At 31.7% G+C, this 60,948-nt stretch overlaps 6 protein-coding genes across 6 annotated transcripts; 4 read left to right on the top strand and 2 right to left on the bottom strand.

Moving 5' to 3' along the window:
* Positions 1-646: 646 nt before the first annotated feature.
* HELRODRAFT_187878 (hypothetical protein) lies at positions 647-7,857 on the top strand. Its single transcript, XM_009010926.1, has 9 exons — positions 647-703; positions 1,265-1,411; positions 1,932-2,147; positions 2,351-2,503; positions 2,953-3,041; positions 3,199-3,326; positions 3,396-3,479; positions 7,197-7,300; positions 7,440-7,857. The coding sequence occupies exons 3-9, from the start codon at positions 1,973-1,975 to the stop codon at positions 7,613-7,615; spliced, it is 909 nt and encodes a 302-aa protein (XP_009009174.1). The 5' UTR covers positions 647-703; positions 1,265-1,411; positions 1,932-1,972; the 3' UTR covers positions 7,616-7,857.
* Positions 7,858-7,867: 10 nt separating this feature from the next.
* HELRODRAFT_93299 (hypothetical protein) lies at positions 7,868-14,566 on the bottom strand. The gene is made up of 4 exons (XM_009010925.1): positions 14,443-14,566; positions 13,392-13,592; positions 10,306-10,442; positions 7,868-9,621 (listed from the first exon to the last, which is right to left on the bottom strand). Exons 1-4 carry the CDS (start codon positions 14,459-14,461, stop codon positions 8,020-8,022), a joined length of 1,959 nt encoding a protein of 652 aa, XP_009009173.1. The 5' UTR covers positions 14,462-14,566; the 3' UTR covers positions 7,868-8,019.
* Positions 14,567-24,515: 9,949 nt separating this feature from the next.
* On the top strand, positions 24,516-24,764 carry HELRODRAFT_137313 (hypothetical protein; the record flags this gene model as incomplete). Its single annotated transcript, XM_009010924.1, has 1 exon — positions 24,516-24,764. A coding segment is annotated over one exon (249 nt), but the record flags the coding sequence as incomplete, so codon positions are not given.
* Positions 24,765-26,933: 2,169 nt separating this feature from the next.
* On the bottom strand, positions 26,934-31,444 carry HELRODRAFT_93295 (hypothetical protein). Its single transcript, XM_009010923.1, has 6 exons — positions 31,298-31,444; positions 30,677-30,785; positions 30,210-30,565; positions 29,271-29,873; positions 28,637-29,118; positions 26,934-26,955 (listed from the first exon to the last, which is right to left on the bottom strand). The coding sequence occupies exons 1-5, from the start codon at positions 31,352-31,354 to the stop codon at positions 28,906-28,908; spliced, it is 1,338 nt and encodes a 445-aa protein (XP_009009171.1). The 5' UTR covers positions 31,355-31,444; the 3' UTR covers positions 26,934-26,955; positions 28,637-28,905.
* Positions 31,445-36,556: 5,112 nt separating this feature from the next.
* Positions 36,557-39,308, top strand: HELRODRAFT_158983 (hypothetical protein; the record flags this gene model as incomplete). The annotated part of the gene is made up of 4 exons (XM_009010922.1): positions 36,557-36,586; positions 36,997-37,054; positions 38,155-38,294; positions 39,180-39,308. 4 exons carry the CDS (start codon positions 36,557-36,559, stop codon positions 39,306-39,308), a joined length of 357 nt encoding a protein of 118 aa, XP_009009170.1.
* Positions 39,309-40,888: 1,580 nt separating this feature from the next.
* HELRODRAFT_187875 (hypothetical protein) lies at positions 40,889-49,372 on the top strand (the record flags this gene model as incomplete). The annotated part of the gene is made up of 15 exons (XM_009010921.1): positions 40,889-41,368; positions 41,448-41,757; positions 42,078-42,193; positions 42,752-42,911; positions 43,563-43,750; positions 43,824-43,903; positions 44,000-44,769; positions 44,870-45,006; positions 45,190-45,354; positions 45,730-45,987; positions 46,977-47,158; positions 47,841-47,910; positions 48,164-48,328; positions 48,390-48,480; positions 49,113-49,372. 15 exons carry the CDS (start codon positions 40,889-40,891, stop codon positions 49,370-49,372), a joined length of 3,432 nt encoding a protein of 1,143 aa, XP_009009169.1.
* Positions 49,373-60,948: the final 11,576 nt, after the last annotated feature.

Below are 60,948 nucleotides of genomic sequence, written 5' to 3'. Positions count from 1 at the left end.
AGAAATATCACCGCATTTGAAATGCGGAAAATGCGGTGACATTTCTAAATAACTATATACACGACAGTCTGAACCCAAAAAAATATTATTTATATATATTTATAATTATATATAATTATTTATGAATATAATTATATATATTTATTTAACATTAATAAAACGCCAATTAAAAATAATAGTGTTAATTTTTCAAAGGCACTTTCCAATAATTAACTAAAATGACCAAAACAATGGATGCAATAAATCATAAAATAAATTAGCTCACCCTCGTTGATGAAATAAATGAGTCTTCAAATTCTTCTTGAAGTTTTCAGTTCCTAAATCATCTGTTTTCAATGAATCCGGCAAGTTGTTTCATACCATCGCCCTAGAAGCTGCAAAATCTCTTGCATATATATATTATATATATATATATATATATATATATATATACAAATTGGATTAAGACTGTCATAGAATGGCAAATATATATATATAATATGCATGCATGTGTGTGAATGTGAGCGTGTGTTTAGCAACAAAAATATTTGTGCACACCCAGGCAGCCTTTTGTTCTTGTCGCGCAACGGCAGTTTCATCCATGCTTTTGTGCATGGCAACCAGTTGAAGATCTCATCTGATGTCGGCGGTCGTCCTGTCGGTTTCTTCACCGAGGTGCAGTACGAGGAGTGGGTCAGCGTCCGTATCCTGAATCAAGGCACTTGTTAGTTTCCTATTACATTATTTTGTCCAACCTTAAATGCTTTTCATTGTAAAAAATAAATTTAAATGCATTCGTTAATGATAAATGAAGAAAGTAAATAAAATTAATGTAGATATAGCTGGAAATGATTCTTAACTGAAGTTTTTGCTACGTCTGTCGTCAAACATTTTGAACAAAACTATATCATTTATATATCACTATATCACTTAGTTCTCTCACTGCGGAACCGTTTTGTACTAATTCTTTATAAGATGTGCTTTTTACGATGTACAGGCAGAATTATTAAACCCGTGTTAATGTTTTTAAAAGATTTCAACATTGATTAATTTATAACCAACATTTTTTGACTCAGCTTTTTTGTAGATATATAAAACCAAAACGGTTTTGTCTATTTAGCAAACTTTACATAGCAATTGAAAACAGAACCATAACAACTTTACCACTTGAATTGTTGCAGTGCGAGTAAGGCATGATTAGCAGTCGATAAGTAATAATTAATCAATATTTATTTGCTTTGATAAAATTGCCATCGTTTTGTTACCAATGAATTGAACATAACAGTGTATGTGCGTGTGAACGGGCTGGCAGTTGTCCATGAAGACATCGCGGTCTCCCATCATCACCATCAGCCGCTGGACCGGTTTATCCTTGGCTCCTACCCAGATGACCAATTTAATGTTTCTGATGGACAAGTTCAGTCTTTCACTGGTTTGTAAAATATGCAATACGTGTCGTAACGTTTTAGGTTCTGTGAAAACTTATGAGGCTATTATTATATTTCTATCAAAAAACATGTGCTTACACATTACAATTTAATTGACTATTTGTTAGATTTGTATGATCTGTGTGAGACATAGCATCCCGTTTAATTATGTTGTCATCCGATTCATTTCATTAAAAATGTTAATAATGGAATAGAACCTTTTAAATATTGAGTTGTGTTGCATTCAACTTTCGGCTCAAACATGAAGCTTTCTTGTATATATTATGACGTTTTTAATACAACTACAAAAGCTCTCAATTTCTATTTACGGGGTTGAGTTTGAAAATTATTATAATTTTCTGGTAAATTTTAATACATTGCAAACTTATTCATTTTTTGATGTAATGTATGGCAATTGCATCACATATAATCAATTAAAAGATGTATTTTAGAAAAGGTTAAATAACCTGTACTTCCATCATCTGTGATCAATTGAGAAGTAAAATATTTGACGCTTCTATGCAGGATGCATCAGTCAGATAAAGTCAAGCGGAAAAATCATTAAGATGGATAGAGAGAACCATCTTTATTCCTTCATCGATGAGTGTAAAGTCTGCTCAGAAAATGCATGCCAACACGAGGGCCAGTGTTTGCCGAATCATAGCGAGAAGGGTTACACGTGCAGATGCCAGCCTGGCTACACTGGTGCCCAGTGTGAATCCAGCATTCCTTGCTTGCAAGGTCCTCTTCATGTCACTACTCTCACAAATTTTTATTATTATTATTATTTTATTAAAAATTTAATAGGAAAGTTTTCAAATTTATAACGCAAAAATTCATAAGTCGGATGGAAAATATGTGGCCCTGGTTCAAGCATTTGTTATGCGGCATGCGTTCATTATAAATTCTCAAAAAAATTAAAAAGAGTTTGAATAACTGTAAAGGAACAAAGTGTCCTTGGCATATGTTACCTGCCATTGATCCTGACCACCAGTGCCACGAAGAATGTTTGAATGGCGCTCTATGCGTTGCACACGAGTTCCATGATTTCTCATGCCAGTGCAAGATTGGATTTACGGGAGAGCTCTGCGAAACATGTGGGTTCTTTTCAAAACTGTTTTTGCGTTCAAGCTGAGTTTTACTACTACAGTTTTTATGGTGAATGATATTATAATAAGTTCGCTAATTGTAAAGAAGATTTTAAGATTCGCGTTAGATCACATTTTTTATAGTAGAATTGTTCGAGTTCTTTTTGGCGCCAGCTGTTTTATTATTGTTTTATCTAATTGATTATTTAACAATAATCACATTATTAAATTTCATAACGTCTGCAATGGCGTCCTCTTTAAAAAGTCCTGGTGCATTCGGCCAGGTTGATTTACGACAACATCAAAGTGTTTTTAAACCAACTTTTTCGCTACCTCCAACATTAAACATTTTTTAGAATTTAAATAACAGCATTTCCTACAATAAAAAAAATTTTATTTAAAAACATAAACACGTTTTTAAATATTTTATAATTCTGTGAAAAAATTATTTCACGAAGCTTACGACAAAATGCAAGGATTTGAAATAATGAGAGGTGGATATATTTCATTGGAGGCTAAGGATATTGGCACGCTCATCAATATTACGGTTAGCAATTGAAAGGAAAAGAAAAATCTTAAAAATTGTGTTTATTCATTTTTTTCCAATAAGATTTTTTTAATATTTAAAAAAACTATTCTTCATTTTCTGTTCTTTGAAATAGGTAAAATACTTCTCATATTCTGAAACGAAATTTTTCTTTCAGAATGACACCACATGGAGCTTTGATTTGGTTACGACGGACAAAAACACCCTCATTTTTTGGCATTCCAACTCTGAAGCCAGCATCTACCAGGCTGTGTTCATCCATCAAAATGGTTCCATTGCATACAAGTTATTTTCTTATTGATTTTAACGGTTTGCAAACTTTACAACGGTCTCAATGTTTTATTGATTTTAAAGAGAAAAATTCGAACGACTCGAAGCTAGCTGCTCAGTTCCGGTGGAGGTCAGCGATGGAATTCTGCACCACATTTTGTTCGGCAGGTAAGTTACACACATACATACACGTACACAATTTTCAAATTTGATTACAAAATGTTTGTGTGTGTGTGTGTGTGTGTGTGTGTGAGGTGTGTGTGTGTGGTGTGTGTGTGTGTGTGTGTGTGTGTGTGTGTCATTTTATTTTTCACATTTTAAAAAGCTGATTGGGGTTTTCATGTTGGGCCTCTTTTTTTCATTCTTTTAATAATGCATCGCCTAAAATAGTTTCAAATCAAACTGATAAGATTCCGAAATTTTTTTGGATATTGACGAGATTTAGACTAGTTCTTGGTCTGACTACTTCAATTAATTATTTGACATAAAGAAGCTAAAAGTTTTTTTTCTAAAATGGTGAATAAAAATATTTGGCGTGATTTTGATAATGTCTGAATCTTTTTTTAATACAGAGTTAAATATAAAGACGAATGAAGCATTTTAACAACATGTATAGCATTACTTGCCATATATTGCATGGAACTAAATCATAGAAGATCGTTCAAAATTTAAACACTCCAAAAATTCAATCTGTCATAAGACATTGTCATTTTTTCCAAAGTTTTCATAAAATCACCCATTCCTTCCCTACCTATATGGAAGCATCCGCCTGATGTTGTGTAGTTTGCAAGTTGGAGTTTTTTGACGACACATTCGGCGTGTGTATATGTATGACGGAGCATATTCGTTCGTTTGTTCATGTGGAAATGTATATGCGTGTATGCATGCACATTCGTTCATGTGTGTACGAATTTATTTATTTTGATGTGTGTCTGCAGGTGTAAGAGTATGCCTATTTGTATGCTGGAGTGCGTTCTCGTTACTATCCTTTAAAGGTATATAAATATACGTGTGCGTGTATGTTTAAATACAAATGTGTTTCTGTCTGTTCAGTTTTTCATGCAACAGTTGCTCCAATCATTTTAACCCTATGTCGTCAACCCTATATTGTAACACATTCTGTCAACCTGGGGTGTCGTCCTACACCCCAGGTTCAAACATGATGGAATAATGTTTTCTAAGTATGTTGTTGAACATAATATAAACAAGATAATATGAAACTGATAAAAAATACAATGTTTTTGTTTAGAATAAATTGTAATATATATATATATATATATAACAATGTTATATTATAACTTTTCACAATAGTCTTACCTAAGTTAATTATTTGAGGCAACTGTAAAATATTCATTAATTAGCAACAATGTTTTATAGTTTATTTGTCGTTTTAAGCCTCAGTACAGGTTTCACAAACCAGACGGCTGTGGTGATTTTGACAACATGGTATACCGCATGATGAACATCGGCTTTTGGTTTTCCGATCCGATGAGCGTGGGCAATTGCCACATCTCTTCTGTCCTGAAGATTCTGGTTGCTCTGCCTGAACTGCTATGGCTGGTTGAAAACTCATTGCTTTGAATGCCAGCTTCACTTGCTTCTGCATAACAAACGGATTTTCACTTCGTCGTTGAAGGTGTTCTTCTACCAGCTCTTCAGAAAGATTTTGTAAAAATAATCTTCGTTTGTGCATCTTTTTTTCATTCCATTGTGGATTTTTTGCTATCCAAACAACATATACTGCAACACAAGCAACATCAATGACGTTAAAGAAGAGTGTCATTGGCCATCTGCTAATTTTTCGTTTGCAGCTGTACAGTCCAACTAGGTGATCGAAATTGTCTACTCCTGATTTTGTTTTGTTGTAATGATCAATAATGTCTGGTTTGTTGTTGTCAACATCAACTGCAGCATCATGATGCATGCTGGAGAGCAGAATTACTGCTTTCCCTTTTTTAGGAACATAGCTGGTCAATGTTAATTGATTGTCAAAACAAAATATTGATGACAATTCTTCCCTTGATCGATTAGGAAGTAATTCTTTTGGTATATCTTGCTTATTTTTTCGCATTGTTCCAACAATGGTAGTTTTCACGGTCAAAAGATCTTCGGCGAGACTACATAAAGTGAAGTAATTATCCATGGTTATATTGATGCTATAACATTTATTATTATTATTTCACATTTATTATTATTATTTCATTATTGCAATACTAATTTTAGTTTAGATGACTTCAAGACTATTGGGGTGTAGGACACCTCAGGCTGACAAAATATGCCGTAAGACACTTCAAACGCTCACATACTCAAAACCAAATATTTGAATTAAGCCAGATTTTGCCATATTCTAGGTGAAGAAAGGTTATAAGATGTCACAAAGGTATATAATTTAATTTGTTCAAATATCTGAGATACAGAGTTATTTATACCCTCTGGGGTGTGATACACCCCAGGTTGATGACATAAGGTTAAGAGAGTTTCATCTTACTAATTATTATACGCAATTAGTTTAATATTAGTTTTTAATTAATGTAATAAACTTTATATTCATCTATAGGTCTTTTTCTTTCATATTTCTTATAATTTTACTTTAGTAATTTTTATAGTGTTCTACACTTTGTAGCAGATTCTGCGTCTGCCAGAGTCTTTATCGTTGACTTATTTATCAAACATTTTTCTGGCTAAAACGAAATAAAATGTAAACATTTTCTGCACGCTAGTACTTCTACCATTAAAAATCTTATTGTTATTGCTCAGTTTCAAATCTTATGCTACAGCTAAGAATTTTGCTTGAAGAAGTGAAAAAAAGGAATAACAACTTCTGCTCACAAAGTTGTTGCTTCTTTCTATTGAGATTCGATAATTACAACTGACTCCGCTCTTCTGTTAAAAATCTGCAAACCGTTCAAAACGAAACTGCCAGATTCATTTTCATTGAACCTCCTCGCGTCAGTTCTTCCATTCTTCTTCCAGTGCTACAGCTATTTTTCAGTTTTTTATTGCATTGTTTTAAAAAATCGCATTTCCAACTTTTAAACGCCAATTGAAAAACCACTATCTTCATGTCTCGTTTCAAACATACTAGGTATTTTTTCAACCTTCGGAGAATTTTATAAACCTCACTAACGCTAGGGCTGGATTAGGAAGTAGATAAAGTAGAAACTCTTACCGTCGTCAAACGTCAATTGGTTTTTAAAATATTTGACGACTTATTTTATAGCTTTTTTTACTTTTTTTATATTATTTTTTATATTAAAACCAGTATTTCAAACAAGTTTTGTCGGTGAAGTTACGAAAAACCATTTTTGAGAGGAAAAAACATAACGGTTGTTGATTTGTGGTAGTTTATACTTTTTATTTTCTGCGTGAATCTTTGCTTGTAGATAGAGGTCATTTTTTGGAGACCCAGGACAAGAGCCTCGCTTGCCCTCTTTTCCGCTAAATCTTACTTGCCTCTCCAATTGGTTGAATGGCTGAAATGGGTTACCTCCATGGACGAGACAATATTCCTCACCGTGTCAACCCAAATAATGTTACAAACATCTTAATATATTGATATACTTTCTAAATGGGTTCTAAATGAGTTCGTCAGCTCCGAGCTTTTCTGAAGCAGAGATGTGCGATATTATTATTATCATTATTATTATTAATTTTTTTAACAGGCATAAACAACACGCACACTCACAGTACATGTGAACACGCGTTCGAACCCAGACACTGCAGCATTAGGACCAGACGCCATAACTACTATACTACCACGCCGCCCGCGTATGATGCGTATGGCGCTATATAAATTGTCATATTTTAATAATTATTATTATTATATAATTATTGTTACTGTTACTACCAAATGAAATTTCTTTCATGCTTGGTTGTAAATCACAGGCACCAATCTAGGATGTTCATCGAAGTTGACGGTTCATTCAGAACCGAGCGTGCAACTGATGAAGTTCATCCGATACAAAAACATCTTGGACATTTAATCATAGGTAGAAATATTTCAAACCAAATTATAATTACTTATTATAAACACTTCATGCTTAGAATTCATTTATTGCATAAAATTTTAAAGTGCTTTTGATCTTCCGATTCAACACAGCAATGTTATTTTGTAATGTTATGTTGAAGGTGGGGGCAGCCACGTAAAGTCCTACACGCAAAACACCTTCGAAAAAGTTTTTGAGGGGCACATATTAAACATATCCGTCGACGGCCAGGCTGTCAACATGAGCGCCCCTGGTGTCAGCGGTTGGAATGTAAACCCAAGTTATCATTACCAAATAGATGAGGCATCTTTCGATTAATTTTTAATGTGCTAAAACTGACTTTGCCTAACATTAGTTTTTTGTCAAATGGACTTATGTTAATTTTTGTGTTTGGTGCCTACTTCAAAAAACACCGCAGCTTGCTTGCTTTTATCCATTCACTAAATGATGATTTATGTTAATATATTTGCTAAAAAAACATTTATTATTATTATTATTATTATTAAGCTATTTGGCTGTTTTGTATCGGTCAAATGAATACAAACACAATCAATTGCATTTAAGTGACTTGTTGGGACATGTTGAATAAAACATTTCTCAAATTATTTATTAATCAGAGGTAGCAATATAACTAATAATAATCAATTGAAAATGTTCAAGTGAACATTACCGGTTATACTTGTGTATAAGATAAACAACTTCAATGAAGTTCATAAAACAAATCAATCACAATTTTTTTCACAAAGAGACAACTCAGAGGATTGCACTGTTTGAGGTTTCAACGAATCTTCAAGTTTGAATGAAACTTTATGTTGCTTTGTATTTTTAGTGCAGGCTTCTTCGTCGTTGCTGTTTGCACTCTCAGCGCTTATTTTATCATCTTTAGAGTTTGAGAATAAAAGACTTTTTGATGAGACACGAGGTAAATTACTAAGAGAGGATTTCAAAGGTTTCACAGTTTGTGTATTGAAAGAGTTTTTAGATGTGGTGGATTCTTGTGATAATTTTCTTTCAAGTTTTTCTTTTGACGTACAACTTGAATAATTTTTTTCTTTGCTATCCACGTTGCTATCTGCACTGGGTGTCGAAGATGGTGCGGTAGTCGGGATGAACAAGCGAGGTTTGCCGGTTCTCCTTGGTCCAACGAAACTGAGCATTACAGGAAGGAAGACAATTGAATGTAAAACACCTAAAAATAGAGCAAATGCCATCGTTTTAAAAAATGAAGCAAAAATAAATGAAGATCCGTAATACAACGCAAAGGCAGAAAGCGAAGAACAAGAAGCTCCTGTCAAAATAGAAGCTCCAACTTTCACCAAAGCCGATGTTACCCTTTCGTTTCGACTTTTTCCTGTTGCAGTCATGAATGCGTGACTGGTTCTGACCGTAAAACTGACGCATATTCCGACACCTAAGATTATTTGCATGGTTGTGATGGCGCTCAAGGCAAGACTGCAAAGTTGCATGAATCCCATCATTCCCACCACAACACTTGCCATCGATCCTATCACACAAGTTACCGCAATAGGATGAGGAATGAAGACGAGAGCAACAAATAACATTCCTATAACGGTCACCCCAACGGGCAACAGAGTGTTTTTTACAATGGACGCGTAATGCTCATAAAAGACAAAGTTTGGACTGAATGCTTTCATAGGCAGTGATGAATTAGATGCTAGTTTTCTCATTTCTAACATCAAATCTTTTTCGTCTTCGGATGTGTTTGTTCGATGACATACAACGTAAAATCGTGAAGCCTCAATTACCCAAGGCGATTTAGCATGTTTTGAAAACTTTACGTCCGCTAAATATTGAAAATTTTTTGGAAGAAACTCGGTTTGTAATTTTTTTCCAAATTCACTAGCATTCCAGACTTTTCGCTTTGGCTTGTCCTTAGACATCAAACTGTGATTGTAAGCTTCCAACCATGAAACGGAAGAATTGTCAACCACAAAATCTGATGCTTCAACGCTTTTTAAAAACGAGTGCACTTTTTCCTGAGTTCTAACTTCATGATAGGTGATCGGCTGATGAATGACAAACGTAACTACTATACCGCAATTTGGAAAAAATTTGTAATCTATAACGGCATGGTGCCGATAATAATGTTCGGAAGGCACAAGAGCTTCCAAATTTAGACCTTCTTCCAACCTCGTTACCCCGTATATTGACATACATACATATGCCACAAAAATAATTACAGTTATTGTTTTCCCTACCCAGTGCAGCAATATTTTGGGATAATATTTTGAAAAATATTTTGAAAACGTTTCGCAGATGCCAACTGCAGGTGCCGAAAAACTTTTTCTGTCGCATGAGTTTAACTGTTTAGATAAAGGAAATCGTTCGTAACACGACGTTAAACCGCAGCATTTAAAACAATTATCATAAGTACCGCCTGGAATCTTTTGTTTTAAAGAGTCGTTCAAAACTTTGTCGTCGGCAATTAGTTGATGAGGATAATCTTTCGCATTAGACGTTGGATGTTCAACGGACGGTACATTCGTCAGAACATTTGTCAGAAGGGCGGTGAATAACCCGCTCGTGTTCCTGTGGATCGGTTTATTTTCCGCGTGAGAATGACTTGATGGTTTTGCGATAAGAGGCGTTGAAGATGTCGACGAAGTAATCATCGTGCAAGCAGATTCTGAAGGTGCGGCTAATTGAACTTCGTCATTTTGTGCTCGGCAATCCATATTTGGTGTTGACGGCAATATCGTTATTTGATATTCATTTGTTGGTGTGTTTTGATTTTCATTGTTGCTTTCTGTTGATTTACTAAGAATTACTGAATTATTGTAAGCTGCAGGGATGTTATCTTTAACATTTTGTTCACAGTCGTTTGAAGCAGATGTGATAATCATCATTCGACTATCCGTCGGTTCATTGACTATTCGGAAATCATCTTCAGTTTTGTTGAGCAGCTCGGTCTCGGCGGTCGCAGATTCATCCATGTCGTTGTCGATGTCGACGATGGTGCTTGTTGTTGTGTCGTTGCTTCTCTTCACCGAATTTCCTAAGCAAAGTGATTCTTGCGGTATTTGTTTCTTTTTTCTTTGACAACACTTGCTCCTTCTTGATATCAGGACTATACATCCGCTAAAAAATGTCAGCTGGTTCATGTAGCACAAAAAAATTCCAAGACCTGAAAAAAGAAAAAAAAATCCTTTTTTAATGTTTAAAAACTAATTCAATTATAGTCATAAAATGAGTCAAAAATATATCTTAAATTAGACGACGGGATGTTTAAATTGTAAAAGATAATAATATTATTAATATTAGTGTAGTAGTAGTAGTAATAGTAGTAGTAGTAGTAGTAGTAGTAGTAGTAGTCGTAGTAGTAGTAGTAGTAGTAGTAGTAGTAGTAGTAGTAGTAGTAGTAGTAGTAGTAGTCGTAGTTATACAGCGCTAATTGAAATTAGTTTTTCAAATGTAGAAAACAAAACGACAGTTGTTGGCAGGCAAGGAAATTAATCGAAACGTAATGTAAATCAAATACTTTATCATTCATACATACATACGTACATGTACATACATATATACAAGTGAATATAACAATGACACCCCTTAACAATGACAAACAAGTAAATATATATATATATATATATATGCTGGTAAAAGAAAGACCATAATTAATGCAGTAATTCATAAATTATTACATATATAAAAACATATATACAAATATAAGACTGTCAGAATATATATATATGGATATATTGGATTAAGACTGTCAGAAATGCAATTATATTTGAACACCAAAGATGATATAGGAATACCGAAAAAAGCTTTTTGTTCTATCATGCATAAAATTAACAAAAATTTTGGTTTTGAACTAAAGAAACTTGAAAATGATTTACGATAAACCGTTAGAAAAATGGAAAAGTTAAATTGGAAGTTAACTAACGCCGAACATGCTATGATTTTCATCAATAATTGCAATATATATATATATATATATATATATATATATATAAATATATTTATATATATATATATATATATAAGAAAAATTTATGTATGTATTTACATACATACATGTCATGTATGTGTCACTGTCAAAGTACTGTTGAAGTATTAATATAATTCCTTTTAAAAAAACAAATTGTATAATGTTTTCAAGAACGCTTAAAAAATTCAACTGTTTCACTGCAGCCTTGCGCGGTCCCGTGGAGCTAACTTACGATATAAAACCTGACCAGAGCATTCCAATTTACAGATTTGATTCTCAAAGAATGAAATAATGTTCATAAACAAAAATAGATGACTGTGTACGGAAAATCGTTGCTGCTTCAAAGTTGATGAGATATTGATTGCGAAGTATGCGATGCATAGCATATATGCTCATTACGATGCTCTAGTCGCAGAGCGCAGACATCTGACGTATGTGGAAGATGCAGTGATGATCACGAAAAGTGACAACTAAATGAGTGACACAATCAATAGATCAGTTGACTTCATTTAACCGAGAGCAATAATATGCTAATTCAGCATTAAATATCAAGCACATAATATAAATAAAGGATTTTGTGGTCACGTTTTAAATGAAATCAAAAAAACTCGAGAAGCAATTTTTCATACTTTTTTATAGTTTTTAGTAACTGGGAATAAAAAAGACAAAAAAGAAACCTTAATAATCTCTAAGGTTGCCGACCCAATATTAATCACAAAACAACAGCAACACTTGTTGAGGCGCCAGAGGCCCACACAAGCAAATAAATGTGTTGTAATTTTCAATCCTGTGACCGATAATGAAAAGACTAGTGACAATAATAATAAGAGTTGAGATTGTCATAAAAGCCATTTTTAAGGAAAATAAGGGTATTATTAGCATTGTATTCTTATTTTACACTTTCCGTATGATGGATGACAACTTCATCTCTGAATAATTTATTTAACCAGAAAATAAAATTTTTTGCACAATCTGTATCCAATAAAACAATCTACTGGCAGCAGTGAAGAGTTGTACAAAGTTGTACACCCAACTCTTTACCTTTTTACTGCCGTGCTGATGTGTGAAATTTTAGTTTTTGAGTTCTTGGGTGATTGTGAATGTGCATCCTCTAACTTCTACATACAGCTTTACGTTATTTTTACAAATTTCGTCATAAAATTATGATTTATAAAACAAAATGTAAATAATAGTAAATAAAAAAATAAAAAATTTCCTTTTTTAAGACATGAGTGGTTTTTAAATATTTTAAAAACCAAAATATATTTGAAAAAAAAAGTTTATTAAAAACAAGAAATCATTAAAATATGATTAATTTGTCGGAATAATTTCTAAAAACATCTTTTTGGACAAACACTTGGCGATAACAGTTTTTAGCTTCAATTTTCATATATCAAAATTTATAATATGATAAATATAACCAAATCTTAATATCTTATTAATATTTAAATTTGCTCCCAATTTGCTATAATATAATCAATTTTCGTTCTGAGTTCCAACTTTTATAACTACGTTAACAAAGTATTTATTATTAATTTGAACCCGTTTTAAAATGTAAAGGTTTGCTTTTTTGAGGAATAAATGTCAAGGAAATTATGAACCGATGTGATTTAAAACATTAATTGGCGTGAGTAATTATGATATTGATTCTGTTGTTCAGTTTCATTCGCTTGAGACATCAATAACATAACAGAGTATAGTAAGCAACTACGTGCGGTGCTTACTGAGATCAATAGCGGAGTCCTAACAGGTGTTGACGTGCATTCCAAGTGCGCCTGCATCCAGCAACGCCGGCAGCAGTCATGGTGACGTAACCTCTTTCTCGTTTAATCTTTTTTATTCACTTGGTAATGCTAAAATAAGCAAAAATCACATCAGTCGAAAAATATTGACGATTCGAAGCAGAACATGTGCAAAGAATTGCATGCAGACATTTATGTTGACTTTGTCCTATCCTTTTCTTCTAATGTTAGCCTCACTGGAAACATAAGCATTATTTAAAATTGGCGCAAAATATTCTGACAGTTTAGGCTTGAGTGATCGCAAGATGTAATAATGAAAAATCATTTTATTTATTACATACATTCAAAGTAAACGAGTTTGTTATATGCAGCAATTGAACACATTGTAACAATAAAATCTTACCTGAACACGCACAAAAGTTTCTGACACTAAGGAATGGACTAGTGGCTCCAATGCAAAATGCCAGCAAGTCAGTTAAGGAGGTGATGGTGATTGAAACTGCTGCCGATCTTAACGTGTTCGACAACCTTTCATCCTGTGTACTTGTAGCTGAAACTTTTCTCCATTCTATCAACAGTTGCAACATGTCATCCACTCCAATCCCTTTAGAGTTTAATGGATAAAAAATAAAATGGCGTTTATAGATGAATTGCAACATGTCATCCACTCCAATCCCTTCAGAGTTTAATGGATAAAAAATAAAATGGCGTTTATAGATGAACATTCATCTGTTATTTCTGTGATACAAATTTACGTTATAAATGTAGAAATTTTAAAATAAAAAACAATTATTTACATGTTAGCAGAGCTTGATTTTTTTAAAGAAATAACGCAATTGATCAAGGTAACATGAACTTTAATATTGCTTTTCATGGAATTTTGTACCATGGGTGTTTAAAGAACAATTCTAAAAACTTTTTAAGAAATGAATAAAAGTGTAGTGACAATGATAGAGTCCCAAAAGCAGCGGTTGACCTAAAATGTTTCATGGCATCGTTATAGAGAAGCGTTGATTTAGGATTGTGTTCAAATTCAATTCACACGTTTTAACACAGTTAAAGTTGATTTTTTTTAAATTATGAATAATGTTTGAAAAATTGTTTTAAACAAATGTCAAATGTGAAACTGTAATTAGCGGTAATTAACTGAAGAATACCGATAAAAAGTTTTACTATATTTCTCTGGTTCAGAGGAATCAGATAAAGTGGGTTAAACAAATCAAGTATTATAAGCAAAAATTGTTCAATGATATCATAATATTGTTTCTCAAAAAAATAAAAACTTTGAACTATTTAAACTATTTACAAGCTAGTTGATTGATTGATTGATTGATTGATTGATTGATTTAATTGAAAATATAATGATTGAAAGATTCCATTATTGAAGCTAAAATAATTGTTTACATAATAATCATAGTTAAACAAATTCATTCAACTAAATAAAAAAAACAAACCTAACACCAAAAACGGCATAACGCTGCACAGGTTGACAAAACTTGTCCCAAAAAGACTCAATAGTCCAAATGCACCTAGAATGGCTAGAAGAGCCGCTACGACACCAGTGTAAGCAAGTACCACATGGTCCAAAGATCCGCCACTTCCTGCCAATGTAGCTGTAATCATCATGGCCACCACCGACAACGAAAAGTATTTGGTGTCACCTCCAACATGGTCTCGCAACTCAATCTCCAGGGAATCTGATGCGACAAATGCGACGTCGATGAAACGAGATTTAAAAAGTTTCATTTGATCCAAAATAGCTTCTTGCCATTTCAATTGATTTTGCCGAGCTTGTCCATATGTTTCGCTGCGTAAGTTGAAACGAATTTTGAGAACCCGTGTTTTTGTAGAAATGGACAATGGAGGTAAAAAACTAAAGTGAGATTTCAAATGAGATGCTTTTTTGGATGCTTTAAAACTTGTTGCTTTCTGTTGAGCAGTTTTATTTTTGACTGTTTGTTGCGGTTCTGTTGTTACAAATGGAATAGATGTAACATAATTTTGCGTGATTTTCGGTTTCGTTGGCAACCGGTATGTTTGATTACGTGAAATATTTGAAGCTAAAAAATCATGCTTATCGATTTTATACATTTCATCCTCTAAATTTATTTTTTCTTCAAAATCTACAAAACGTTTTGGAATGCATGACGTTTTTCTGTTATCATCAGTTAATTCTATAATATCGACTAAACATTGATTAAGAAAACTGGCGCAAATATTTTCATAGCTGTAGTTACGAGTCTTGTGGTTTTTGAATGTTGCTATATAGTGGTACAACTGTTGGATGGCATCCATTGAAATAGAATCCAAATTTGTTAAATTGTTATAATTTGTATTCATTTCTCGATTCTCCTCCAAATCATCTGCCAAGTTGGCATCGAAACTTATTAATTTAAAATTACTGAACGGGAGCTTATTTATTTTGGTATTTGTTACGTTAAAAAGTTGTGAAGTGGTAGAATTTGATATTGAGGCTGATGCAACTGTTTTAGTATATAATGTAACTATTGACGGATTGGATGAAATTTCCAATGGTGCTGTAGTTCTATTTAATGGGGTTTTCGATTCATTAGGTGTTAACTGATATCGCTGAAGATTTTCAGGCAAATAAGCAAATTCAAAAGTTTTATCGCGAAATTTACTGTAAATAATTATTTCAAAGTATGCTGGGTAATTAATTTGCTGGTTGAATTTAAAATCAAATAAATTTAGCTGTCTCGACAAATTTTTCTTCTTTAAAACTTGTTCAGGGAGTTGACCTGGTTTGAAATGAGATTTCATCAGTTGTCGATCTTTTTGAGCTTCACTGTTGATTGGAGAATATAAATTTTCGATGTTGGTTTCATAACGAATGCTGAGTAATCCGAAACCAGAAAATACACAAAATAGGAGTGGAATTGTTGTAAGGAGAATGGGAAACCGGGAAACAACTTTTCCATACCAAGCGAATATGTCTCCAAAAAAAGTTTCCACATCTTCATACAAAGCTCCCATGGTAAACGGGAATTCTAAACTTGAACAATTAAAGTATTTTCAGAATGACATATCAATTTCAGAAAATATGTCACCAGCATATGTATGTTACTAATGAAAAATATTCAAATGTTGACTACGAACACATTCTTCTATTTGGATGCAGTTGAATCACGTTTATAATAAATTTTTGAAAGATAATTCATTGTCAGGGTTTCTGCAAAAGTCTTTTAAAATTCTTGTTTTTCAAATCCATTTAAAACACTTTAAAACGTTGCAGAAGTATGATTTAGAGTTTGTCCATTGCTCATCTAAATTCGAGAAATTCTTTGATCTGAAAATTAATAAACTTGTGATCGAATTAAATTTATATAGTTTAACTAATAATAAAAATTATATGAACGACAATAATAATAATAATGTTATTATTATTGTTAACATTGTTATTAATAGCATTTAATCACAGTACTATCTTCTAAGGAATGTCAATAGAGTGAATAACATAATAATAATAATAATAATAATAATATCGTCGTGGTCAATTGAATCCCTTAGACAGTTACAATTTTTAAATTGCTGCCTACAAAAACTTCAATTTATTTTTGAGAAACCTCATTAAGAGTTTATTATAAACATGTCCATTGTGTGTTTTCGCGAGTGTGCCTGTTGAAGTATTTCTATTCCTTAGAAATTTAAATTTTCACTTGAGAAACTGTTTTATTTTTTTAAAGACGTGTTCTATGATTGAGTTGCACAATAAATATCTGGAGTTGCATGTATTTTTTCATATATCTACGTTACATATTTTAATGTAATATTGTCTCATGTTATTGGTCTGTTTAAACGACAGACTTTGGCTAAAGAGATTGCAGCAATCTCAAATTGATTCTCGAATTCGTGACAATTCTTTCGATTCATTGGACGCCAACCTCATCCATAAAAACTACAAACAATCAATAAATGTCTAAAATGAACGTATGCTCCAACTATCATTCTCGGGAAACATTACTTACTGTTGAATATGCATACTAAAACTACAACCAACTGAACAACGATGAGGAAGCTTATAGAAATGTCGACGGATAACATAGACGCCTTCCTTCTTTCCCATTGCCTTACGTTATTAGGCTATGTACAATTTTATCCAGAAACTAGAGTTGGAGTAACAAAATAACTTTTCATTACTTGACAGCTCGTTTTAAAGTTTTAAAGAACAAAATGCGGTACCTGTAGTGCATTGCTTTCTTAATTAACAGGTAAAATTAACGATTGTATTTTTTTAAACTTCATTTAGCTAGGATACTAGTCTACTGAACCACTTAAGCTTTGTTGCTATTATTTTTATTATTATTTTATAAATGCTTTGAATACTGAATAGTGTGCTGAGCGGGGATAAGTAGATTACCGATAAATTATCGTCTGTCGGATTCATATTTTTTTAAAGAGTAAAAAAAGATTCCATCTAAGAGCTTGTTCACGTGCATGCTGGCAGTGATTAAATTATATAATCTCCTCCTGCTTTAATGTTGGTTCAATTTTGATATAACATCATCATTTTTTATTCTTTCTTGAGCAAACGCGCTTCATCTATATTAAGCTTGTTGTTAATTTTTGTTTTCCTAAGAGTATATATATATATATATAGAGAGAGAGAGAGAGAGAGAGAAAGAGAGAGAAAGAAAGAGAAAAAGAAAGAGAGAAAAAGAAAGAGAGAGAGAGAGAGAGAGAAAATAACTCTATGTAAACGGATATAAATACATACGTGATATTTAAACTAATATATGAACACACGTAAGTAAACACACACACACACACACACACACACATATATATATATATATTGCAATATGAATGCTGTCAACATCCATTGTATATATTGTATATATAATAGTTCTTATTTGATATGCTGTTTTCCAGTAAATTCCCGACGGAGCAACATAAACAATGAAGGATACTGAACACTTTGTTTTCATATGCATGCTAACTATCTTCATGATTATTTATTTAATGATATTCCAAAAAATTATTACAACTCTTTCCATTACAAGAATGTGATTTTCACTGACAACAAATGTAATGACGATGTTTCTATGTTCGACTTCCAGTTGTTTAAGTACATAAATTAACTTACATATTATATTAATTCGCTTACTTCTTCATTATTGAAGATATCACTTGTAAATGAGGTTGACAAGATAACGCCAATACGAACTAGCTCCTTCCTCACATTTATTACCATAAACCACCCATCAACTATTTTAAAAAAAGCTTAAAAAATTTGGATGAGACATCATTAAAATTCAGATTTTCAGACTTATTAAAAATGGTTAATCCAAGCATTATTGATATAGTTAACGTTATTTCATTCACAAGCAAATTGTTTTGCTCCATTAGGTGTATGCACACAAGGAAGGCACTTTGACATTTGCATTGACTGGTTGCTATGCACTGTATTAATAATAATGAACGAATAGTGTAGTTATATCTGAGTGTTTAACGATTTTAATAATCTTTTTAATTTTCATGTTTCAATTTTTATTTGTTTCGTTTGAGCTTCTGTGTCTTCATGCTTTTTGCAGAATAAAATTGAATAATTTGAAATTGAAATATGTATAAATATATATATGTGTGTGTGCGTGTGTGTGTGCACCAATTAAAGCAAAATAATATTTCATTAAAACTTCCTACATTCATTGTGAAGCTTCCTACTTTTCGGTAATCGAATGTTTCTGTTACTTTTTAAAATGTAATCCAATGAAACATTCCATTAATTTCTTCGGTCCTTTTCGATCCCATTTGCTCCTGAAAAAAAATTAGCAACATTTTTTTGGGCTTATCGCGTAAATTTGGGGCGATGATTTAGCTCGTAAAAGTTACAACGAACTATCCAATTTCAGTTTAGAAAAATTTTAAAAATATTCAATGAAAACTACTCGTTTGTATAAGTACGTTGATGAATTTGAAGTATTATTGTATTTTCGATAGAACTTTTTAACTGTAGATGTTTTGAAATATCTGATGAAGCCAACTGATAATCTCGCAAGATGCTCGTTCACATGTTTAGGTGAACCCCTGAGGAACGAAAGGCATTTTCAACTATTGCCACAGTTGCTACTTTCATATTTTTGTGATTGGAGAACTTGGGTTTGAGTTACTATCATCTACCTTCACTGACAAAAAATGTTATTTGCTCTTGAATAAAATATTTTTGAGGAGTCTGAAAGAAGCTACATCAAATGACGGACAAATGACCGAGTGTGAACTAACCAAGAACAGATTGGAGAGTGTCTCAGGTAACTTGTCAGATAATTCCACATGCATTTCTACATAATTCTTGTAAATAAAACTTTTGCATTAATTTTTATGAAAAAAATATGCTTTCAGAAATAAATTAGAGCTTGACAAGATAGATATTTTTAAAAGAAGATTTCACGCTTTTTTAGGTATACTCGTTATAAATGTAACAGCATAAATGTTAAAACTGTAAGTTTAAACTATATAAACGAATTATACATTATCCGCAATACAAAGAATTTTTATAATCTGAAAATAAAATAGATTTATATTTTACACAAACACTTCAAAACACATACAAACACTCCAAAACACACACAAACACTCCAAAACACACACATTCAAAAACACACACACATATATATTATTTATATATTTATATATAAATATATATCTTTTTCAGTTTACTGAGAAAAATGAATTTTTACTGCAATGCAGAAAACCAACAAAAAACCATGCAGGCAACAAAAGCTAACAAGAATAGTTATTAACAACCAAATAATATTGAACCGTATTGCTTTGTTTTGCTCTTATATATATATATATATATGTAATATATAATATATATATATATAGTATATATTTATATAGTATATATATATAAGTATATATATATATATAAGTATATATATATATATAAATATATCAAGTAAAACATAATATATAAGTAAAACTTTGCCAGATATATTTTTAGATTTTTTTAGATTTCATCCACATATCCAACATTATTTATTAGTTGTTTTTATATCTATATAATTTTAAATTAATTTTGTTTTATTTACCATTAGATTCTTTGATGGATGTCTACTTGCTGTCTAATTTTTAATTATATAACAACCAGTGCAAAGGAATCGCTGCTTTGTTTTTTCACTTGTTGACTTTCCTCAACTAATTGGTAGGTTCATACACCAATGTTATTGACCTCTTTCCAGATATTGCTTTGTAGATTTTTGAGTTCATGGCTAAAAAGTTAAAAAGTAGTTAACTACTATGGTTAACTACTTAGTTCAAAACATAGTTACTACCCATTTCTCAACTATTTTTATTTGCAGCAGTTATTAACTACTCTTTAACTGCTGTTTAAGTAGTTAACTACTTTTAAACATTTTCATTCACCAGATTCGTTTTCAAAAGGTTTTTTTTAAGTAAATAAACAGTTATTTAGTTTTATTTAAAAATTAAATATTCAAAAAACTATAATGCGTTTATCTTTTTATCAATATGGTTATCAGACATTAAAATTTTATACAGGTGATAACACTTTTCTATCAATTAGTTTCAATTTTTATGGACCAGTTTTTACTACCTTTCTTTTTTGCTGAATTCTGTTTTTGAGATGAGATGTCGGAACGATTGCGGTAGTGCTAATGTTTGATTGCGCTGTTGTAAGAGAACACCAAATCGATCCTTGAATTCGTTACAATAAAACAAGTTGAAGAAAAAAAAATTAAAAACGCTCATATATTTAAAATTGTACGTCTATATATGTACATTATTTTATTTGCTCGCGATGTTTAAAATATGTCAAAACATTTATTAATTTATTTTTCAATTAATTTATTTATTAATTCAATTAATTCCTTTAATTCATAATCTGTAATCAAAAATGAGCCAGTAAATAATATTTCAGCTTAATCTGACAATGGGAAGTTATCAAAAATTCGAGTACAAGATTTATACTTTAGATATTAACAGACGAATGTGTGGAATTAAAACAAGCGTGGTAAAGATAAGAAATATTTCATAAAATGTTATCTTTGTTGGTTGCCATGGACAGTTGGTAGGTTTCTGACAACTTGCTTTTGCTTTTAAAACCATGATTCTTCTTATTTGAAAATTTCACTGCATCGAGACAAGACCAGACTATCCAACCAATCAGTGGCAGATCTGGAGAGACCAAGATTTGTGGTGTGCAATATCTGAGTCTCACTGAATTCTAATAAAAATAACTGCCCCTAGTTCTCCCTTTAAAGATCCACCACTCCAATCAATTGAAAATAAAAATTAAGCTATATTTTGGTCTAGTCTTCAACTCTGCTTTTCCAATTGCCAAAAAAGTTTGTTATTCCTAACTAACTAAAATATATTTTGAATAAAACTTTACTTCATGTTTCAGAGGCATTTAATATTCAAGTTGTAGCACGAGGTAGGCAATGAAAAATAGGAGGTTGTAGAGGAGCATTTTCGAATCTCATAGTTTTTATGCATTTTTAAAGACGAAAATAAAAGGGATGACACGAGTGACCAACAAAGCACACGTTTCTTGCTCGGTTTATGTGTTCTACTTTATTCCAAGTGTTATACAGCTGGGTACATGGTGCAATCATATTGCTGTATTGGTGTATACATATATATTTACATACACACAAGACACGAAAGAAGAGAGAGATGCAGTTTGCGTCTCCGTAGTAATACGTCGGCATGAAGAGACGTGAGGACGCTGCGCATTTATTATCGTTGCGTACACAAAACCCTACAGCACGCATGTTCTGGCACTCACATAATTGAGAGCATGACTTCATTATGAAGAAGAATGAGTGGGCTGGCACGTGCACGTCTTCATGTGCACTGTCGTGGTTAGCCATACATCAGTCACGTGATTATAAAGTTTTTAGTCTGGTCTCATTAACTTTAGATGGTAATTACAACTAAGCACGTTCAATCATTATTTTCAAGCAGTGCGTGACAATCATCGGCTACAAATACGTGCATCGCTCGTGAGGCTGGAACACATTCAATCAACTCTTCCCCACGTTGCCCTACAAACTATGTCGCTCGCCATGCGCCAATAAATAAAACCAAATAAGCGGCAAAATGTTAATAAAGAAAAATGTTGGTGGCGTTGAAACAATGACTGATGTTGACATAATATAACGTCAAGTTTTTTTATATGAATATTATATAACAAACAATACATTCAAAAAATCAAAATCACTTCATCTAGACACCATTCCCATAAATTTAAAATGTCAATAAAAATGATCACGATCAGATAATATCTACTTTCACGCGAGAATATTCATCAAAATACGAGGTTATTAAATATTTTATTTTTCTCATAGATTTTTTAAAACAGTGAGTACATTTTTAACTAATGATACACATATATGTATGTAGAAGTACTTGTTGAAGATTAACTTAGTCATTTTTACGCAAATATATTGCTTCATATTTTTAAAAACTAAACACATAATGCTAATAACTAGATAAAATGTCAACAACAACATCTAACAACAACAACACCATCTAATAACAACAACAAAAATGAAGACAAAAATAAAGATACAGCATATTGGCAACCAACCTTGCTACATGCAGCATTCCTTTAAAATATTCTCCATCTACATCTTCCATTCAACTATTCATTTCATAAGTAAAAATCTGCAACTTATTGTGTTGAACTAAAAATTATATTCATATCTTGAAGACTCTTAAATTAAATGAACGGATGAATATTATCTCAAAAACTTAAAGTAACTTCTGATCACAAGAAAATTCTTTCAAAATCACCAAAATTTAAACGAAGTCTCACTTCATTTTAAACTATAACAGTTATCAAGATGGATTTGTCTCTAAGACTTTCGGTTAAAAAGTTGAGAAGGCGTTAATTGCCGTGTAGTCTATAATTTGTTTAGCGATTTGTGTCTGGTTGTTCAAGGCAAGGTTCCACATGTTCAGATCATAATTTATTCCCAACCAACAATATGCACGTGTTCATCAAATGTAGATATAAGCGTATAATCGACAAGAACATAATAACTTCACAAACAAAAGTTACAAAATTAAATTATATAAAACCGTCGATTTTATTTGATTGTACTGAAAACATTATTAAATTTAATGTGTTCTCAATGCATTTATTTCAATTGCTTTTATGTTGTTTACGTCTGTGCATCTGACTGAATACATTTGCAAGAAACATCCTCTTTATATCATACATCATCATATTGTATGTGTTTGAGGAAAATATGAATTCCCATTCATGATCATTTGAATGTGTATATGGGATATATATATATATTTATTTATTTATTTATTTACATATATATATATATATATATATATATATGTGTGTGTGTGTGTGTGTGTAAGTGTGTGTGTGTAAATGTGTGTGCGTGTATGTGTGTGGCGTGTGTGTGTGTTGGAAGACCATATTTTCAAATTTTATAAAATATTGTATGAATTCTACCGTACCGAATTGTTGGCATTAATCAATTTAAAGTTTAAAGAAGAATACGAAACCAACTAAGTAACTCACTTTGAACTAATTTTGCTTTGTTTAAAGAAACTTTATAAACCAAATCTGCACTGAAGATGATTTGTGAAAAATCGAAATAAGGCCTATCTGCATGATGAATTTGGATAACAACAGTTTTATTAAATTTTCAAGATGAACTTGGATAATAATTCTATTTCCAATAAATTGAACAATTTCCAGAAAATTCTAGTAAGGAAAATTGAAAAGACAAACTTTAAAATGATTTATACCAACAATTCATAGGATACTTAGATTCAACATAGCGTTAGAGCAGAAAAAAGAAGACGAGGCTTATTCAAAGCGCTACAATTATTTCAAAGCAAACTACGACAAGGTCAGAAATAAAATCATAGAGATGAACTTGGCAGAGCGATTGAAAGATTTTGGAGTGCAAAATAAATGGAAAACCTTTGTGTCCTGTATGAATAAAGTTGTTGAAGAAACTATACCGACTATCCGGAGAAGCAACAAAAAGCTACCGTAGATAAATAAAAATGTACAGAAAACAAGAAGATCAAAATTTAAAGCATGGAAGAAGATGCAGGAGTTAAGACAGAGATATCTCAGAAATGCTAAAGATATCTCAAAAAGTGAGTTAGAAGCAGCAAGGGATAAATACATCAGAAAGAGAAATCTAGCAAAGGCAACAAACAGGAAAGCAATAAAGGAATGTGAAGAAAAGCTAAGTGAGAACATAAGTAAAGACAGTAAAAGCTTTTTCAGTTACATGAGAAGTAAACAAAAAAGGAAAGATAAAGTGGGGCCTCTGAAGACTGATCATGGCAACATTGTAACGGAAGCAAAAGAAATGGCTGAGATGCTCAATAACTACTTTGGATCGGTGCTGACAAAAGAAAATACAAATAACATAAAGGAGCCAAAAAAATTGCTTGGGGAAAGCCAAGAAAGGATGCTTACAAGTGTTTACATAACAGAAGATATGGTTGTCGAAATACTAGGCAGTCTCAAAGAGAATAAAACTCCAGGAATAGATGAGCTGCACCCAAAATTTTAAAGGAAATAAGACATGAAGTAGGAGCCACACTGTGCGAAATATTTAATGACTCTTTAAGATCAGGAAATATACCAAGAGATTGGAGGGACGCTATCGTCACGCCATTGTTCAAAAAAGGACTTAGAAGCGAAACTAGTAACTACAGACCAGTTAGTTTAACTTGCATTATATGTAAAGTATTAAAAAAAATTATCAAGAGGAATATAGTCGAGCACTTAAATTCTAACTGCATAATCAATGATAGCCAACACGGTTTTATGAAAGGACGATCCTGTCTATCTAACCTATTGGATTTGTTTTGAAGATGTTTATGCTAACCTAGACCAGGATAACTCGGTAGACGTAATATATTTAGATTTTGCAAAAGCATTCGACAAGGTACCACATAAAAGATTATCCAAAAAGTTACAGGCATGTGGGGTAGAAGGAAATCTGCTACAATGGATAAAAAATTGGCTGAAAGATAGGAGACAACAGGTGCGGATAAAAGGAATAAACTCGAGATGGATAGACGTAACAAGTGGCGTGCCTCAGGGATCGGTATTGGGACCACTATTATTTGTGATATACATTAACGACATCGACGAAGGAATAGTCTCCAAGATTTCAAAGTTTGCAGATGATACCAAATTATGTGGGAAAGTCAACAACGATGAAGATGCAGAAATATTGCAAAAAGACCTAGCAAGACTGTACCAATGGTCCAAGGACTGGCAAATGCTTTTCAACGTTGACAAATGTGAAGTCATGCACTTAGGGAGGAAGAACGCTAGATATGAATATAAAATTGGTGAAAGAGAACTACGATCGACAGAGGAAGAAAAGGATCTAGGAATCATTGTTCATCAAAGCACAAAACCGTCAAGACAATGTACAGGTGCAGCGGCCAGAGCCAATACGATCTTGGGATTTATAAGAAGAACAATGGTCAGCAGAGAGAAGCATATTATGCTGAAACTGTATAAAACCCTGGTCAGACCTCATCTGGAGTACTGTGTTCAAGCATGGAGCCCATATATGCAGAAAGATAAGGAAGTTTTGGAAAAAGTACAGCGTAGAGCCACAAGAATGATTAGAGGAATCGGAAAAATGGAATACGATGAGAGATTGAAAAAATGCGACTTGACATCATTGGAAAAAAGAAGATGTAGAGGAGATTTAATCCAAACATATAAATTGATCACGAATAAGGAAACAACACCATACTCGAGATTTTTCAGGCTAGTAAACAGTGATAAACTACGAGGACACAGATTTAAGATTTTCAAAAACTCGGATGGAAAAATAAAGAGCAGATTCTTCAGCAGTAGAGTGGTCAACGCCTGGAACGAGCTAAGCGATGATGCAGTCTCTGCGAATTCACTCAACAGCTTCAAAGCCAAACTCGGACAGATAGGATATTAGGAGATCTAATTAGTAGTGGTTCTTACACAGACCATAGTCTTCTGAACCACTTTAAACCCCCGTTAACAATAATAATAATTCGGTAGAATTCATACAATGCTATATATGTGTATAGATGTATAGTGGATTACATGTAGTTAATATATCCATGTATTACATGAATACATAAAACGAAACCAAATAATTGCCCAATTGCTAAAAAACATTTGGAACAGCGGTACGCGGCTAGTATGTTTGTTATTTCAAATACGTTATTATAATAATAAAAAATGTTATTTCAGATACGTGCACGGTACGCACAAGCATAGATATGCACAAATACAATATTATTGCCAATAACGTATATATGTGTATATCCTAAATCTATTTATATATACATGCTATATATATTTAAATATTGGTCAATTAAATTTAACAAAATATTTTTAAATTTTTGTTTATTCCAATATGAAGCAAGCAAAATTTATATACTGAAAACTTTCTTCTGGGCGGACTAAACTAAACATACGATCTCACGTTGGTTGAATAAATTTTCTTTAAATTTTGAAACAACCTGGCTGAGTGTTAAACCAATGCATTTCCAACGTTGTTCAGTTCAAAAAATTTCTCTTCAGGTGTTCTGTTATAATAGATTCCAAAATTTTACAAGTTGCCGTCAAAGCCATTGGCCTAAAATCGGGCTACGGCTTTTATAAAAATCGGAACTATACTACTTATTTTCCAGTCATGGGCGCTACCCCTATGTCTATAAAGACTTGGAAAACTTGACTCAGATGCTTGTATGAAAAATGCAAAGATAGGTAGTTTAATTACCAGCTATAACTAGTTAACTAGTAATTACTAACAACTTACTAATAGTTAAGCTATAGTTTGTAACTTTTTTCGAGTAGCTTATAATATAACCCTTCTGAAAATTTTTGCAAATTTTTTTAACTACTTTTTATTATTATTATTAAAAAAACTTTACTGAAAATTTTTTGCAAATTAATTAACCAACATAAATATTTTTTTAATAAATGTTTTTTTAAATGTGTGTTTTTTAAGATAATCTCTCAAAAAATCATTTTTTTGGTATGACCATTAGACAATCTACAGCGTTTATCAGTTAGAATTTGTTCAGCAACACTGAAAAGACGCTCAACCACTGCAGAGTTTTTGAGTATTCATATTAAATAATTAATCAAACGCAAATTACCTGCATCCAGCACACAAAAAAAGCTGAAAAAGAAATGGCGTTGACGGCGGATAATAATAAACAAATTGGAAAATAGGGATGTGCAATAAAAAGATAAAAATTATTTCTGAGGGAAAATATGTTCAAATAGTTAAAAAATAGTTAACTGTAATATCTACTAACTACACTAAAAATAGTTAACTAGTAGTTAATAACTACTCAAAATAAAATAGTTATTAACTACATTTTAACTACTAGTTAACTATTTGTAGTTGGTAATACCCATCACTGCAATGTTTGTCTTAACCCCGTAACTTGAGAATTTTGATACCGGTTTGTTGTCGAAGGCTTTTTCAATATGCGTGTATTTAACATCTACTTCTTTGTTTAGATCCATTACTTTTGTGACGTTATTTAGAAAATATAGAAGTTGTGAAACAGTAGATCTGTCTGGGAAAAATCCAAACTGCTTTTTATAGAAAAGATTATTACTTTGAAAATGATCCAGTAAGTAATCTTTGACAATTGATTCTATTACCTTGCAAGGTACCGATGTTAAAGAGATTGATCTGTAATGTTTTGCATCAGATTTTGAGCCTTTTTTATAGATCGGGATGGTTGTGCTTATTTTCCAGTCTGCTGGCACCTATTTAGATTTCAGTGACAAGTTGAACATGATGCACATGTATGCGGACAAGGATGCTTTACATTCCATGAGGATACGAGGGTGTGTTCCGCTGGTCCTGACGTTTTATAATTTTTCAGGTTTCTCAGTTCATTCTTAACATCTTGGATCGTAATCACAAACATTTTCATCTCATCAACATCTGCATCGGTCACAAAAATTGATCCAAAATATTTTGCAAATGCATTAGCTTTATCGGCATCTTTTGTGAAGATTTGACCATCTACTTGCAGGATTCCAACTTTTTTATAGTGGCGTGTTAGTCTATTCACGCGTTTCCAAAAGTTTTGGATTTTTTAATGTTGTATGTGATGAGTTCTAGATGGTTCATTTCTACAATTCTAGTCCCTAACTTTACTTAATTGCTTGCTAGTTTGTACTCTTGATAAGCATTTAAGTCACCAGTTTTCCAATAATTTTTCCACATTTTGAGTTTTAATCGGATTAGCATTTTTAAATCATAACTAATAGGAAACAAAAACTTTAGTTTTTTTTTACAAAGCAAAGGCTTTTCAACTTTTTCTAATAGCAAATCTCTGAAGTCACACCAGTTTTATTCAATGTCTGCACGGGACTTTTCATTTTTTTGTCTAAGTCAGGTTATTTCCTGACACATTACATTGTAGACATCGATAAATTATGATTTGGGAATCTTTTCGAATTGGGAATTATTATACAGAAAAATAAGTTACATCTGGAGATTCAAACTGCTTTTAAATTTAATTTATTAGTTCTTTAATTTAATTTAATTCAAGTAGATCCTACCTCATTGCCATTTTTCGAAAGTAGCAAATGTCGTGAGCCGCTAGTAACGCTAAAAATTGAGTTATACGAAAAAAACTCAGACACCAAGGTAGAAGGAATTTATGAAATAACACTAACTGGAGACTATCGTCAAATAGTTTAAGTTTTCAAAATAAACATTTTTATAAATATTTTTAAACAATTAAAATGGCCCCTCAGCAACGAATACAAAATTTAAAATACTATTGAAAGGTTCAAGAATGAACACATGGCGTGAAATGCTTATCATAATAAAGAGACGGAATTAATATAAATTTTAGTTTTATTAAAAAAATACTAAATTGAGCTCACAAAATGAGCGCAAAATGGTTTATGCATTTTCTGCAGTTTCTTCTTCTTCGTAGTCACCTTCCTCTTCAATAGTCGCCTCCTGATACTGCTGGTACTCGGAAACCAAATCATTCATGTTAGATTCCGCCTCTGTGAACTCCATCTCATCCATACCCTCCCCAGTGTACCAATGCAAGAAAGCTTTTCGACGAAACATGGCCGTGAACTGCTCAGAAATACGTTTGAACAATTCCTGTAAAAAATTATAAATAATTAATTGAATCAGACTCAACCTCGGTTTCCGTTGAAATAGTGTTATCACTCAAAGTCACTTTACATAAGATTAACAAGCAAAGAACTAAGATTCATTCAATTTGCATTAATAGCCTAATTTCAAAAATTAACCTGGATGGCTGTCGAGTTGCCAATGAAGGTGGCTGACATTTTTAAGCCTTTTGGAGGTATATCACAAACAGCTGTCTTAACATTGTTAGGAATCCATTCCACAAAAAAGCTGCTATTTTTGTTTTGGATGTTCAGCATTTGTTCATCAACTTCCTTCATAGACATTCTTCCTCTGAAGATGGCAGCAACGGTCAAGTAGCGTCCATGGCGAGGATCACAGGCGGCCATCATATTTTTTGAATCAAACATTTGTTGTGTTAGCTCAGGCACACTTAACGCTCTGTATTGCTGGCTACCTCGTGACGTGAGTGGAGCAAAACCTGGCATGAAAAAGTGAAGACGAGGAAATGGAACCATGTTAACGGCTAATTTTCTAAGATCCGCATTTAATTGACCAGGAAACCTGAGACACGTTGTAACACCAGACATTGTGGCTGAAACTAGATGATTCAGATCACCGTAAGTAGGAGTTGACAATTTCAATGTTCTGAAGCATATATCATAGAGGGCTTCATTGTCTATGCAATATGTCTCATCTGTGTTTTCAACCAACTGGTGAACTGATAGAGTTGCATTGTAAGGTTCAACAACTGTGTCAGAAACCTAAAATTTAAAAAATTAACAAATACGTCGAAATGTATTTAACAGATTGTGAGTTGCTGTCCATTTGAATTACGTCAGATCATACATTTATAAACTACCCATGGTATGTCATTCACTACTATTTATATTCAAGAGCAACATTAATCTTCAAACTGATTGATATTTAAAATCAAAAATCAGACAAGCTCAAAAAAACCTAAATAACTTGTTATTATCTGGAATTTAAAGGCCTCATAAAAGCTATTTTAAAAATTCATTAAAAAATTATATAAAAATAACAAAACTTGTAAAAAATTTATAAAATTTAAATACTTTATAAAATGTAACTATAATTACTTTAGGTGAAGGAACAACGGAAAAAGTGTTCATTATTCTGTCTGGATATTCTTCTCTTATTTTTGAGATCAGCAAGGTACCCATGCCAGAACCAGTCCCGCCGCCCAGGGAGTGAGTCATTTGGAAGCCTTGGAGGCAGTCACAGCTTTCTGATTCTTTTCTGACAACATCTAAAACTGAATCCACAAGTTCAGCCCCTTCTGTGTAATGGCCTTTAGCCCAGTTGTTACCAGCACCACTTTGACCAAACACAAAATTGTCTGGCCTGAAAATCTGTCCAAAAGGACCTGACCTCACTGAATCCATTGTGCCCGGTTCTAAATCAACTAGCACGGCTCTAGGGACATACTTTCCCCCTTAATTTGGTAAATTAAGTGTTTTCAAAAACATGAAATTAATGCATATCAATGTTAAAGTGTTAACATAACAGTTGTTGAGAAAAAGAAAGTCAGAAAGTTTAATAAAACCTGAAGCAGCATTGTAGTAGACACTAATTCTTTCCAATTGGAGATCAGAATCTCCATGATAGGTTCCAGTTGGATCAATACCATGCTCATCCGAGATAACTTCCCAAAACTTAAATTCATCACAAGACAAAAATTAACAAATTAATCCAAACCTCATTTACTTAATATTAATTAAATGAAATGAAGCATTACATTACATAATTAATGTGTAGTGTAAAAATTATAATTAGGTTAAAAACATTTTTCATGCTTGTGTGTCATATCATGTGTCCTTATTTTTTGTGTGTATGTGTACAACATTTAATTTACACAATAATTTGTCGACGTTGCACACTGAAACTCAATTAAATATCTTAATAAAAAAGAAAATAAACCAAATAAAAAACTTCAGGATATACAGTGCAACAGAAAAATGATAGTGTTCTGTTTATTTATTTATTATTAATTTCATGTTATATTTTATATTATGTTAGGTTATCTATCGAAAATGAAAAACAGTTTAAAAAACGTTGTGAAAGTAAACTTTCAATTTAGACTTCAAAAAATAAAAATTAAAATGTTAACCTGTTATTAAACTTTAACGTTAAAATAACAACAGAATTTATTTTAAATCTAACTTACTTTAGCACCAATCTGATTACCGCACTGGCCGGCTTGAATGTGAACAATTTCTCTCATATTTGCTTGCTGAAAATTCAATGTCCGCTCTGAAAATCAAAAATTCTTTACTGTTCCGTACCTTGTTAACTTTTCCGTTGTACTTGAGTTTGTAGTTACAGGCTTATTTCTTATAGTGGCCTATCCTAGCTGTGCTGCCTGTGTAAGCTTACACAGCTACAACTTCAACGAGTATGAGTCATTTTTAATTCTAAACTCTGTAAACTTTCAGCATTTCATATATATATATATATATATATATATATATATATATATATATATATATATATATATATATATATGTATATATGTGTGTGTGTGTGTGTATATACAAATATATATAAATATATATAAATACATATATATGGTTATCCTTGCTTTATATAACAGACTCATATACATGTACATACATACTTTAATATACTAACATAGTAAGCAAACAAGAGGTATGTTGAAAATTCTTAAAAACAGCTTTTAACTTTATTTTAAGTCTTGTCTGTCAGTGTAATTTAATAGAATAATACCTAAAATTATAGAAATTGTTCATAATTAGGCTATGCTTTTCAAGATTTTTAAACTGCGTAAAATTATCTCCATGCATACTTCATTAAGGTATATATTATTTTAGTGTAAAAGTCATTAACAGTTACATGCAGTCATGGAGATATTTACAAAAACATGTTTGCTTAAAATTGTGCAAGCAAACTATTTGAGAATACTTGCTGTGAATAAGTTGCATGTGTTAGTTCAAAACACGATTGTAATAGTTTCGTGCACTCCTGCTCTGAAATATTTTAAAACTGCTTTTGTTGTGTTACCGATTTAATTGTACTACGTGTTATTTTATAATTCGATTTGAATTCAAACTTTAGGTATAAGCGAAATCGAACAAGTAAATTAGCGCCGAAATTATTGTTACCTGATGTTCAAAGTTGCACACTTCATATTTCACATTTTCATAGTCGCATACTTCATATTTATATGCGTGTTTTATACCTGCACATGTCTTATTTATTAATAATTTTTATTCGTTAAAATATGTATTAGCACGCCTAACCGTACTCGCTAATCGGCTAATATTTATACAGAGCTGTATCTGATAAAAAACTGATATGATATTTGTTATCTGTTGTCTCAGCATTTGAATGCAATCAAGAGAACTTGTCAGGTAGAACGAGCGTTGGTGTCAAAAATTTGAGAACAAATCAGTATCATGATTGCTTCATTACATTGCCAACATAAGTGAAAATTGTGTTTTTGTTTCTAATAATTATCTACCCTACCACCTTTTAACATAAAGACGCATCGAAATGAATTCGATGTTTTAATTTTAGTGGCCTTAATTTCGAAAACCTGTCAATTAACATTTATAATTTAATTTAACATTCTGTATTTAAAATGTGAAATTTAACTCGAATGGTAAGACCTCTTGTTTAAAATGAAATAATTAGCCAATTGGCCGTACATAATTCGCCATAATCATTTTAACATTCGTTTTGTTGAGCAGCGACATGTTACATAACAAGCGTTCATATTTTAAAAAGTGATGTGTCATAGGTATGTGTAAATGTAAACATATTCTATAAAAATTATGTATTTTTTGGGCATGTAACATGCACGCAGAACGACCCTACATTTTCCAATATAGCAGAGTGCAAAAGTTCTTTTTAAATTAATTTAACATATGCAGTTTTATTTTATTGGTTGATTGATCAAATCCAAATTTTAAGTTCACGTGTTTAGGAATTTTTAAATGTGTTATTCCACAGCAAAAAGTTAAACAAACGTACTCTTTAATTAATTAATTAAATGTTTTAGAAAAGGTAAGTAAGATATGTTTCATTAGCGTTCAGCTAGTCAGCTACAAAAATAATTCACTATCACATAACCATATATACACCCGGGATATATTCCTCGTTATATAAATAAGAACTAACAACAATAACTTTTCTTGAAAGAGCGCTGTTGAACATCGCGGAAATAGCGCTTTATAAGCTTATTGAATGAATGAATGAATGAATGAATAATTGATTGATTGGTTGGTTGGTTGACTGATTGATTGATTGATTGATTGATTGATTGATTGATTGATTGATTGATTGATTGATTGATTGATTGATTGATTGATTGATTGATTGATTGATTGATTGATTGATTGATTGATTGATTGATTGATTGATTGATTGATTGATTGATTGATTGATTGATTGATTGATTGATTGATTGATTGATTGATTGATTGATTGATTGATTGATTGATTGATCATTTGCAAAAGATCGTGTTTATCCAACTACCTTTTTAATAGTGGGGTTGATAAAAATTTAAAAAAATTTTATTACCCAATTAAGCATTTATAATGTGTAATTTATAATAGCCAAGTTGATTTGAAATCGTCGTGCTAGACGGGCCTCCCCTGGCCGACTCATTAAAGTTGAGAAAATGAATTGTTTTTTAAATCAGTGACCAAAATAAGCGGGTAGGGTGCCGTTGGTTCGTTACATACTTTATATGTCTCACTACCCGATAAGGCGCCCGATAAATGAAAATATTCCGCGTGTGAAATTTGGAAGATGTGGGAAATGTGTGAAAAACATGTACGCAAAATTAAAACATTAAAAATTTATCATTTACGAAGCCACCAAAACAGTTTTCCGGAAGTAATTGAACATTTCATTAGAACTTTCATTTTAATATCTTTTCTTCGCAAATTTAATTGGGTCTCTACTTGTTTGTATTAAATGTGTGTATACATAGAATACCCGCAAATTTATATTTTTACATTTATGTTCGGTAGGTTAAGTTGGTCCATTTATAAGTATACGTAAAAAATAGAACTGACTCTACTTCCTTTTATGAACTTTGTGCTATTTTGATAACATTTAAATTTTCTATTTATCATTTTATTTGAAATTTTTGATTTGGTGCCCGAAGAATGTGAAATGCCTGATCCTTCCAGCTTTATGAAGTTATCCCGGTTTGGTAAGCAACGGAATAAATTGAAATTGAAAGGCTAAATAAAAAGTTTATATTGTGTTCTTTCCACCGACTTAACAAAATTCATCGCTTAGTTATTAAGTAAGTCAACAAAAGTTTTCTTTAATGATCAGTCAAAATGCAAAGGTTATCGCTGAGTTGTTAAGTTAGTTATTTAACTTTTCTTTTTTCCGTGTTGTAAAGTTCATCTTTTTTCCTTAATCTGTTAATGTAATAAATTAAATTTATGACATTATTCAGAGACATTTTATTGTTACAATAAAGTTTTGGTGCGGCCGTGTATATTAGAGACGCACCGAAATTCAGCCTGGCCCAAATTTGACATTCAGCTCCTTTTACGCCATCACATTTTTTTGATTTTAGAGCAACACTTTTTGAATATTATTAGCGAGAAATATATTTTTGCCGTCATAGTTGTTAAAACATCTGTTCTTGAACAAGAGATTGGATATTGTCTTGATAATGAATTGTTCGATAGACATACATAAATCGCGTACTGTTTTTTTTCCCAATAGCTTTTTTACATAATAAATTTTTCTCAATATTGTCGTTTTTAAGTATTAGACCTTCGACTTCGAATAATAAATTTGGCCAATTCGGTGCATCTCTAATGTTTATCTGGTTCTAGTGGACAAGGAAATTGAAGAACAACTATTATGCAGTTTCAAATCCAAACAGGCTTCCATTAGGCTAGAACGCAAGAAACTTTTACGACGTATCTATCGGACGGTTCTCTCAACGTTTAAAAAACCATTTCCGAATCTATTGCCCACGGAAAGCAGCTTCTTCAGGTTATCATCTTTTTCTCCTTGCTTTTGAGAACTTGTTCCGTTGAAGGTTCATTTGGTGTAATAAAGCTGCTAAAATAAAATTATGCGTAGGTTGAAGAAAGATTAAATGGCACTCGGGTACGCTCACAAAAATTTAATTCAGCTCCTGAGATAATTATTGTTTTATCTGCAAAAAATAGAAGAATTACAACGTTTATGAGTATGACAGGATAAATACAGTGATGAACTTAGGGTAAAAGAAAATAGGTAGACTAGTTTAGGCCTGGATACAAGATTTTATTAGTTTAATTAACAGAGATTAGTATGCAGGTTTTTGGTAACATTATTATATATTATTGATAACATTAGATTAACTATAGGATGGAAGATAGGTAAAAATTCAAATGTAAGTAAAAGTAATACGGCTTTACGACTGATTTGATTTTTATATTAATACATTTTATATGCATATAACTTGAGCATTTGATTGTTTAACTGCTTAGCTGTTTATTTATCTATCATTCAGCTGTGAATATCGTAATGTTTTGAACCAAATTACTCGGCAATATTACTGCCACACACACTTGAACTATTTTAAGAAATTTTGAGCGTGGGTTTTCATTCTTGTCATTCAATTTTTTCAGTTAAAATTCATATCAAGTAAAGTAACTGATTAATTCATTGTTTTGTTTTAGTATAATGTAATAAAACTAATAAAACACTATTAATGTGGCTAATGTATTCATCACTTCATTTAATATTTGAAAAAAAATTCACTCGCTCAAATTTAACTTAAAAAAATTCCTCAAGGGAATCTGGGCCCACGCGAAAAGTTACTGCTGTCCTCGCGCAAACAAGACGCCGTCGTATCATCTCTTTTCTTCTCTTTTTCGATGGAATTTGTTTGAAAATGGCTTCGTTTTCGTACAGACATATAAATATGAACACTCAATTTTCTTACTTAATTTTATTTTCTTGTAACTATTAAATTTTTGAAATTTCAACTTTGTCTTGCAAATAAATATTTTAAAATTTATTTATGCGGATGAATTTTTTCATAAAAGTTTTTACTAAAATCTTTCATTTAAAATTTTTCCCACTTTAAAGTAGATCCTTTCTGTAACGTTGTCCTAATCAAGCAGTTCACATATTTAAAGTTTAACAACTAATGAAATTACAACAATTATGTTTTTGCGTGATCTTGGGTAGCAAAACATTTTATAGATTCAAAAATTGTTTAAAAAAGATGCAGTATAGTTGAGAAGTTTGAAAATAGAAAAATTATTTTTTATGCATTCATTTAAGACGATCGAGGTCAGTTGTTTAAGCGGGAGGCTTGAAACATACGACTGCCGCTTTTGCGACTGGCCCGTAGACCTGAATTGATCTATAGACATACATACATATCTCGTAGAAAAGCCAAGCCGAGTCACGTTTCGAAAACTAGAATTGCACAACATGTCTACCAGTGTTTGCGAGTTTGTGAATGTGAGTGCTACTCAAAAAATTAATTATTATTTATTGAATTTATGCTAAGATTTTGTTATTTAAACAAAAACAAATATTTAATTAAATTCAATTAACTCGCATCCATATGACGTCATCAGTGAGTTAATGTAATTTTTAAAATTCTAATTTAATGAACCCTTTTAAAAAACATCGGTTCTTTTGTGAATAATTAAATCATCCAGATTAAAAGAGTTATTCTATATTTAGAGCAGTACAATAAAATGATTATTTAAAAAAATTTTAAATCTAAATATAAAACTAAAAGATGTAATTTTCAATGATTTCCGTGTCAGAGAATGACTGTTGTAGAAATTCGCATATATTAACTAGTACATTTTTTCAGACAGCTATTAATAAACAATTATATATAATTAAACGACGCATGACAGCAATTAGCATCACTGAAATTTGAAAGGGTAGCACATTTCTGTTATCATACAGCATCCGGTAAGTAAGATAAAATTCTAGAATAATTTACACACTTACTCTCTCTCTCTCTCTCTCTCTCTCTCTCTCACACACACACACACACACTTCATTCTGAAAGAGCAATTCTACATTTGATGGAATCCGAATTTCCTAATGATCTGATCGTATTTTTCACATTCAGTTAATATATGAATAGATAGATAGATATTTTGCTTAATAGATAGTTTTTGTCGCAGGCTTACGGTATTGGAACTCTAGATAATGGCATCGAATGAGCTTGAGAAGCCATCTGATCTACTTTTCATTTCCTTCAATTCCAATGTGGCTGGGAATCCACATCATAATTAAATTTTTGTTGTTATCCAGAATATTATGAATCTTATATTGCATTTGAATTATTAATGGATTTAGGGGTTTGTATTGTTTCAAGAATAATAGAGTAAAAGAAGAACAAGGAATCCGAAAATATTATGAATTTATATTTCTCTGAATTAATAATAAAGTTTAAAGCCATGTCTATAGCAAGGATCTCTGCGGTGTATATTGAAGCAGCTCCTGGTAGATGCATTATTATTCCATGAAAACGTTTCCTTTGTTAGTAGGCCACCATTGCTGCAGATGTTGAATATTTGAATAAAGTTTAAATTGTTATTAATTTTTTCTTTAACTAAGGTTTTTGCTAGTTTTACATCTTGGCCCATTCCCGAAAAATATGGAACGCTTCACGAATTTGGCTTCATGAATTTGCGTGTCATCCTTGGGCAGGGGCCATGCTAATCTTTTCTGTTCCAACTTTAGTATATGTACAGCCGAAGCATGTACTCTTCTTAATTTGATACAAACTTGTGTGATTTAGATATTGGTTTGTCGTCATATGTTTTGATGAAATGCCAAGTTAAAATTTAAGGGCGGATGTCTAGATAACTTTGATGAGGGGCCGAAGTGTGACGAGGCCCAAGAACTAAAAACACTTCGCGGTTTTTTGCTTATTGTGCAATTTCTGTGTAATTTTTCATATTTACAACGGTTTTTCCATGGTAGGAAAACTGTGTTTTAATGCATAAAAAGTTATTAAATATTATACGTTGGCTATATTTTCAAAAACTGCAACAAAATAGTTTTTGACAACGAAGTGGAGGCAGGGCTTCTTTGGTTTCCTGAATCTGTCACTGTTAAATTGCATTTGGTAACAAAATTAGTACATTTGAAACTGCATCAACATTTGATTATCCTCATGGAGATATGGGTGGTCTGCCAGGTTTTTTTGCACTGGATATGGTGCATTGGTTACGGGGCGTCTGATTTTGAGTTATTCATAATTTATGGATTCATAATTTTCTTTAGTGTCTAATAGCATGTAGTGTAGAGTGCTTGCATATCTAAACCTTTACCTTTTGTGTTTAAACGTTGTTTTTATCTCATTACAATTATATACATATTATTTGTTTGGGAGACTTCAACATGTGTTCAGGAAGCAAAAACCAACACATTCTACCTACTTATTTATTTGTTAATTCATTAAGGAAATAATCCAATATGAAATAGATAATAAAAAAGCAGTAAAAACTCTAAACTAATATGTTATTCAAAGAAATTAATGCTCAATGTATCTATACTTAATGAAGTCAAATTCTAAAAAGTTCAATTAAATTTATGTGCAGGTAGGCCCTATATCATAAAAGACAAACCATATTTAAGAAGACAATGTTTGTTTAATTTGGGTTTTCATGAAATGTTTAGTCCACTTTATACGACAGATATGAGTGTTGCGTTCTTAGCGTTTGTACATGTTGACGAATTTTTAATTTTTGTAATTAATAAAAAGATTACTAAGTTTCGCATTTTATGGTAAATTAACAATTTATAACAAATATTTATACAAATCTTGCGTGAAACAGGTACAAAAATTTACAAATCCTTGACAAAATTATGCATAAAATTTCTTTCAAACACAGCATTTTTAGTTTTTCATTTCTAAAGATTTTCAAATATTTTATTAATTTTTTTCTCGAAAGGAATATTCATGAGAATCGTCTGCTATTTGTGCAACTCATAAAAAGAACCCATTTGATGCCGTGAAAGAAGTCTCACGCTGTGTCTCACAACAAAATTGACACAACGACTTCACGCATCACATGAAAAGTTTCTTCAACAACATGTGCAAGTGATCGACCGTGTGCAGTTTGCGGAAACCATTCATTTGTTGCACGTCTACGTAAAAATGGATGAAACTTTAAGAAGTTCAGTCTTAGTAGAAACTGAGATAAACTAGATTGACAGGCCAAAAATTGTAGATAATAAAAATAAAATAGATACATGCTATTAAATAACTGAACAAGGAGAAATAACAGCCATCAACTGATCTACCGTTACTATTTTTAAACATTCGTTCTCTCTAATTTTCAACATTTGATCTTCGATATTTAATCTACATTAATCGAAACGTCAGGCAAGGTGTCAGTAGAAAATGAGATTAAGTTGCACGTGATAGAGCTACATGATCATTTTATTTATTCTTTTTTGATAAATGATTGCATCAAAATATCCATACTATTTGATGGATCAAAAATAATAGAATCACAAATCAACTAAAACTTTTTCTCTGTTCATATTGCTCCACGGAGGAACTAATCCAAAATAGGAGAGCATATGTCTTGTCATTATTTACGTACGGCGCTGGCTCAAAAAGCGGTTCGCTCGTTGTGGAACTTGCTGACCCTGGTTCAAATCATACATAATGTAGACAAGAATTAGGATAGAAATATTAGGAACTATCTAACGCAAAGAAATTCGGTAATTTTCATAAATTACTGCATTAATTATGGTCTTTTACCAGCGTAATATATATATATATATATATATATATATATATATATATATATATATATATATACTATACAAATCTTTGAATTGATTAATGATAACAATTCGGTAGAATTCATACAATAATATATATATATATATGTGTGTGTGTGTGTGTGTTTGTGTGTGTGTGTTTATTTAATTATGTGTCTATAATATGTACATACGCGCTGGTGTTTGTAAGTTTATATTCACTTGTATAAAGTAAATGTGGGTGTAAATATTTACAAAAATAACTAACAAACTATATATATATATATATATATATATATATACATACATACATATACATATACAATATTTGCATATATATTTATTTACATGTTTATTTCTAAATTTCGTGTACATGAATTTCTAATACAACACGATGAAAATTTATAAAAAAGAAAACCGTTGATATTCATACTAAATGTACAACACTCAACATATCTGAGTGCTCGCTCAATAATAAACAAACCAAACATACAAGATAGACGACAGAACGTGAACAGAAACATTCATTCGTCTAAATGTTAGTTAACTGATGACAACTAAATGCTGGTTTGTGAATTTGTCTACATCTAGCCAGCGCATTATAATTTGTATTGCTAATATTTATTATTATTATTATTATTATTATTATTATTATTATTATTATCATCATAATTATTATTTAAATGCCTCTTTAAGTTCTATGTTAGTTCAAACTTGTAAAAGTTGTTTTTATTAAGTTTTTTTTAGTTCATTTTTGGTACTTAGTTATTTTAATTGTTGATAGAATATTAATTTTTTAGAAGTTGTATCAAATATAAATTTCTGTTAACTGGTGATGTTTCGTGTGTGTCGAACGCCAACATTTTTTTTTTGAAAAATTTATTAACTTGAGTTTAAATGTAAATAATTGGCCACACATTAAGAGAGCCTTAATAATTTGAATGCTATTGACTCTTTTATTTGTTTGCTGCTGATGAATAACTGATAATTAAAATTATAATTGATGAGAGGAACGAGATGACCAGTAAAGACCTTGGAGAATATTCTAATGACGGGAAGGAAGAAAACAAGCAATCCAAAGTAATGGACAAACAACCGTTCAAACAGCAAAACATATTTCAGAGATGGTTCTCTCCAAAAGAGACAAAAGCAAAACTGAACGAAACTGCCGTTCAATCTTCCGCCACTACATTGTCAAAACAACCTTCAACAAACAAAACATTTTCAGAAAAAGCGATAGAATTCCTCAGCGGGAAAGATAAACAACCAGCAAATGATGAGGGTCAACAACCAGCGTCTCATGAGCAACAGCAACCAACGTCTCATGAGCAACAACTGCCAGCTTCTCCCGAGCAACAACCAGTATTTTCTGAGCAGCCGGCAACTCAACCTACTGACACAGACGACCAAAATCAATCAACAACAGATACCCACAGAGAAGTTGCCACTCAAAAATCGAATCCGTTCAGAAATAAAATAATGAAACTAATGAGTCAAGTATGTATGAACAAAATTATTGTAAAATTTTATTTAGTATTTGTAATAAATATCATCTGTAAAATTATTATGATTACAGGTTGACTTTGAAAACTGCGATCCCGAAACGTGCCTATCTATGTTGAAAATGCCATCTCTTAAAATGTATGTAGCCTTGAACAAGAAACTGAAATCCTGTCGTCAGAGCGTGTGGATGGAAGAGTTTTTAGAGCTTGGAGGATTGGATATTTTACTGGAAGGTGTCAACACGATAACAGGCAAAAGGGTGCAACTATCGGATGCTCTGGTGCTGATCGAGTGCGTGTCATGCATCAAAACTGTGATGAACTCATCCATAGGTCTCAGAGTCATCACAAATAATAAGGAGTACAGTCAAAAATTGATCAAAGGTTTGTGTCTGAGTGTACGTATTTCAGTAACTTTGTAACCTCGTTTACTTTAACGTAAATATCTTTTTCAATACTCGTTTAAATATAATGACTTAAAATTTTTAACTTATTTTGCCTGTCTGTTGTTCTGTGAATAGTTATTTTCATTTATTTTCATGTTCATATTTTTTATTTCCTTTGACTTTATTTTGCGTCATTAGTTTTGTTATCTGTCATTCATTTCATTACATTTACTTTTTAATCTTACATATCGGGCCTGTTTTGTCAGAGTTTGATTTTTTTTGTAAAAAAAGTTATAAAAAAATAATTTTCATGTGAAGCACTTGATTCCAACAACACGACCGTCAAGAAGCAAATCTTTGACTTGCTGTCGGGCTTGTGCCTGTCGTCAGAGAAAGGGTTTGAGTGTTGCATCGAAGCTGTCAACTCGTACAAGGTACAAGTTTGTCTTCTCTTAAATTTGAATTATCATTCTTTTTTAATCATGGTGTAATCACCATCATCATCACACCATTATCATTATTATCATTGTCGTCGTGTAATCATCAACCTCGTTTAATCATCAACATCATCTTTTAAAGTTGCTTGTCACAATTTTCTGAGGCAGATAAGCAACCACTCGTTTAGAATTTGTTATATTGGATGTTATGATTAGTTGGACTGCTGCAATTAAATTTGTTTCATATTAAATAAATATTTTTGATTGATCGTTAGTCATTTTTGCGGTTTACTCATGTGATTTTTTATTTTTTAGCCAATCATGTCTGCAAATTAATGACAACTGTAAATAATTACTTCTATTTGTGAAATAAAAAAATACGTATTTAATGAAATGAAATAGAAAATAAAATAAATGTAAAGTAAACGTAAAAGGAGTTAATGAAATAACATTAGAAAATTAATTAATGAAAAATAATAAAAATAAATAAAAAATTAAAATTTTTTTTTCAATTTTACGCTCTACGGATGACAAATAATATTTCAAACTTCGCAGACAACTTCAAGCAACCGATACCGTTTCAGTTTCATGATGAACGAGCTGAAGAACCATTCAGTCCCCGATTACTCCTGCTCTATCATCTCCTTCATCAACTGCATAATACATGGTGTCGACGATCTTGCAGAAAGAATGAAAATCAGAAATGAATTCATTGGTGAGTGCATACACAGAAAAGCATTTCAAATTTTAAACGTAAACTATTACAAACAGTTTTAATATGAAGGTACAGAAATTAATCGATCGTATATATGGTTTGCTTGATTGAATGTGTTAGTAGTTTGCATTTGAGGTGTAGGGGGTAACGAAGGTTAAGGTTTTATGAATTGGTAAAAGACTTGGTAATAGTTGGTGTTGAAAAATTCTTCTCCCATTTGATCTAACTTCTATTTTAAATTTCACAATATATACATTTGTTTATTTTTACGCAATGAATTATTAGTAGAGTGACCACCAAATGTTGGATCCACTTTTCTACCGTTATTATAAATTTTACTAGTGAATTTGTCGCTATGCACTGTTAGAAAATGTTTGTATTCACAATTTATTCAATGCTCAATGATTTACAAATTTGGAAGCGCAATGTGCAGCTGATTGAAGGTAGGCTACACTTAAACAGTTGAAACAGTTGAGGCGTAAGAAAATGTTTCCAGTGCTGGTACGCATCAGACGGTCGAAAGAAAATGTTTAAAGCTTTTGAACAATAAATATTTCTTTCTAATAAGTTTTATTCATTTTTTTAAATGTGCATTAAAATCTGCAATTTTAAGAAGCGTCTTGAATCATATAAACTTGCTACGTTCTGTAGGGTTGAACCTGTTGGACATCATGAATGATCTGCGGTTCGTCAATCACGAGGACCTCCAGATACAGTTCGACGTCTTCACTGACGAAAAGAATGCCGACGATGATGAACTACTGCAGATGGCGAATGGAGACCAAAATGCAATCGACCTAACGAACCATCGATCTCTCATCGACGCCATATACAATAAAGTTGGATATATTTTAATTGCGGTATACAATTGACGATCTTTCTGAACAACATACACATTTAACTTTGAAACAGGTGTACAACACTCCACTGGAGTCAAAATTGATCAACATCCTCTGCTCTTTGATTCAAATTGATACTGACCAAGATGATAGGTGAAGTGATAATAATTATTTGTCTAGCGATTTTTTAGTTAGCCACTTTTATTTAGCACATTAATTTAGTGACACTGTGAAAAAAATTTTGAACAGCTCAAACATCTGGCAAACAATTGAAAGTATGGTGGCAAGGATTGTTGTTAGCGAGGATCCTCAACGACTTCTGTATGAAAAAAAACCACCATCTGTCGCCCAAAAAGCGATTGCTGTTCAAACAGAACAATGTAAATTAAAAAATTTAAAATCAGATCAAGTTGTAAAAGATGAATTGACGAACGCAAGCTCACTTTCATTTTCCGATGCAAAGAGTAAGGTGTCGTCCACGATATCAGATGTTCATAACTTACAAAAATCGAAAAATGTGATTGAAGCATCAGCGAGTTCAAATCAATCAGTCTCTCCTCTCCCCCCACCACCACCACCACCACCTCCTCCACCTCCACTACCATCTCTTGATTCTTCGCTTGCAAACGTTACATTCAACTTAATTCCCAAACTGGATGCTCTTCCTCTTCCTGCCGTTCACTCAGATGTTCCTGCTCCACCACCTTTGCCAATTTTATTGCCCAATCCTCTCTTTTCCGATCTTCCAACACTTCCAGGGGGACCTCCACCCCCGCCACCCCCACCACCGCCATTACAACAACCTCCTCTACCACCCTCACTACTACAACCTTCGCCACCACCACCACTACCTAACGGTCAGCCCTCTCTTGAAAAAAAATCTAATGCCCGACAGGCCCCAAGTTATGAGGCTCTCCTGAAAAAGTCTTTCGACGTTGCTGCCTGCATCTCTGTTCCGATTCCAAAGTCGAAAATGAAAACTGTAAACTGGACGAAGCTGCCTGCGCAAATTCTAACAAGTAAATATTTCAACTAAGAATTATCATTAATTTATTATTATTATCATTCATTAAGCATTTAAAATTATGGAACGAATTATAAAATGAACTACGTGAAAAGAAGAAGAAGTGATCTGGTCCAGTGTTTTGAAAGTTGCCGAACCATCCCAAGTAAATTACGGCGCTGTCGAGGAAATGTTCAGCAGGAAAGCTGCCCAGCAAGTAACTGCAAGTGCTGAGAAGAAGGTTTCTAGCGTGGTCGGTGCCTACTCCATTCTTTGCTTTCAACTTGTTAAGCTAACAAAGTATTTAAAATAATTAAAAAAAACTTATCTTTACTGAATATTACAATATTTAATAATAATAATAACAATAACAACAATATATTAATATTAATAATAATAATTATTATTATTATCATTAGTTAAATTGTTTTGAAAGGTAAATTTACTGGACATGAAGCGAAGTATGAACATGAACATATGGCTGAAACAGTTCAGGACGAGCAACGAGGCCATCATTGAGATGATCGAGAAGGCTGACGTGCAGCAAATGGAAAGTGAAAAACTGAAAGGACTCATAAAACTGTTACCCGACCGAGCCGAGGTTATCATCGCAACGTTCCTTGCATTGTTCATTGTTTCTTCCCTAGTTTAATTTTTTCAATTATCACCAACAATCAGCTTACAAAATTTACTGAGATTGAGACAAATGAAGACAAATAATGAAAGTAGCACAGCATGTTTTTTAGTTTTGAAGACAGGTCTTCAAGTCATGAACGACTAGTTTATAATTCAGTTTCTCACGTAAATCATTTTACCAAAGCAAATAATTTTGTTGGCATGTGATTGGTCTATCAATGGCATCCGTAACGTAGTTTTGTTTCATTCGATCTTTTGAACGGTTTCTTTATAGAAATATTATTTCGTTTAAATATTTCATTTGTTGTCTTCTATTGATTTGATTTTAAAACTTTTTCAGATCGATCTGCTTACGAATTTTGACGGTGATCCAAGCACGCTGGGTAACGCAGAGAAGTTCATAAAGCAGCTGTCGCAATTGAATGATTATGCTTTGAGGCTTAATCTCATGTTGATCAAATCGGAGTACATGATGACTTACAATTCTATCCACGAAAGACAAGAAGCCTTCCTCACCATGTGCCAAAACATCTTGGAATGCGATTCCTTGAAAACGTTTTTCAGAGTTGTCCTCCAGTACGGGAACTTCTTGAATGCGGTAGTTGAATTTTCTTCTTCGATTGATCTTAATAACTTTCAACTAGTGATATATTAACATTAATATTTAATAAGTTTTATATCATAATATTAAAAGTGCAGTGTTTAAAGTTTAAAGACTATCATAGCAATTATTTTTATCTAATTTAAGTTTTATAGATTTGCATACAAATGATAGTTGAGATGATCGTAGATAATTGGTTAGCTAATAATAAAATTTAAAAAACTGACAAACACACCAACGAAACATTTCAAGAGTGGCAGCCTATGAATTGACAAAATGCAGATAGACAACGATAAGAAGGTGTTAAACCTCGCCAACAGACATTAAACCGCACATCATACCACTCTTGACATGTGCACCACCCAAAAAATTGTAAAAAACAGCCAGACCGACACCTTAAATATATTAATAGTAATAAGTATAGTGTGCTATTTCAAAGCAACAGATCTTGCTTTACACTGAACTGGTTCAAATACATCCGCCTATCGCATTATTAAGTTACATTTATTAATTTAATTGAACGTCGTTCACGAACTGAATGCAGTTGCCTATTTATGTGATCTTAACAATGGGTGAAAAGCAATTTGCCAAATAGATTTCTTGCTGGCGATTGGTTAAAAAAGTACGTTCGACTGGCAAATTCTACTATTTTACAAATGGCAGTAAGTTACGAATTGTTTTCCCAAAAGATACAATTACAGAAATATATGCGAACAGAGTGTGAGCAAGCTGCGAAACAGTCAGCCTTACAATTTCAAAACTTTTGGCATAAGCATAGCAGTCTGTTCTATTCATGCTGTTTCTATTTTTTGACTTGCTTTTTTTTTAAATAAACGCAACAGTTTAAAATATTACAACTGAAAACATGTGAATATTCGGATCGCTTTTTGGTCATCGGCTAACGTTTACACGGATTTAATTTGTTGAGTTAAAATGTATGAAAAAAATGTAATCAGTTAAAAACTGGTTCAACAAACATTTTATAGGGGAGTTACGCTGGAAATGCACTGGCCATCAAAATTTCATCACTGCCAAAATTGTCGGACACTCAAGGTAATCAAAGAGGAATAACATTGCTCCATTTTTTGGTGAAAGAGGCACCGTCACATTACTCCAACGCTTTAGATTTTGTCGACAATCTCTACGAAAACTTGCTTTTTTCTTCAAAGTAATTTCAACAGTTTACGATTATTGCAAATGTTAAATTAGTAACTACCTAAAATTTCTATTTTGATTATTGTATGGTACAAATGTTCAATGCCTTCAAAAAAATTTTTTGTGTGCATTGTAATTGAATCAAATGATAAATTTAATTTTATAATGTTTTCGGCATTTCAATGCGAACAGGTTTGTGAAAAGTTTTTTTTTCTTCTACACTTCAATCTTTCAATTTTAAATAAAATTTTGTGAGGCGTTTAACAAAAATTAGTGACAACAGATATGGATAGAAAGTACTGAAACATTGTAATGTACGAAATGAACTAGTGATTTTTAAAATTAATTGAGCAAGCGATATGATCAATAAATTTCATTGAAGATAACTTTTCATATTTTGACAGAGTGTCTTAAAGCAGGGGCATTAATAAAATTTTTCATTTTACAAGAACATCATTGAAATACTTGTTATTAGTTGAGTTGCCGTGTTAAAATTAAGTAGTAATCAGTTGTTCATGATTCATGTTTGTCACTTTCAATTTCAATCTCCTCTTTTTGTGATGACCAGCAGATAAATAATAATTATATTTAAATAAATTTATAGTTTTGCTAAAAAGAGTTTGTCTAGAAGGAGAAACAATTTTATTGAAATTAGATTTAAATGAAGTGCTAACAAAAGAAATCCATGTAATCAGGTTATCGACGGATGGATTGAGTTCCGATCTTGCGAAGTTGTCAGCATCTGTAGAGAATGCTGACAAACAGGTTCAATCGTCTTCGTGTAGTCAAATCAAGGAGCAGTTCACTTCATTTTTACAAGTATTGATTGCATTTCCTTCGATAAAATAAATTGTTTTGTCATTTGAAAATTGATTTAATGTATTTTCTAATAAGTTTTTAAAATTAGTTTAATAATTCATTGTTACTGTCTTAATTATTTTATAAAATGGATAAAGGCAATAATGAATGTTACGCAAAAACGGTATTGAAAAATTTTTTGAAATAAATTCTTCGGCAGGAAGCACGTTCTGATATCAGTAGGATTAAAACTCGGCAAAACCTAATAAAGGAGCAATCAATTTTATTGTGCCGTCACTTATGCGAAGAAGAAAGCACATTTAAATTAGAAGAATGTGCTGCTTTGCTCTACAAGTTCTGCGATAAAGTTAAAAACTGCATCAAGGTAAACATTTTGTGTTTATACGTTCATATTTTTTAAGCATTGCAAAAACAATTCTGTTCAGGAAAACGAGTTGCGTCGATTGCAAGAAGAAAGAGCAGAAAAAAGAAAGAAGGACCAGGCTGCCGAATTGTTGAACGCCGACAAAAACAAAGGTAGATCTACACTTTTGTGTTGGGGTGAATGTAGTGAATAGTATATGCTAAAAAAGGTTGATTTTTTCGTTCCAAATTCCAAACTCCACCTCTTCTTGATGTTCCAACTAATGACGCATTGGTTTGGTAATAAACAAATATCATTCTTGATTTCAAGTCCATATGAGGCTGTTTGTTATGAAATCTTATCTAATCTAATTCACGGTTTATGACAAAGTATACGGTTTTAAATATATAGGAAACGTATGAAAATACATTAAAATTGAATGCTAAACAGTCATGTACCGACTTATTCTAAACTGGACGCGATCTGTACCTGCCACTGTTTTTGCAGTATTTATAACTTTGTTTCACAAACTATAACAAAACTTTTTAATACTTCTAATTTTACATCTGACAAAAATCTTTTAATTAATTAAGAAAATCTTTTAACTCAAGCACTTTGAAGAACACCGTCGAATTTAAATTGTTTTTTTTTATTATGTTTTATTTTAACAACATTTCATCATTCTTTTTAAAAGATAATTTTTAATTATTTATAACTTGGTAGAGATTGGTTAAAACCATATATACATAGAATAAAACATACAGTTTTTTAAACCCAACTGTTTTCTTATTTCAACGTTTTTCAGAGCGGTCCAGTCTGGCGTTAAACACGGAGAGTGACTGCATAATAGACAGGCTGTTGGATGAAATTAAGAAAGGTACAAAGCTGCGAAGAGTTGGAGGAAAGAAAAATAATATTTCAACAGTACCAAGCGCCGGCAAGATAGCAACCAACACCAACGGAGTCAGCAGAAATAATGAAGATCTGACTAGCAGCGTTGAAGCGGCAAATATTCAGCCGACTATCATCGTTGAAAAAATCTCGGAAGACTTTTCAGAAACGTAACAAAGTACAATAATAACAAATAACAACATGGAATGTCAAGTGTATAAAATTTATTTATTTATTTTATTTGAATTTTTCATATTTTTTATTAAATACCAAAGTGTTCCCTGTTGCGAGAATTGTGAGATTAAAAAATATGTGAAAATGAGATGTTTGCTAAAAACGATTGTCGTCGTTCGCTTCTGTTTCTCATGCACGCTTCTGATTTGTTTGAGGCACCTTGTTATCGATCTGCACCACATTTTTGTATTTTTTCTCATTTTCTGTATTTTATTTTGAATGAATTTATTTTTTATATTATCTGCTTTATTTTTCATTTTAAAAATCACCCTAACCCAATGAAACATCTTGCAATTTAATTGACGCACAGATCCCTCTTTATCTGTTCCTTTTTAACCTTGTGATACGGCAAGAAGAAACTTAATCTCAATTAACCTTTTACGTACACTGCCAACAAACAACATGGTCATTTATTCACACCTTTATAACATTCTGCAGTTTTTGAACAAAATTTGACCTCTTCGTATGTTTCTTCATCAACATTTGCCGTCAACATACAAGCTACGCAGCGAGTCCATTTCAAAAAATTTGGCGCAAACCAGCCGTCTTTTAATTCGTGCTATTGTCAATTAACTGTTCTGCAAAAACGTTGTGACTGAGTTAATATATTTTATGTTTACTTGTATGCTTCTATTTTTTGTATATCCTGACTTCAGTGCCGTTCGGTAACGAATTATAAGTAACGAAGTATTGTACTTGTGAAATACATTTTACACTTTACTTGTAACCAAAAAAACAAAAATTTTGTCATATTATTCATTACTTATAACCAAACTTTTGTGCAACTAAGCCTGTGCAGCACACCGGAACTTATGATAGTATTCTTATCTGGCAACAACGCAAAACATGGCACTTGAGCTAACTTGCTAACCATCTAACATATTTATAACGTTTTTTTCTATTTCCATCTTTGTTTTAAATACCATTTGATGCTTAGTAAACCCAAAAATTTTTTTCTCAAAATAAAATGAAAATTGTTAAAAATTACAGTACTCATCCAGTATCGTCCCATTGCCTGCCCTTACTGGAAGAAAAGTCAATACATCAACAATAATTTAAGCCCTATAGTTCGATTGCCACATCTATATCCCTGTAAAAAAAAATTAAAGAGCTATTAACACAAAATTTGAATCGAAAACGAACATTGAAATCATTTTAAATTTTAATGGATAGTATCAATATTAAAAGATATTTTTATTTATGTGCCAAAACTAACAAACCTAGTAAATTTTTTATTGTTTTTCTTTTCAAAAATCGAACCATGCCATACGCAGAGATTGGTACGACATGTTGTGCATACATATAACAAAGAATTGAACTGACAGCCACAAAAATAACGACGAAAAAATTGTACAAAGTACAAATACAATTACAAAATGAAATTGATACAAACGACAAACAATGAATTTTTTGATTAATATATGAAATTAAAAATACATATAAAGGACTCAAAATGACTTTGAAATAAGACTGACTAGTGAACAATAAAGAAAAACGAGTGATTTTTATTAATATCTAAATGAATGACATGATCTGGGAGTGAATATCACGAAATTTGTCATCAAATCTTCTTTTCATCCCACTAATTTGACTTATCAAAATAAACCAAAATTCTTTTTTATCTCACTTGCCTTATAATCTATAACTTTTTTGCGGCGATGAATGCTGGCATCTCCGATTTTTAGATTGGTTGAGTCTACTTAATAAGCTTTTTCTATGTTCGATGGCTCGTTATGCGGTGCTTTTTCTCATTTTCAGAAATGATGAATAATTAAAAATTGTATTGACAGCATTTTGGTGGCTTTATATTTTAACAACTTGTCTTATTGATCGATGAAATTAATAAAAATTTATCATAATGATAAATTTAACTTGGCTTGTTTGCAATCTAAAATTTACTTTCATAGCGATGTTTTCTCAAGTTACACGAAAGGGTGTTGTAATATGGTTTAAATATTTATGGCATTCTTTAACATTATTCATGCTGTTGATTGTATTGAAAATATTTTAAACATTTCATCAAAATCGTTTAATCTGTTTTCAATTATCATCTTAATATTTTAAATGAAAATCAAATCTTTGCATTATCTGTGTGTGTGTGTGGGTGTGTGGGTGAGTGGATGTCTGTTTGTATGTGTGTGCCTAAATCTTTGATCCACATATATTAAATCACAGATGTCGTCAACAAATATTTATTAGCGATTACAAATATTCCGATACCGTGCCATGGGAGATGTTAGCATACACACACACACACGCACGCACACACACACACACATATATATATATATATATATATATGTGTGTGTGTGTGTGTGTGCGTGTGTGTGTGTGTGATATATACATATACATACACACACACCCATACACACGCATGCGTACGCACACATTCATATAGAGACATTTGTATAGGTACAAATATTTTCCATAGTTAATTCTCAATTATACTGAAGAATGACAACTCGCAGTTCGGCGTTATTTATTTTGATGTTTGAATTGTTGTTGCAACCAAAATATTTTCATAATTAGTATACAGGTGTCTGTATCGTATATGTATTTATATAACATGTTAAATATATATATATATATATATATATATAGAGAGAGAGAGAGAGAGATGGAGTGAAGAAAAAAGAAAAAAGAGAAAGAAAGAGAGAAAGAGAGAGAGAAAAAGGGAAAGCTCTATTTATTCAAATATACATCTAACATGCTTGTAATATATTTATTATGATTATTTATATATATTTAATAGCATCAGTTAAAATTTAAGAAAAACACATTAATAATAATGTCATGAATAGAGAATAGGCTTTTTTAGAGCGTAAATCATCGTGGTTATATAGTCCATGATTGTCTAGACAGTAATAAGCTTCCATTGAGAGACTACGTTTGGACGTGGTTAGCTGCAATAATAACACAATTTTGAATGTTAACTGAATGTTAGCCGGCGAGTTAGCTCAGTCGGTAGAAGTGCCATGTCTCGTGCAGTTACGCGATGGTCTGGTTCGAATACTGGTGCTTACATCCTTTTCATATCTGGATTACCACAACAGTTTTTTATATTTTCCCCCTATGCATGGCCGACAACGTTCAATTATCAATAGTAACTGATTAAAATTTGATCATGTGACACTAGCAGTCAAAGAATTTTGCAGGTTGCGGTCGGTGTGTCATGTCACACACTGTTATTACGGAATGGCCTGGTTCGAATGTTGTCTGTCTGAAACTGAAAGACTATCATACGCCGTGCAGGTATGATGCAGTACTTGCACGTGTATGTATAATGTGTGTCTAAGAAGTATGGGATGGATATAGTAACCTCTGTGGTAGGAAAGTTAGGTACAGAATGGCGTGTAAGCAGTTCTGCGTTTTGCAGAGCTGCATACTGAAGAACAAAAAAGGATGATTGTTTAAATTGCCGAATGGCTTGGTTCTCAAATGTCCGTCAAGTCAAGTTAACAAAAAGGCAATATGGACAATTTTTCAGTACCTGCTCGATGGAAGGTTCCAATATATAAATTGTTAGTAGAAACCACGATTCCAGAATAAATCTTTCTAAAACCTCTCATTCTTGTACACCAGCCAGGTTTTGCCGTAGAAATTGATCTTTCAACTTGGCAGTATGTTGAGCAAAATATCTAAAATAAATAAATAAATGCAAACAACTTATGAAGATCTTATACAAATCCTGATTTCTAGCCAGAGTTGTGATTCAGCATTAGGAAGGTTGAAAGAATGTACACTGCAGTGGAGTGTACACGAAGATGAAGATTGGTAGTACATTCATTATGAACGCAGCAGTGAGCACCACGCTGACGCTCATTTTTAGATGCAGACTCGTTTTAACCATACGACAATCGAGGTTATTTGCTAATACTATTTAGAATTATATCAGCGAAATATTTTCCAGCAAAGCTACTGTCTGGAACACTTGAAAAAATTTCATCATTGTCTTTGAAATCTTATTTAAAATCAATTTTTCTCAGTTAACTGCTTAAAATAGATGTAAAGCAGATCAACATAGAAATTATTTTTTCTCATTTTGGAGGAATTTGAACCTCCAAAACTCCCGTGCTGGCATTAGGCAGACTGTATTTAATATAGCAAGTAAAAAAGAAATCACGAGATCTGACGTCACACGTTGCAGAGCTTATGCCTGCTTACACCTTGAATCCAACACACATCATATCACGTGCACTGCTGGGTGGGAAAACCACAAAGATTATGCTTCATTAGCAAAAAGTTGCTGAAACTGGTAGCAATCCAGAAAATTTACGCATATATGTAAATATATAAAGAATAAATTGTACATGCTAAGATAGGCTACAAAGTTTTCATTTTCTTCTGCTGTTTTTTTATCTTTATGATAATTTTATTATAATTGTTATCAATATCCTTAATGCACTTTAATTATTATTGAAGCTGTTAAACACCATTTGGGCGCAAAATCTAACCAGTTTATTATTATTATCATCATAAGTATCAATATTATTAATGTTGTTAGTCTGTTGCTGTTAATATTATTATACACTGATGTAAAGACGATATAATTAAAATTCAGTTGGTTTATTCTTTTCATACATTTGTTATTTTTCAAAAGTGCTATGCATCCAGCTAGCACCTCTCGAAATTGTTACCATCGTTGTGACAGCTAGGATTGTGTGGCTGCTGTTCGCAAGCCATGTATGTGCTCGTCGCAGTAATTAAAAATACACAGTATTGTTCAGCTTTCATGTTTTCGTTTGTTGTCGAACTAGCATTACCTACACGCATTCATCTCCTCAGTGTAATTAATTATATATTCAAATATTATATGTGTCTGTTTGTGCGTGCGTGTGTGTGTGCGTGTGTACGTCACATTCAGGCTTATCAATTTTTGTTTATATTTATTCATTCATTCAGTTGATCTTTCATGTGATCGTCCATTCGCTCCTCCTTCTTTCATTCAATAAAAAACGTATTTATTCAATTTTGATGCATTCCTTTTTTGTTTTATTTATTTAGATATTTTTGTTTGTTGTTTGTTAATTATGTGATATTGTTCGATGATTCGTTCATTCATTTTAAATGTAAGTGCATATAAACAGTCTAAATTTCAAATTCAAAACTCCTTTTTGCAAAAAAACGAATGTTTCAATGTTCAAAAGTGCATCTTTTAAATAGATTGATAAGCTTTGAAAGCAAACATCACCATCATTATTTTAACATTATACTTTCATGCAGGAAAACTCCTTGCAACGTAAAATTATTCATAAGTAAAAAAAAGAAAAACTTTATAAACTAAACTGCGCAGTACTCTTCAATTGTTGTAATTCTAAGGTAGTTTCAAGTAGCCTGACTATAATTTTATTAATTTATTCATCTAAATCTTGCATGTCATTTCATATTTCTACTAGCGTCGGTTTCAATTACACTCTTAGATTCAAAACATGCCAACGTTCAGCTGTTGTTAGGCTCAAGTTCATAGACTTATAGTTTTTGTGAAGTTGTTATTAAATAATAATGTGTGTCATTGCACCAAGCAAAAGTGCAAATCTTATTCTTGAATAATTCCATGATGATCTCCTCTGGCGCAACCAGTATTTAGAATTAGTGAGCCAGACAGCAGAGGTGTGTACTTTTCAACCTCATTTTGTTTCCAATGTTAATGCCAATATATTTTATATTATATACATATAAACACACACACACAAACACACGCACGCACACGCACACGCACACATACACACACACACACACACACACACACACATATATATATATATATATATATATATATATATTCGATTAAAAATAATACTCCAATTTGTATTTGCTTTTTAAATAAGACTTCAACAAGACGTAGTTTATTATATTTATTTAAGTCCGTGATTTGGCTGACGGCCATTTCGGCTAGTGCCATCGTCAGAGCCTTTGTAAAATCAACATATTATAAATAAAATAAGTTAAATAAAATGAAGTTTTTAATCGAACATATCTTTCTAAAAAACCTCGTAACAAATTATATATATATATATATATATATATATATATATATATAACATATGTGAGGCACCAAATTTTCTGCTGAAATTTGACCTTCGGCTTCGGCCCTTTTTAGACTGAATGGCTGAATATTTTTTAGATTCCAGAAAAATTATTGTTGAATATTATCAGCGGAAAATTTATTTTGGCCATCTGTAAAAATTTGAACATAATAATCTCGATGAAGAATTGTTGGATAAACACAATTCGCTTACTGTTTTCCCTAATGACATATTTTTCATTCTAAATTTTTTTTTTCAAAATTACGGGCTTTTTGGTATTCGGTGTTTGGGCAAATTCACTACTCAGGACGTCTCTAATATTTTTTATTTTGAACATTTTGCACATTAAGACTGAACAATTTATAAATTCGTATGTATAAACTGTTTTGCTTCAATTGTCAACGGTTGCCAGTCAAAGGAACGTTAGATCTTATTAGGCTTGCAAATAATTTTTTTAAAATAAATGAATAAATTCAACTCGAATTTATATCGACTGATTTTTTGATGCAATCTAGAATGTATAAGGATAAATCGTATTTATTGGGTATAAATAAAAACGTTTCATATCAAAGACATCGCGACGAATTTTACTGTAATACGTACCAAAAATAATTTAACGTCGAAGTCAAACCGTAATGCTAAAATTTCACATTGGATTATATGAGAGAGTTATTCGTATTATTACACGGAATGTTTATTTCGCTAGAAGTAATTTATATGCAATTCTTTTCAACGCGTTGAATCAGCATAATGTTCAGGAAACATGTTGTGAGAATCTGTTATCATTTAGTTACTTGCCTTATATTGGCTTGTTTTTGTTTGATTTGTTACATGCATATGTACATAAATATATATATATAAATATATATATATATATAACCTGTACAATATAAATATATATATATATATATATATATATATATATATATATATAAATCATTAAAAAAATCGATTTTTTCACCTATGTAGGTAATAGTACATTTTTGGCATTGTATATATCAACTCATCATTTTTAGCCCGATTGACGTTTATTTGTTAAACTTCAAACGAACAACTTTGGTGTTTTATTCTAGCTATGTGTATAATGTATTAAGAGATTTTTATAAGCGGCCTTTAAAAAGATCTCAAAGGCGATGTATATATATTATATATATATATATATATATATATATATATATATATATATATATATATATATATATATTTATATACATATATATTACTTTGGTAGTTGGAATGTAAATGGTTGGATGACAAATGTAAAAAAGAACTGAACCAATTACGTATCTCTGAAATTCGAGCGTTATTTGAGACAGCTTACGGTGCTTCCATTGAGAGAGCATTCAACCAGCGCAACGGAATTTAAATCTCTGACAGCAAGCCAACAAATTTACTGTTCTTAAAAATGTTGCACAATATACCTTATTAAAGTTTTTATGGATTTGAAATAGAGGTATTTGATAAGTTTGGTTAGTGCTTTTTTTTGTTTAGTGTTTTTTTTGATACAAGTATTTTTTTGAACTATAGTACTTGTAGTTGAGGTGTAGGTACTTGAGACCTCAGTATTTTTACTTGAGGAAACGAACTTGAGAACATTTCTGTCATTTTCCCTGCATTGACTGGCGATCGCACATACTTCTATATTACGCAGTCAATATGGAAACGTATCAAAATAATAGCGCAAAGGCCAAATGTACACATATGCAGCACACAACAGACAAATGTTTAAAAAATAAAAACCTCGATGAATCATAAATGTGAGTCAAATTCAGTCTGAGCGTATAAGGTCTTCATCGCTGTTGTTAATACAATTTTAGTATAGTTAATTTAATGTTGCTCTAATTATTATATTAACCTAAGTAAGGGCAATTACTGTTACTACCACTTATGTCGGATTAACACCATTAAATTTACAAATTTAATTTCTTTAATACGTTCAAAATGCAAAATTTATTTTTCTAGCCAGAAGATTTGCGCTGCATAAATTAAGAGGGTGTCGGAGTTGGACTGTCGAAATTGGTCCAATTTCAAATCCTTCCGACAACGAATCTAACAACCCACTACAGATCACGAGTCATGAATAACAATCTTTCTCAAAACTGAGCATCAGTGTTAGATGGAACAAAAACTATTTTGAAAAAGCATTTTTAATTTGTTTCTGTGTGGCAAGATGTGCGTGTGTGCGTGTGTGCGTGTGTGTGTGTGTGTGTGTGTGTGTGTGTGTGTGTGTGTGAAAGAGAGAAAGAAAAAGGCAGACTAATTATGTGTACAGGAAAGGTGTGTGTGCGTGTGTGTGTAGCATTTTTAATTTGTTGATTAATTCATTTCTCCTCTATCCTTATACGACACTTGCGTTAAAAAATGAACTTCTGAGAGATGGTAAGGTAACTTTTGCATTAGTGCACAGCAATACTCGTTCACGGCTGCATCTTTAAAATGCAAATATTAAAGTTAAGAAACTCTTAAAATGGAAAGTCATTTGATCTGCCGAGCCGAGATAACCCACCATACATCAATGTACCAAAAATATATTAGCGCTCTACATATTATTAATAAGCCTCTATTTCATTTCAACGTCATTTTTTCGTGTCACAATAAAGTTATACAACCTTTAACGTTTTCTGATATCATACCCATGGATATATATATAGTTATATCCATGATCATACCACATACTTCTATTGCTTATACCGCTCTCAAACTCACCTAGGCAAATTTTTAGTGCGGTGTCATATGAATCGTAACGATCGGAGACCAATATCATTGACCTATTATACATTCACTTGAAATATTCTTTCACCTGAACCTTAAGTAATTGAGTCAGAATAAATCGAAGGCAAGTAGGAATACTTAACAATTGTTGAAGAACATCAGCAAGCTACAATTCATTGCTAAGTCCTACACAGGTGGAACGTTCATTTAAAATGGTTAAAATTTTTAATAAAAAATAAAATGAACGCCAAACTTATAAATATTATACCACAAATGTAAATATGCGCATATCTTTTATGTTTACATAAAACTTTTCGAAAGAGAGAGAAAGAGAGAAAAAGAGCATGGGAGAGGGTTGGCAACAATATCTCTTCATAAACTGTTAATGTAAATATTTTGGTACCACTCATATTTGTGTGCTGGTGTGTTAATGTGTACAATGCGTTAGGCTTGCAGCTAGCTTGTGACATTAAACCGTTGTAAGTGCAGAAACATTTAACTAATATGTAATGTTTTAACTAATATGTAATGTTTTATGGTGAAGATGCTTTTATGTATATATCCCTAACCATTTTTTTATAATCATTTTTTGAGATTCTTTTTTATTAGATATTATAATAACATTCAAAACAGTCTTCGACTCTCTTTCGAAATTAAACTTTAGAATGGAAGCAATACGAATGTGAGTCACTTCACGTGGTTTTCTTAATTTAGTCCAAATGTATTAATAAACGGCGTGTCGCATTCCAGCTGAGTTTACTTATTAAAATCTGAGATACAGGTGTAAAGAAATGAACATTTATACAGTGTTTTTAGTAAACAAGTATCTCAAAAGCGACCCAACAACCCAAAAATTAAATTTTAAACATAATTTTATTTTTTTACTGATGCAGCTGTTGGATGACCAGTCTTTCATTTTGACATGCTTGGACCTATGAACTATTTCTGGTAACCACTAACTATATTTTATATTGGTACACAGTCGAAACGACGTAGATGGTTGGGAGCCGTCGAGCCTGACGTGAAAGATTTTTGAAAACTATTTTGCTAGCAGTAAATTACAAGTCGTTGGCTGACCGTGAACCGATTAAATCTTGAAGATAGCTCCGAAAGTGTCCATGACTGAAAGTACTTTTTGTAACGTCAATTACTTGTTTCAGTAATAGAGTTCTTGAGTTTCAGAGTTTAGTAAAATTGAATCATTGAGTTTTTCCATGTTTTTTATAATTTCCATTTTTTTTATAATTTTGCTATATAATTTGGTTGTTCAATTTATCTAGATAGGAGCATAAGATAAGGTCTTGTTGCGCTCATACTTTTGCTCACTCGAATATATTATCAACTCGAGTCACCTAATGTAAAACTTGCAAGCACCCCAACGACAACTATCTGGTTAAGTCATTATCTAGACACTTAAGAATATTTGCGGAAAATAGAAAAGTGTAGAAGAGAAAACACCCAAGCTCTGTCGAACATAAAACAATAACACAGTTGTTTCAACAACTATATTTAACCTTCGAAAATTATCCAAATTATTTTATGAAAACTTTATGATCCTCGTAAAAAAACAAAAACCAAAAAACTGTCAAGCTCTGGAATGCAGTGGTAACCATTTTGCTGGTATAAGTTGTTTATTAATGTCTCGCAACTACAGTTTATTTTACGAAGTTATAAAAATAATTTTTCCATCTGAATTGTGCTGGCTGGAGATAGTATACTACAGCATAAAGAACTTATTATTTCATTTTTGACTTTTGAAAAAGCTGAAGAGGAAAACAGAGATTGATTAATAATGCGAGATTTTACTGATGAACTGGTCAAGTCACGTAATAATTGGTTCATTTGTAATATTAAATATCGTTAGCGGTAAATAAAAATGCAAAGCATTGTTCCTAATTTTTTGCTTAATTATAGATATTTTCGAAATTTTTATATTATTTTGAAAAACTTCCCAAAAATAAACAATTAAGCGTTGACTTTATCTATAGAATTTATGTGGAAAATAATGTGGGTGCTGAAAGTTGTTTACTATTGAAAGGTTTCATAAATATTATTTTTTGCTAAAATAAAAAAATAATTATTAAGTAACTTTTTTTGTTACGGATTATAAATTTTAAAGCTTGGGATTTTCGTTCTGTACATAATCGTTTAAAAATCTGGTTAACGAAATGTTTAAAACTGCTCAACTCACAAGTGTAGCATTTTGAAAATATTCAATGTATTAAAATTAATAGCGTGAACAAAATTGAAAAAAGTAATAGCTAAGAAATTATTGTTTGAATGGAGTTACATTTCATGCATGGCTTAGTAATATAAAATGACGCACACAACACAACACAAACAGCGATAAATGGCTTAAACATGTTCAGAAGATTTTGCCTTATGAAGAAACATAACATGTGCGTGCATGTGCTTAGCATTAGAATGCATACCGTGCTGATTCAACGTTGTTAACAGTCGGTGGCTGATATTTAGACCAAACACGAAACAACAAACATTGTTAATCTTATTGCATGTAAAAATTATTTTGAATATTCATGGTTATCAACTAATATTTAGCGTTTATTTTCATTTAATTCAATTTATAATTATATGGAAATATTTAAGTTCATCGAAAATTTGTATTAAGTATAATTTTGTATATACGTGTTCAAAGATTTATTTAATCATTTGATTCAAAGATTTTTTTTATTAATTTGAATGATTTGAATAACATAAAAATTAAATCATATTAAATTTTTTAGAAATAATTTACAGATATTTGCTAAATCTGCATTT

The sequence above is a fragment of the Helobdella robusta genome (genome assembly GCF_000326865.2).
Source record: "Helobdella robusta unplaced genomic scaffold HELROscaffold_1, whole genome shotgun sequence".
Classification (NCBI taxonomy): Eukaryota; Metazoa; Annelida; class Clitellata; order Rhynchobdellida; family Glossiphoniidae; genus Helobdella; species Helobdella robusta.
This window is presented reverse-complemented; position numbering and strand designations above follow the sequence as displayed.

Excerpts from the sequence above, each read along its gene's own strand:
- HELRODRAFT_93299 (XM_009010925.1), bottom strand. Across the intron at positions 10,443-13,391 it reads AAACTTTTGTGCGTGTTCAG|GTCTTGGAATTTTTTTGTGC; the intron begins GTAAGATTTTAT and ends TTCTTTTTTCAG. Across the intron at positions 9,622-10,305 it reads CACTTTGCTTAGGAAATTCG|TTAAACTCATGCGACAGAAA; the intron begins GTGAAGAGAAGC and ends TTATCTAAACAG.
- HELRODRAFT_187878 (XM_009010926.1), top strand. The coding sequence starts at position 1,973 with ATGGATAGAGAGAACCATCTTTATTCCTTCATCGATGAGTGTAAAGTC. Across the intron at positions 2,504-2,952 it reads GGGAGAGCTCTGCGAAACAT|CTTACGACAAAATGCAAGGA; the intron begins GTGGGTTCTTTT and ends TATTTCACGAAG. Across the intron at positions 7,301-7,439 it reads TCTTGGACATTTAATCATAG|GTGGGGGCAGCCACGTAAAG; the intron begins GTAGAAATATTT and ends GTTATGTTGAAG.
- HELRODRAFT_93295 (XM_009010923.1), bottom strand. The coding sequence starts at position 31,354 with ATGAGAGAAATTGTTCACATTCAAGCCGGCCAGTGCGGTAATCAGATT. Across the intron at positions 30,566-30,676 it reads CTACTACAATGCTGCTTCAG|GGGGAAAGTATGTCCCTAGA; the intron begins GTTTTATTAAAC and ends TACCAAATTAAG. Across the intron at positions 29,874-30,209 it reads CCGTTGTTCCTTCACCTAAA|GTTTCTGACACAGTTGTTGA; the intron begins GTAATTATAGTT and ends TTTAAATTTTAG.